We start from the raw sequence: 72,089 nt of genomic DNA on the forward strand, positions 1-72,089 counted from the left end.
AGGAGGAACTATGGGCAAGGTTTTACAACCATAAGAAACCAATGTTACCAATACTAGTGCACACCACCAAGACACTCTGTAAACTATGGATCAAATTCCACCATGAAAAAACTATAAAATTTAAAGAACTGAAGGAGTTGTAAAAGTTGGATATAGAACAAATTACCAAGCAATGGTTGGCCCACCAAACTTGGAATTGCTTTAGGATGAGGAAAGGTATTTGCCAGTCGCCTCCAACCCCTATTTGATCTTTTGTCATCGCCACCGCTAACGTCCCATATGTCACCTCCTTAGTCATTATTTCCATACTCCTAATGTGGATGGTCAGTACCATGTGCACACTATAACACCCTCCTCCCACATCCACCCAAGTAACAGGCCAACCAAGGTAAATATGTGACGAAGAGTTACTATGATATGATTCAACTCCTTATGTATCAGCCCAGGAAGTGGAATCGATGGAACACAAACAACTTGACCTTCTACACTTACAACAGAACCCCCAGGAGCCATCCATACCATCCAAGTGACTAGCCCCTGAGACAAACTAATATTTTGTTGCATTAAATCCTCAGTTGCTCCCTTGATATGGCCATGCATGCAATTGAGACCCTCCAGTCACTCTCATAACAAGGCATGTGTGCGACTGGGGACTTTTCGAGGTAGTTTTGTGCCAACGAATCCAGATTCTATGCCACTTTTTCAGGGTCATGATCCGGATCTTGGGGGGAGGCCCCCAAGATCTATAAAAAATGAAATGTCAGAAGAAAAAAGGAGAACATACAATAAATAAATAAAAAACCACAAAGAAAATTTTTATTAAAAAATAGAATAACTGTAAAAGCTACATTATGGTGGACAATTTGTCCTTTTACATAATACGACTTGTTACTTATAGCCTTTTTTAGTTACTATACACAGGTAAATTCCATGGGTGGGTAAATACCATGGTTGAATGATTACCATGGGTGGATGTCACTTACAATACCATGCGTAAATTCCATGAGTGGATAAATATCATGGTAGGATGAATACCAATGGTGGATGCCATTTATAGTACCATGGGTGGATGAATACCATGGGTGGATGCCATTTTCCATTCGGATCATTCCTACCTCCTTAAGAAGTAATGGTCCCCATTGCGTGAAGTTCCCTCCTGAGAAGCCTTTGTTGAATATGAAGAGCCACTTAAGAGAAGGTTTTGTGTGGTTAACCCATAGCCATGATGAATAAAGATTTGAGGATAGAGATACCCTGTAATGCTTGTGACCAACTGTGATACTAATAGTGTACGACCTAGCAAATGGAATTCAATGACGTGTGGGATTGTGGATGACCCATAACCATGAAAATTGATATTCGAGGATAGAGATACCCTGTAATGCGTGTGACCAAATGTGATACTAATAGTGTGTGACCTAGCAAATGGACTTCGGTGACAAGGGTTTTGACTGGTTGACCCATAACCTTGATCTTGACCGTTGATGAAGCAGTAGGTGCCTACAAAGACTAGAGTGGGAAGGTATGTCTCCAAAGAACCCAAGCTAGATGTTACTATGCTAAAACTAATGAATGTGAAGCGGGTGCCTACTAAACCAGGGTGGGAGGGCACGTCTCCAAAGGGAACCCACTCTAAATGTTGCTTTAGATATAAAAAATCATGGATTCTGGGTGGGGTATAGAACTATGCCACACTAGAGATGTAACTTAACTATAAAGGTGTTGCAGACTTGTAACAAAAGTGTCCATGGGTGTTGTAGATTCTCCTATCTAATGAGATGTTGTAAAAGCTTCTTTCACATTATAGACCTCTTTCTAAAACTTTGCTGATAACTTCTGCTAAAGGTGATGAAATCAAATTTCGTTAAAGACCCATTTGAGGTATTGAAGAGATATTTCTAATGATGTAAGTCACTTGAAATTTCATGACCCGTGGAGTGAGAAAATGATTGCACAAACTCATGGTATGCGTGACCGTGCAACGTTCCAGACATGTGTAACTGCAATTGCTCATATCTCTCAAACTGGGAAACGAAATCAAATTCTGTAAAAATCCCATTTGAGTTAAATAAAAATAATTTCAAATGAGCTATATTTCACCTTCTAAAATTCTATGTGGAGGTTTTAGCACTTGCATGAAGTTTGCCGCAAAATTTTGAAACTGAAATATGCTTCAAACCCTCATTTCCATGGAGTCGTAACTTGAATATGATACCACTAATCCAGATATTGGGGGGAGGCCCCCAAGATCTAAGAAAAATGAAGTGCCAAAAGAAAAGAGGAGAACAAAAAAAAAAAGAAAAAAAAAACACACACACACAAAGGAACTTTATATTAAAATAGAGAATAATTGTAAAGGCTACATTGTGATGGTCAACCTGTCCTTTTACAAAACACGACTTGTTACTTATAGCCTTTTTTTAGTTAAAATACCACATGTAAATTCCATGAGTGGGTAAATACCATGGGTGAATGAATACCATGGGTGGATGTCACTTACAATGCCATGGGTAAATTCCATGAGTGGATAAATACCATGGCAAAATGAATATCAAGGGTGGATGCCACTTACAATACCATGGGAAAATACCATCTGTGAATGAATACTATGAGTGGATGCCACTTACAATACCATGAGTAAATTCCATGGGTGGATAAATACCATGGGTGGATGAATACCATGGGTGGATGTCACTTACAATACCATGGGTAAATTCCATCGGTGGATGAATACCATGGGTGGATGCCATTTTCCATTCGGATCAGACTAGGACTCAGGTAATTGTCCAGAACTCTATGAAACTTTTAGAAATGAAAAATAGCATCGAAACAATGATACATATGAAAATACTTGAACAAGGACTTGACTAGACCCCTATTAGCAATAACAAACATTTTGCCAAACATGTCACAAATATGCATTCTACAGGTTTAAACAACAGATCTGAGCAAAACGGTCTCATACTTATCTAAGAATTACTAAGAAGCATTGATGCCTCATCACAATAATTGCATTACTATCTATTAAGCCATATATTCATGGTACATTCATTGATTAACCAAAACATGACGAGAACCATACATTTTCACTATCATAAAACTCATTCATAACCAACATATAACCAACAAAAATATCAAGGATATAACAACCATATAAGCCACATATAAACAAGTATATTTACCCATAAAATACCAAGGAGAAAGAGAGCTCTTATTGATGATTGCATAGGCCGACCAGGTATGGGACTTCCACGAACCACCCGACCATAGACTAGGCTGAACCAAATCTTTCTTTCAGCCAGTCACCCTTGTGCCATATTCCAAGCATGAATGTGGGATCTCATGGAACACATCCAACAAAACCAACCCAGGGCTTCGAGATGCAAAACCACCTCAACCCTCAGCCAGTGATTCCACCTCATAATTGGACATCACCAACCATCACCAGATTGGTCTCTACGCAAGTTGTACAGGGCTCTAGGGCGTTTGTTCCAACCATGGCTTCCAAGACTAGTAACTCAACCCACAGCTGTCGCTGGGCTTCTAGAGTGTTTGTCCAACCAGGGCTTCCAGGACTAGTAACTCAACCCTTTAAGGGTTTCTAGAGTGTTTTTCCAACCAAGGCTTCCAGGACTAGTAACTCAACCCTTTAAGGGTTTCTAGAGTGTTTTTCCAACCAAGGCTTCCAGGACTAGTAACTCAGCCCAAGCCGTTATAGGGCTTGCAGAGCGTTTGTCCAACCAAGGCTTCCAGGAACTAATAACTCAACCCATAGTTAAAGGCACAAGAAGACCAACCAAAAAACAAAATTAAAACCCACAACCCCATGGCTATCCAGGAAATGGAAAGGCTAGGCAAACCATTGTCAATCTAGGCAATCCTCCATGCCAATGACATATCATAACCAAATAACCACATGCATATGCCATGCATGTCGAAACTAGCAAAAAATTCATACATGCAACTCGGTACCTGCAAGCAAAATCCGTTGTAGCTACTGATACCGCTGTCCTCTTGCACTTTCCTGCTTTTCATTTGCCTTCTTGCTCAAAATCTCAAGTATGCCACACTCCTCCAAGAGTGCTCCAAGAAAACTCTAAGTGTCCAAGAATATGAGAGAGAAAGAGAAAATGAGAGCTCCGAAAGTGAACTCATCAAAAGGCATGAATTGATCCTTAGAAGTATTTTTATTCATGAGACCTCTATTTTTTTCAATTTTCCATTATTTTCTTTCATTTTCCTCCTCACATGCAACGTGTGACCTTTCACCTTCCTTTTCTCCTAATTTCCATTATTTTCATAAATAAATACCAATAAATGCCATTTTGCCTTTCCAAAGCCTTAGCCATTGCCTTTACCAATTTCCATAACCATTGATTAATCACAAGTGATTCCCCATCACTATGTTTCTGCCCAACATTCAACTTGGAATGCGTGTCCCATGACCAAGGTCTTATTTTACCTTTATTAATTTTTACATGGATTTTTTATCAGGGTTGTTACACACACACTAGAGGCCAGTGTCCCCAAAGTCAATACCACTATATACTACAACTCTCACAGAACCAACACCATAGTAGATAACTCCCCCCTGAACTAAAGACAAGCCACAAGAATTGTTGTAGGACACAGAGTCGTGATAGGCGGATTTAAATTCCACAAAGTCTACGCCACGGGGAAAATATCCCTCCTGCGGCAGAGAAACATCACATGAACTACATAAGAACACGAAGTCGAGGTTACCTAGCCAAGAGTGCATAGAAAAAATACTAACTGCCATGTTAATGAGAGGAGAATGAATACCAATTAACATTTGTGGTTGCATGGGGTGGGATAGCCCGCCCCTCCTCCTCCCTCTGTGGACATGAATTCAAGCACCCTGATCTAGGAGTGAGATATGTGTTCATAATAAATCGAAAGATAAGTAATAATATTTTATTATTATTTTTAAATGTTATAATTTAGTTTAAGTTTAAGTGTAGATATTTTTGGATAATATTAATAAAATATTATTTTTAAACATTTAGCTTATTTTAGATGTGTTTATGATGGAGGTAAGTTTATAATAGTTATGATTTATGATGGTGTAAAATATTAGTCTAAATTCATTTTAATTTCGGATTTACTAAATATTGAGAGGAATAAATTTATTAAAGTATAAACTTTTTTAGCATGTAAAATTTGAAGAAAGATTTGTATTTTTCGATCTCTTTTAATATTATAAATTCAAAATTAAAATGGATATAAATTAATTAACTTTACATTAACCAAAAATACATAAAATATTCAATAATAAAAAATAATATCTCAATAATAAGAAAATAATATTTTTAATATAAAATATGTTTTTATTATTTTTCACTTCTTAAAATTTATTTAAATTTTTTTTTTTAAAGTGACCCATTACATTAAAATAAGAGTAAATATAAGAGTAAATATGTATTGAATATCAAATACATAAATACACCACAAAAGTAACCAAATGTAAATTTCATACACTATAGATATGAATACAAAGACCATGCTTACATGAGGAAAACTGTTCTATTTAAACTAAATGCCATTTTCGTATTTAGATTCCCTTCATAAAATAAAATGTCATTTTTTAATCATGTTTCGCTTCATCATCACATACAAATACATGAAATCGTTTGTTGAACTCAAATATTGGTTTGTCGATGACGTACTTATCATATTAAATAAAATTATAAAATTAAAGATGATTTCACCAAAAATCCATTCCCCTGAATTTGATAACCATATTAATATGAAAGTGAATGAAAGTTCATTATCTAAATTTTTATAATATATATATATGTATTTTTTTATAGAAATAATTTGGAAATTGATAAACATCATAATGATGAAAATAAATAATCATTTAAATGGTGAAGATGAAAAAGGAAGATGGTGAGTGTTTATTTTACATTTACAAACATATGTTTACTTTCTAATAATAAAAAATAAATTCAAAAGTAGGTGGGTTGTAGTTTGCAATCTTATTTAAAATTAGCTTATCTTAATGGAGTCATAATCCTTTGTCTCATTCATTGTAGTAGATGTGTCCCTTATGATGTAAGGGGCATAATGATTGGATGTCATTTTCATCTTCATCTAACTTATCACCATGGTTTCAAATTCAATGCTAGCAATTAAACACTAGGGTTTTACTCTAAGACTTAACTCAACATTGATTTAACCCAACGTCTTACAACATGAGTTAATCATAACCACACACTACTTATGTTTACATTTCCAAAGGAACTCCTCTCTCTCTAGAGGATTCATAGCACGTTAAGCCTGGTGAAATTCTTAGCTAGGCCAATTCTCATTAACTTTTTTTAATTTCATTTTTACAAATTGTTTCAACTTTATTTATAAGAATTAAAAGAAAATATAAATATTATAATATTAAAAAACAATATAACCCGATTGATGTATTTTAACCCCCACAACAAACACTTTTAATAAAAAAATTAAATAAATCCATGCTAATTCATAAATTTCACTAATTAATTAGTAAGGCCTATCCATTATACAAACTATTTTAAACGCAAGTTGTTAATCACAAACATTTTTAACAAGAAATTAAATAAATCCATATTAATTCATAAATTTTACTAATTAGTTGACAATGTTTATCTATTATATAGACTATTTTAAGGGTTCCACCAATCGTACTCACAATTTTGCCAATCATACTTCACAATTTCACTAAAATAATTACCAATAACAAAAACATAATAATAGAACCATGTATCATCTATATATAATATTACAACAAATACCATATAAAAATAAATAATCTATATAATATGTAATAAAAAATATTATATAATCTATATATAATCTATGTATATGGTTTTACAACAAATACCATTGTACAATTTAGACTTATGTGATCCATATTAATTGTAACAACATTTTCCGTAAAAATCACATAACCAGTGTAATTCATTTTCAAAACATTAATTGGTCGAAACACATCGACAAAATTTTATTTCATATAATTTATATCAAAAATACAAATACTGTTACAACAAATACCATAACAAATACCATATAAAAATAAACCATATATTATACAATCCACGCATATATGGTATTACAACAAATACCATATAAAGATAAACCATCTATGTAAATATCTCACGAAAGATATTATAAGAGGAATCTGTACAATGGAAAGGCTCATCCCTAATTGGCTACCAAAACTTGGTGTACAAAGTATTTTTTTCCATCCATGGTCAAAAAATGCATCAAATTCCGTATTAAAGAAAAAGAAAGATGGCTGCCTATTTAACCTACGCGGTATGAAAGTGCCAACGACCATAATAACCGAGACACAAATTTTATGGAAGTGACAACGACCATAATAGCCTAGCCAGTAGTCACAAATTTGTTGAAGAAAGGCAGTGATGGAACAAGTACATTTGCAATCAGAGTGCATTGAAATCGAAGCAGCGATTTAAATGTGAAAGAATGGCGGGCGGTGGCATCTTCTAAACTTGCCCACGTAAGTGTCAGGTAAGCTGAAACCAATAACGCCTTTGTGGTGGAGGGCAAAGACCGGCACCTGGAGGACACGAGACTCCCAACACTGTGGACCGGTGGAACCAACCGTCGTTGATTCATTCACCTTTACTCCACACTGTTCATCTACCTTCCTTACATCGTGGGTATCCGTTAGGATCGTATGGTGTTCATGGCACGATACTCAGCATTGAAGAGAAAATGGCAACCTGCAGGCACAGCAGAGGAAACGAGGAGTCTAGAGGCATTTGATTGATTGCTTAAGCTTCATTTCTTGTTTGAGTTGGGAGGATTACAGGTAGTTAGTTACTTTTAAATCGACCCCGCGTTGGTTGGGAGTGGGACTCAGTGGACTCAGTAGCATTCATGGCGTTGCACCTTGATTGGAAATAGGGATAAGGCGGGTGAAAGAAGCCTTCTGGAGGTCATGGCATGCGTGTAGAAGAAGAGGTGGCTTGTGTTTTCAGATTGGTGGGGATGGGCATGGGCATGAGCATATGGGGTTTCTGTTACAGGACTTCCACCAACATCAACAAACTGCAGTTGGGTAGATATGTTGCTGAAAGCGGTGGAGTAATTGATAGATAGATAGATGGAGCAGAAAGAGCAGCAGAAGAAGGACACAAAGTGGAGGACAGAAGAAGAAAAATTAATGATGTCTCCCCAGGCACCCAGATTAGTGGTGGTGGGGAAAGTTGCAGATGCTCAAGGACGGCCGGTTCTACGGCCAGCTGGAAATACAACCCCAACGGCTAAGGTTTCTGAGGCTACAGTTACATTAAAGCAGCAGAAGCCCAAGAGTCCATTAGTGTCTAAACACAACCCCTGTGACTCTCCTGAGCAAGACAAGCAGAACCCATATGGACACAGGCCTATTGTTGTTAGCTCTAGAGTCAAGCCAGGGAAGACTCCTGTTAAAAGCGGACCATGTAAATCTCCACGCAGCCCTGTGGCCAAGTCACCCAAGAGCCCCAGTGTGGGTAACAGCCCGCTCAAAAGCAATGCTGGTTCTTTAAATTTCTCATGCTCCTTCCAAGGTGGTTCTACTGACTCATCATCATGCAAGCCAAAGAAGGTAGTTTCTCCTTCTCAGAGGAAGCTAAGCATGCTGTCGTCTTCCTCTTTCTCTTCTGAAAGCTTTGTGCCCTATGCTCTACGTGAACCCCCAGTGAAGAATGTATGCACCTGGATTACTCCAAAAACTGGTAAGGATGTATGAATGCATGTTGATTGGTTGATAATGTATTTATGTTTTCTTATTTTTCTAATTTATTTTGTGGGTCTATATGCCTCACTGATGAGGGATTTGATCAGCTGCTAGTCCTAATTTATTTTGTGGGCCGAATGCAGATCCACTCTATGCTGCGTTTCACGACGAAGAATGGGGTGTACCAGTACATGATGATAAGTAAGCCCTTTTTCTTCATTTGGGTTTTCCCCTTAATTCCCTTATTGAATTCTTGAGCTATTCTGAATAACCCTTTTTTCAAGAGGATATCATCTGCCCTTTCACAGTTATTGGTGACTCCGACAGGGAGCCAGCGCCAGTTCCAGTATTCCTTGACATTCTCTCTTTTACTCAGAATCTAGATTTTTTAGTCTATAGCATTTGAACTAGAGAACTATCTTTTAGCCAGATACTTTTGTATTTATCTTTTTATGTTTTCTAGCACTGGTCCTAGAAGCACTGATCTAGGATCTAGGAGTTGTTTTGGCATTTCCACTTGGTATTTATACTGGATGTACTCTTTTAGTCTAGTCTGGACCTACTTTTGTGGTCATTCGTTGGGCATTAATAAAATTATCTTGTCTTGTCTTATTATCTCCATCATTCAGGAAGCTGTTTGAACTTCTAGTATTGTGTGGAACATTGGCAGAGCTTAATTGGCCTGCCATCCTGAATGCCAGAGACACTTTCAGGTAAATTGCCCTTACTTCCTTCTATTACAGTCGAGGCAAAGCGCGGAGGAACTTTTTTTAATGTATGAATAAACGCTAACGAAGTTATGGGAAAATCGCTGCAGAGAGGCGTTTGCTGGGTTTGATCCCGTACTGGTTGCTGGCTATGATGACATGAAAATCGCGTCTCTCATGTCCATGAAAAACATCATGTTGCACGAGGGGAAGCTTCGTGGTATTGTGAACAATGCAAAACGCATCCTTCAGGTAATTATCTACGTTTCAACCTTGCGTCTGCAATCAGATTAACTTGAGTCTGAATCTCCGTGCTTAAACTCCCAGGTCAGTGATGCACCGAGAAGCTTCGAAATCCCTACAGGTTGTGGTGCCATTCCTGTTCAAATTAAGGCATACTTGGAGTCCGGTTCCTCGGAGACTTTTCTAGCATCTCGGTGCATCACTAACCTGGAAGTTTAATAAGTCAGAGCTAGTTATAATCTACAAAAAAAAATGATATTGCTTCTGAATTACCTCGTCAGGTCTTTTCTACTATCTTGATTGATGAGCTTTCAGACTCTACTCTGGTTACTACATAGAGGATTGTGTTTTAACAAATTATGCAGATTATGGAGCAGTTTGGATCTCTGGATAGGTATATATGGGGTTTTGTTGGTTACAAGACAACAATAAACAGATATCGATATTCCAGACAAATTCCAGTAAAGACACCCAAGGCAGAAGTTATCAGCAAGGATTTGCAAAAAAGGGGTTTTCGATTTGTTGGTCCCATTGTCATATATTCGTTCATGCAGGTAGCAGGGATGACAAATGATCATCACACTCACTGTTTTAGATGGAAAGAGTGTCTTTTGCTTTCGGTGGGGCAACAAGCAGAGACAGGGGAATGTTATAAAATTGAGGTAGAAGAAGTGAGTGCAAAGGAGACAGAAGAAATTCTTTTAAAATCATTTGAGAAGGCAAACTTACAGAAGTGAACGTCTATGCTACGGAACTAGAAACAGGACTAGAGGGTTGTGGGGATAAGAAACTTGAATCCACCGCCTGCCTCCCAGCAAATGTTATGCATATAAAATCGTTTAGTGATGTACTGATGTAGTGTCAAGAGGGGATTGGAAAGAGAATGGGGGTTGGATCGAAATGAGAATTTTCTGGTAACATAGATAAAAGATCCTTTCACTCACAAGCCGCAACTATAATTTGAGCTGGGATGTATGTATTTTACAGTGATGCTTTTGATAAAGCTCTTCTCAGGAGAGGTTGACAGAGCCATTTAAGACCGGTAGAGGTCTAACATATGTGATCAAGTTAAACCATAATTGTGCATCACTTTTTTCCATATGACAGTTGGTTGTAGAGGTCTAACGTAGATGCTGAAATTGAACCCTGAATTATGCATCATTTTTGCCCATATCTCAGCTGCTTGTAGCGGTCTAACGTAGATGGTGAAGTTAACACATGAATTATGCATTATGTAAGTGAGCTGAACTCATTCTTCACTAGCGTGCTGGTTCTACCTTCAGGAGTGCTCGAACTGTTTGTACTTCAACTGCAGATTGTGGAAGACATTCATTTTTTTCTTGCAAAGGAGTGTTGTTTATGCATGGAAGAAATCAACCAGAGATGTGGCTTCAGCCGGCAAATGGTTTTCTCCCAAGGAGGTGTATATGACAGTAGGAGTACATTCTGTAAATAAATTTGGGGAAGTTGAATGCTATTTTTTCCTTCGTTCTTTGCAACCACATTTGAATTTTCTTCAGTGGTTGGCATATTGTCTTTATTCGGCAGATCCCCTCATTTTGTATGACTGGCTACATATAAATTTGATGATTGAGATACGTCGTTCCGTACTCTTCCTGGAGCCTATGGCATATTTGAATCCTGTCAATATTCTCCTATTAAATTTTGTTGATAAAGTTCCTTGGCTATTGAAAGTTTTAATTATTTTTCATTCTTTTCTACCAAGCTTCTTCACCTTTGCTTCAGATGCTTCAACTTGCTCGCATGTTACAGTCTGTTTGTAGTTGTAATATAAGTTTAATAAACTTTATTTTAAGGTCTTAAATTCTTGTGTATTGCATGATAAGAGGTTCCAATAATTGAATATATCAAACAATCAATTTGCCTAGGGCAATTATTCTGTGCTACTTAGACATGCCGGTTGTTACTGGATAAATGATGGTGGTGCATGTTGTCTCTATTGAATATTCTAGATGAAAGTGAAAGCAGATCTCTTCATTTTGTATGACTAGCTGCTTATTAATTTATTTGAGATATACAACTTTCGGTACTCTTCCTGGAATCTGTGGCATGTTGGAATCCTTTCCATATTCTCTTATGAAATTTTTATGGATGAAGTTTCTTGACCATCTGAAGCTTTAATTATCCGCCATTCCTTGCTACGAAGGTTTAGCTCTTTTGCTTCAAACGCTTCAACTTGCCGGCATGTAGCAGTATGTTTGTTTGCAGTTGTCATGTAACTTCAATAAATGTAACTTAAGGTCTAAAATTCTTGTTTATGCTACATGTTAAGAGGTTTCATAAATGAATATACTGAACAATCAATTTCTTTCGGTCAAGTTTTTTGTGCTATTTAGACATGGCAGTTGTCCCTGGATATACGATGGTGGTGCTAAAATAGATATCTCTTTCCTGCTATATTTACAGAATCTTGAGAAAATAAGCACTATGCAGGCAATAACCAGATGCTGAACTGTGAAACTCTTGAGTTATGCAACTCTTGTTTAGCACTAAAAGCATTTGCTTCTCCATGAAGAGTTTTAGTTTAAACTTCTTTATGATTCAGATATTTAGGTAAGGAGGATTAGGCTTGGTGAGTAATTTCACCTGAAGTTCCTCTGCATATTGTGAGGTTTTATATGGATTATTCTTTTGAAGCACATTCCCCTGTACGAAGATGGCCTACGTCTTTCTTTATTTCAAAGGAGAATAATATACTTGGTCAGAGAGCTTTGAAAATTCAACCTTTTTAGAAGTCCTGGCAGTGAAATCGTCTCCAGAGTTAAACTCAACAATATTGACATGCATTACGGCTCTGTATAACAGTGCTACTGCCTTTGCAACCCTGCAACCATTGGGGCTCATGTACCTGCAATCTTACTATGGAGTAACTGGTGTCTATTTCATGGTCCATTAGTTTTCATGATCCATCTCCACATGCAGTATTGCTCTGACTCTGACCTGTGCAGGTGCTTGTCAGTAATCTGTGTCGACAAACTATTTTCTTTTCTCAAAATATTCTGTTTCCTGTGCATTCAGAACATTGTCCGGTTAACTGTCTAGCGAAAGACCTCACTGTTTCCTTCTCATTAAGATCAGTCTCGAGAGGGTCTTTTGCAGACACATCCAGACCATGTCTCCGGACGTTTTGTGATTAGTGCTGGAAGGGAGCAATCTTGCCTACGACAGATAATAAGCTTAGTTAAAAATGATGAATGTTGGTGTGTATAAATGTTAATCTTCTGCAGTGGTCCTTAACCAAACGGACCTACTATTGAAACCGAAATAGACGAGGAACAATAGTGACAGAAAAGAAGCAAAGAAATAATCGGGGCACCTGCACTCTGAGCGGTGGATTGTACCTGCAAATCTTAGTAATGGACTGTCCAATAAAAAACAGTAACTGATTCAAAATAATCTGAGATACATGAGTGGGAAAAACCTAATGAAATCTTAATTTAATGTTTAAATAACTAATAAGAGACATTAAACCCTTATTACATATATGTGACATTTTTACAAATATAACATTATTACGAAATCTTGAGCATATACAATATAGCTCAGGTATGCAGAGTCTTATAACTACTAAGCGTGTTGTGTTTACACAACAGTTCCATTTTTTTCACTTAAATATTTTAAAATAACAGGATGTGTGTCAAAATCTCTGAGATATAAAATTTTGCAAATCCCTGCGAAGAAATACTTTCAGAGTCCTTCAAAGGGATAACTTCAGAACAATAGCTAGCACACCCAAAGAGACCATGAAGAATTTTTGTATCGTTTTTGTTAAATTTTAATTTAACCTCTACAAAAGTGAGAGGTGAACATGGTATTATTAGTCTTGATAGTTACTTTCAGGGATAGTGCATTTATAAGAGGTGAACATGGTATTATTAGTCTTGATGGTTACTTTCAGGGATAGTGCATTTATATCTAGATATTATTATTATTATCATCAAATTTTAAAGTCACAATTAATCTAGAGACTAAATTAGTGTATGAGATCTCATTATTTGTGAGACAAGGGACTCATTTTTTCCCAGTGATTTGACTGCTAAGCCTATGAAAGCATATATACTCTACCCTTCTACAGATAAGGGACCAACTTCCGACGAGTGATTTGACTACTAAATCTATGAAGGCATACATACTCTACCCCTCTGGGTTTGAACCTATAACCATTAAACCGACTCAAACTGTATATGAACTTATTTTGCTTTAGATGACATGGTGGTAAAAAAACCAAAACAATTGAATGATGTGGTTTTTTTTTTTTTAATAATTTTTGTGACATAGATGGACCAAAGATTTTGCCTTTCATCTGATTTAACGTTTTGTCTTAATCAGTAATTACTACTAATTCCAGGTACTCATACCCGCATTAATGTAAAGGATACAAATTACCCAAACAGATGGTGCTGGTCAGAGTGCCACCCCAATGAAAATTCGTGTGAATTTCACCATACAGCAAGAGTGTTTGACGGTCTCCAAATTGACCATATACCACAAAAAAAAATCTAAATGCAATGGTTTTGCGGGTCCCCGATTCGATTTGAGTCAAAACTAAATGAAATCCAAATCCACCGTATCAATCGAAACTGCTAAATTCTGATTAGCTGGATTGTAGCTTGAATGGGTAGAAAAGGTTGATTTTGGTAAACCTTACCTTGGGCCCTGGCATTTTCCTACCTTCAGATTTGACTCCTGCTAAGGAGTTATTGTCAAGTGCCCTATTGGTGGGCAGGGCTAGTGGGCAGGGCTTCTCTGTATGTTCCGTTAATGCCCGATTCTCTATCAGCAACAGGATAGAGAATATTCGAAGCTCAAAGTTTAAGTTAAAATTTTATATAATTTAATTTATCTGGGTTAATAATAAAGAATAGGTATTAATTCATAATAAATATTAAAATATTTATTTCATTTATTATAATACATATTAACATATCAAAACATTTTATACGTTTCATAATACATATTATTATACTAAAAATTAAAAAATCATAAAAACTAAATAAAGTATAATTTTATTTTAAATTAATATTTATGGTTGTAAATTATAAAAAAACATATTTAAATATGGAACAAACTTTTTAACCATAGAGATTTAGTCTATTTTACCATAAATATTTTTAATTTGTAAATAGGTTTTGGGCCAGTACCCTGAATTATCAATATCACGTGTGGACAACTTATAATTTATTTCATATGAAATTTGTTATGTATTTTTTTTAATTAATTTATTTAATTAAAACGAAAAAATACATAACTACTTTGAAAATGAATCCCAATCTTTGATTTGTACATATTACTATGAATATTCTAGAATATTATGTGAAGGTTAAATCTCCACCATACACCTAATAATTATTCTAAATAAAAAAAATACAAAAAATGAACAGCTCTGTTAAAGTGGAAGCTAAAGTGATTATCAAAATATTTGATTGCACATAGAAGTATTTCACAGCGCAGTGTCATATAGATGTTGTAATATAGATTAAGATTTTTTGATTGTACGTAAATGTATTTTTCTGCATAGTGTGAGATGTTGTAATATAAATATTTGATTGCATATATAAGTATTTTACAGCACAGTCTGTAGATGTTTTAATATAGTGCGATAAAGTGTGATATAAATGTTTTAAGGTATTTAACGATACAGTGTGATATAAATGTTGTGATATAGATTAAGATATTTGATTGTACAGAGATGTATTTTACAATGCAGTGTGATATAGATGTGATCTAATGCATATAGATGTATAGATGTTGTGATAAGAATGTTTATTTAAAAACAATAATAAATATAATATTAGTGAAGAATAAATATAAAATTTAATTAAAAAAAAATTAGATTTATATATGGGGTTTTGGAGTTGGATAGATGGTGATCGGGTGCTTTCTTAAGACACTTCTTGATCTGAAGTCACAGGTTTTCTTAAGACACTCATTGATGTGTGCTTTCTTAAGACACTTCTTGGTGTGAAGTCACAGGTTTTCTTAAAACACTCCTTGATGTGAAGTCACCGGTTCAATTTCTGGCTAGATCAAAATAATATATTGAACATGTGCTGCCAAACTAAAAAAACACAACTTAGATTTTTCATAACTATAAATTTATCAATAATCATAAGAATCAAATCTCTTTAATATATAAATCTTTTTTAATTTTCCCTTTTAAAAAAATTTAAAACTTAAAAAAATTTAATTCCTTTACCTGAAAAATTGGTACATAAAAAAATTTAATTCCTATAATAAAGAAATTCCCCTCCACATTTAATGGATCTAGATTGATACATAATTCTACGCCAAGCACTTGTGAGACAGTTAGATAAATATTAGACAAGAAAAAGAAATTTCAGGGCTGCCTGCTCCTGTGGATTGCATACTGTATTTTGTTTGTTTGGACAGCCAAGTTAATGAATTTCTGATTATGAGTTTACTTTAAGACCATAGATTCCCATGTTGGACATCCTCCAAAATATAAACAGTCTAGGAATTTATCCTTTTAAAGAACACTAGGAGTGGAAACGTTTTTTTAATAAGAAGATGACAGAGGAACAGAGTTTTTTCAGAGTCACTTTTCATTTGATCGACATTGACTGACTTTTTGACTGGTATTTAAACATTTTTTTTTTTCTTCTTCTGGATTTTTCCCTGCGATTGAGTAACTGTGGATTTAGACAGAGACAACCCCAACTAATTGGTCTGTTTTTCCTTCCATGCTCAGTCAGTTTGGAGTTTAAAGTAGGTTGGTTTCCTGTCCTAACTTGTCGGTCATAGGAGAGAGTTGTCTGGCCATTCTTCAGAGGGACGATAGGACAGTGGGTAGCACATCATACTATCAGAGGGGATTCTACTTGTGTGGCCACAATTAAGAGACGATGGGAGGATGGAACGGTGGGTAGCACATCATACTATCAGGTGATTCCAATTAGGATAGTTCTGCCACTCGCCAATAACTTTGCTTCACAACTCCGTGAAGTGCTCCCAGTTAGGTTGATCAACTAGAAACCTTACATAGGTTACTTGCAATGAAAATACATTGTAGAAAAAAACATTAAATACCTCAAAAATGTTGAAAATTTTATAATAGTCTTTATAATCTGGTTCTGAAGCAAATTGAAACATGAGTAATAATTAAGAATTATAGTTTTCACCAATTTGAGTTTTCTGTTGTTAGATTCGCACTACATAATTTAGTTCTCAGAAAAATTCAAAATATATATATATATATATATATAATTTTAAGGTTATGGTTAAGTTACATATCACATTATTTTTTCTAAGTTAAGACTACTGCTATATTAAGAAAGAAAAAATATTTACAGATGTTTACATCCCGCGAGGAGACCGAAGCCAGTCCTCCATCTGAAAAGCTTTAACCAAGCCATGAGACACAGTCCATTATAGTTCCTGGACATAAAGCAGCCTAGACTCAAACTGACAAAAAAATCATAGTTGCTGGCAGTACCAAGCCAGCTTACATCAGTGACCTTTTGACAAAAAGAACAAAAATCTGAAGCCTGAGACTTGCAGCGACGCCTGTACCGAGTCTCAGGACTGAGTTGGACATAAACATAGACTCTAAAACACAACAAGTTTTGCAACAACATGACTAAAAGAAAAAGCAGAGCAGAGCACCCGAGAGCTAGATTGGATGGTCTGAAGAAGCCTCCTGCTTGCCTTTGTCTGGGCTTGGCGAGTCGAGCCAAATCACCAGCCCGTCCTCGTTCTGATGCTGTTCTCCCTGATTTGCCGGGGCACAAGCGTTGAAGACGTCCACTTCCATGTTTGAGTTGGGCGGCGGCAAGACCTCTTGCACAGAGGCCGCGTATCCAGAAATACCCTGTATCGGAGCACAGGAGCTAAAGACATCCATCTCCATATTGGAATTGGGCTGTGGCAAGATCTCTTGCACCGAGACGTCATAACCAGAAGATTCCTGTGGAGCAGGCTGGACCGGGGCTGATTGAATTGGGGCAACCACATGTCGACGAGTGCGATGCACCAATCCTTCCATATCCCCCAGGAGGATATCGCTTTCATGGACCAATTCAGCAGTTGGGGAACTTGAATTTGACAGGTCGGGCTCTTCTTCAGATATGAATACTGTAAAGGTGACAACCACCTCTGGTCTCACAAGGCGGCTTGGAAAACGGAATCTAAACGTCTGGTAGGTGCCCTGTGGGAGCAGGCATTCCTGTTCAGAACTGGGCGACGATGGTGGCTCAGCAGCGATGGGCTCAACCGGGTAAAGGTCTTCCAAGACCACGCGGGTGCCAGACCTCCCTCCCCGCATAGGAACCCCACGACTGCGTGGCATTGCTTGAAGACTTAGCGCTCCCAAACACGCAGTAATCCCTTGGATGCCTGCAAACTGAAAGCCCTCTCTCCGAGCACTGAAGGCGACTATGGAACCGTTCTGTGCCATAACTGGTCTGTCAAAGTCGTTATAATGCATTACCTTCTGTCTCAACACGGGGGAAAGGCCTTGGCCTCCTCTCCCCTTTCGCATCATAGCCTGAGCAGCCATGCTCGGCATCAATGCCGCTTCCCTCTTCCCTTGCTGCAGACCAAGAACATTAACTTGCTGCATTAATTCACTGCGTTTTGTACCGGCCTCCATGTACATTCGTCGGCGGTCCTCCCAGCCTCCATGTGTCATGGCGCATGCCATCCTTAATAGCTAGTAGAGACACCCGCATCCGGGTGAAGTTAGACATCACATTAGTGTATATAAAATTAAATTTAAATATTATATATTATAAGAAAAAAAATTCTCATGTATGATATAATATTGTTTTTATTTGTTTAAGAGTTTGTTTTCATTGGATGTAAAGAAATAGATTAACCACTTAAAAGTAGGTGGCTTAATTTTCCTTGAATAAAGATGATGAGTCAAACTTAGTTGTATTGGGTGTTGTTCTCTTTCACACTCTACTCCTTTCTTCTTTCTTTTAGTACTAACTTTCTCTTCTTTAAAATCATTTTATTTTATAAATAAACTTATCTATTTTCCCTTTATTTCCATCGTCTTCAACATTTAAATTTCGAACAATTTCAATACCATATTTCAAACTATCCAATTTCAATCATTTCTTAATATGACTTCATTACCATGTCGAACACCTATTTTGCTCTACACCCAACATTTCATCTCCTTCGTACAAATTGTTGTCTCACACTTCTACTGCTTAAAAATGTTTTCACCTAATTACTTTTGCATATTTTTTAAATATACATTTTTTAAATAATAAAATTCATTTCCAAAATGATGATATCACTTTTCCTAATAAACCTCATGCCAAAGTTATCTTATATATAAAATCTTAAATTTGTAATTCTGCATATCATGTTCAGCCTCCTTCCCACATGTATCTTTGAATATTTACATCAAAACAATGTATCCTTCTGCATGTAACTTTCATCTACTTAAAACACCTTGCTAGGTATTAATATTGGTTTCATTGTGGTTAGATAAGAATTATTATAGGAGTAGTAATCTTTGAATATTTGCATCAAAAGAATGTATCCTTCCACATGTATCTTTCATCTACTTTAAAATATCTTATTAGGTATTAATATTGGTTTCATTGATGTTAGATAATAGTAATTTTACATAAAAATGATACAATGTTAGTTTAAATTTATTTTATAATTAATTTGTAATTTGTAATTTTATTTTATAATAGTAATTTTACATAAAAATGATACAATGTTAGTTTAAATTTATTTTATAATTAATTTGTAATTTTATTTTTTCCTAAATAAAAATTATAATTTTAAAGAAATATTTGAAAAACAAAATATAATTTTAAATTTTTTTAATAATACATATTCGTTTATAATAATTGATATATGAATTTAGTTGTGTGTGTTTTTCAATGCAAAGTTCTATGAACATTTATGATTCATATTTTAAATAAATGTAAAAAAGAATGTATCTATTTTATAATATATATATTTTTATAAGTTTGGCAGGACTATATCTTCATCATGTCACTTCAATCCAGGTTGGGAATTGAACCGATGACTTCACATCAAAATGTAAAAAAATATTATATCTATTTTATAATATATATATTTTTATAAGTTTGGCAAGACTACATCTTCATCATGTCACTTCAATCCAGGTTGGGAATTGAACCTATGACTTTACATCAAGGAGTGCCTTAACAAAGCGATGACTTCACATCAAAGAATGCCTTATAATAATTTAATTGTATATAATTATTTTTTATTTTTTATTTTATTGAAATTTCATATAAGGAATATATACCAATTGAACTTGGTTGAAGAGAATAACAATTATTACTCCTAACTACCCAAACAAATCTAATTAAAATTTGTTTTATTTATAACCAATTTACTTATATTATTGTTATTTTTATAACTTATAACACTTTGTTTTTTAGTATTCACAATAACACTTAATATAATTTATTAGTGTAGATTATTTATATTTTACATTATAACTTCACAACTTATATTATAAGGAATTAATTTTATCGATTGAGGATAACACTTAATTGGAATTTATTATTGTAGATTATTTATATTTAACATTAAAACTTCATAATTTATATTATAAGGAATTAATTTTATCTAGTTCTTTTGCATTGAGTTTCTTTTTTCTTTATTTTTTCTAAGTTGATTTTTCATTAATATTTCGAAAGTATACATATGTTTAAGATACCTTTTATCTCTAGCCTGCCACTTGGGATATCAAACTAGAGACAGAAGAGTATGGATTCCAAAATAGCAAAATTAGATAGAAAATGTAGTGCCTTGCTCTGGTTGACTGACTCTGATATTACATTAGGCTTGATATAGTCTTAGGGTTTATACATTATTCTTTGAGGACCCAAAGTCGAGGATTTGGTTATTTGACTTTTATTATTAGTGGATGTAATAATAATCGTGATATGATAGTTTGATGTTATGATGATAATGGTTGTGATGGACATATTTGATGACTAAACCTAATCATGTGATGGATTCACTATGTTGTCTTGCTTACATTAACTTCTTTCTTACAATTAACGATTATGTTGATGACTATGCCATGGTGATGATTTAGAATACATAATTTTATTGATAACTAACATTATGAACAAATATTGTTGATGATTGTTGAGGGTGGTAGGAAACCACTAGATATACTTGCATGTGATGAGTCGACAACCTCTGGTTTGATTGAATTGCATACTAATGTCTAAAAAAATTAAAGTACAATTTAAAATTATGTTGTGGTTTCTAATGGACAAGTTAGCTACTTGGCCAAATGACTCACACATGGGTGGTGGGGTTGTACAGATAGATGGAACTTCATGGGAGGGGTGGGACAACGCCCTTGATTTCACCCACTAGCACTCTCTCCATGACTTGTGCTAGAAGGTGTTGGGACACCTTCGTGTTGAAGATCATAATGTCGTGGGGGTGAACCCCAAATTGGGTTGCTCACGAGGATTTACTTGGGGGTGCATCAAGGCAGATTCCTTGATCCCCAACATCATTAATCTCACTATAGAGGGTGACATAGAAGAGGACAATGGTCTATGTTGTCACACTTAGTTTTTCCCTTTGTAATCACAAGATGCCCGAAGGGCAAGCAGCGTGGCACCCTTGGAACTTCAAGGGAAGTTCTTGAAGGGAATGATCAACTTGGCACCCTTGGCATCAAGAAGGAAAAATTGAAAGATAATTAAGAGTTGATAATAATACAATTATGAGCACTAATTCACACCATATAGTAAGAGAGCTTTTATAGTCAAATTAACTAAATCAAGAGTAATTTAACCTTGAGATAAAGGGAGAATAAGAATTGTAAAAATTGGGCCAACTGAGTAGCTCTACCCTTCTCACGTTTGGAAAATATTAGGTAGATAATGTGCATTAAAAATAACTCCAAAGTATATAAGTGTTCTAATAACAAAGAGGAAGGGGACATAGAGTTAACGTTAATCCAAGGATGGTTTAACCTCATTAAAAAAGGAGGATGGTGTATGAAATTAAAAAATAATAATTTAAAATTTAGAAATTTAGTTTCATGCGAGAACCTCCATGCGACAAGAGCATAATACAAAGATCTCCATTCAAGAATTGAACTTGAGATAAAATAAGGTGTAGTTATGGAACCAAATCTGAGACCTAGTAGTTGACTTCAGTAATGAACACAAAATAAGGAGTATAAAAATGGAAACAAGAGACATCTTGGAGAAGAAAAAGGGAGTCATGTTAGGGTGAGAGAAATTATGATTCTTACTAAGAAGTAAATGATTTAGGAGAGCCTTGGTGAGAGACTGACATATGGATGGGTGAATAAGCAAGATTATAGATTACTAAAAATATTTTATTTTGCATGGAGTGACAAATGTCACCTATAAAGCCTCCCATAAAAGAACAAGAAAACTATGGGGGAGGGAGCATTTTTTTTCCCTAGTGTTGGATGAATTACATAATGTTATTGTGATAGTGACTACTAAGTCTATAGTGAGTTTGGTGTAATGGAGGCCATGAGAGAGGGAGCTCTTGAGCTAGGAGCTCTCTCCTCCACTTTCTAGTATTCTTCCTCTACTTTGTAGCCCCATTACAGCTCGGGGGTCCATAAGGAAGAAGAGTACCCAAGGAATACACTGGGAGGTCAATCAGTGAGTTGGAAATGTTTGGTCGAGACGCAACATCCTTCGCATATGTAGGCAAGCGATGACAAGGGAGTGCAAGAACCATTGAAGCTAAGATTGATACTCCACCCCTTTGGTGCACAATATCTTGGGTGTCCATAAAGTTCTCTTACATGCCTATATGATTGTCAAAGTGAAGGATATTACATATAATTGTAAAATTATGGACTTTTGATGTATGTGCCTTAAAATTATTATGTGGTTCTCATATTAGATTTTGTTAATGGATGATTAGTTTTAAAAGGAAACCTTTATTTGCTTATTATTTGAATTATAATAGCTTAGAATGCACCACTTATTTGTTAATAAAATATGACCATGGTTTCTTGCATCTAATAACTTGTTGTTATTATCTTGAGTTGGGTTTGTAATTTTGAAAAAATAAAAATAAATAAATAAATTCAATATATACATGAGTATATGGTGTCATATGGAATGTCCCGACACTTGGTATCAAAGCCTAGGTTCAACCTCTAGGAACTATGGACCCTTTTTGCTTCTTTCCCCTTTTGTTTCTTTAATTTTTCTCCTTCTGCTTACCCCTTTTTGTTTCTTTAATTTTTCTCCTTTTGCTTACTCCATTTTATTTTGAAGCTCACCAACCTTCTCTTTTAGCTTTTTAAACCCTTTAAAATATGCACAAACCCCCTTTAACAATAATATGATCAAGATATTTCAACCCTTCTAGCTCAATATTTGATATTTATGCTACAAACTTAAAGATTTCAACTTCTCAATGCCAACATATTTTATCCTCATATGCAATTTTAAGAATTTCCCCACCTTGTAAAGCAGGGTGCATGTTCACTTCAAGCTAATTGTTATAATTCACCATCCTTATTACCTGAAGCTGGAGATATACTCAAATGATAAGCTTTATTAGGCACAAAATCTACAACAACAAGTATGATGCATATTTTGTGACCATTTATTGCTACAAATGCAAGGTTTTCCTACCAATGAGGTGATATGCTCTCATCACTTGTCATCTGAAGCACCTTTAGTACTTCACTCAAATACTGGGAAAAATTCTTAATGAATAAACTACTCCATGAATTGATTTCAAGAAATACAAAAATATTATTACATTCACTATAAATAGAAGAAGAGTTTGCACCACCTCCCAACATCCATATCAACAAGATTGCATCAAAGTTGTCTGAATTTGGAGGTATATAGAACCTCAACTCTTAATAAACTAAGAAATTGCCACAAAAAAATATTACAGTGCAACATTTAAAGGTTAATCAAAGACCAAACTAATCTTCTAAAACTTTCATCTTTTTCCAAGTTGATAAGAATCAGACTTCTAGCAATACATCAGACCTTGTCTAACAGATTTTGGACTTTCCAAAAATAATAACCCAATTCAATGGTTAAAAATATGTTTCCAAATGTTGGCAAGTATCTTTCATGATTCTGGTTAGACCGAATCATCTAGAACCTGTTCCTATAGTAAGAAAACTTGTTATAGTTGGCAATTTACTATAATGAATAAAGAGTCCTTTATAATGTCAATCATTTAGAACTTCGGTGGAGATGGAGTGTATGCTCAAGCCTTGGACAATCTTGGAGAAAAGAGAACATTTGGTTCTCAACCTCGATGCAACCCCCATATGGTTGAAAAATGAAAGAAGTCTATTTTTGTTGTTACATAAATAAGCAGGTTGAACTGGACATATGTAACGGGTAAAGGTTGTTGAAAATGAAGCAAGAAAATCTAGTTTTGACTTTGCCTTTGTCAAACTAGATTAAAATTCATTTTTTATTTCAACAGAATACTTGGAGGTATTTAACTACGGTGACATGGTTCTTGTCACTTAATTAACTTAGTAAATTCGAGTTGGAGACACTTGAGTTCAGTTCTACATGATTGATTGCTAATTTATAGCAATCTATTTCAGTTAATTTGAGTTATTGTCAGTTTAACAAGTTCTAACTGTCAGAAGAACTAGTGGAGGTCAAGTTCTGGAAGTGGAACTTCAACCACACTCAGTGATCAACCAATTAATTGATCAACTAGCCCAAATAATTGTTACATGAATAGAATTCGAGTTACCCAGTTGAGATGGATATTCCAAGGAAGTGTACTATCAGGTGTAACATATTACAATGTGTGCAGGTGGTGCATGCAGTCAAAGATTGAACTAAGGCTATTGCGCAATTCCTTGGTGTGAAATTCCTAAAAAATAGGGGCAATTTCCCAAGGGAACAATGCAAGGAAATAGGAGCTTGGGAAAGCTTGAAATTGGCTAAGCGTTGGCTAGAGCCAGTGAGTTAGGTAGAGGGATAGACTGTACACTTGTAGGGTGTGATCAAGCTAGAGCAAGCATTGTATTTCTTCTCTATTTGTTGATTAATGCAATACAGATAGTAAGGGGTTTTTGAGCAATTGCTTCTAAGACTCTTTACCTAGACCCAGATCTCCTCCCAATTATGAAGAAGTTGAAGTTGAAGGCATGAAGTTTCTTATTTCAAAAATTCTAAGTCATCTTATATCTTATCTTTGAAAGCTATTTCTGATGAATTTGTAGATACTACAAGAATAACAAATGGAGCCAGATTGGCTAGAGAAAAGCTAGATCTGATTAAAACCAAGTTAGAAAAGTTCAAAACTTATGAAATCAAGATGGCAGGACAAGAAGACACTGGTGAGTCTTCTAAACATAAGATAAATGAATCATTTAACTTCTCACATAAAGCTACAAGAACTACAGGGTTTGATATTTGATCTCAGTCCTGTTGTAGCGGTTGCAACACCCTCCAAAATTTTGGCCTGCATCCAATTTCAGAGCCTCCTTTGAGATTTTTACTTGATGACTGCATGCACTCGGGTTCACTCCATGAGCTTGTGTGAGTCCTCACCCCCACCTTGCTTGATCATTTCACCAACAACTTTTGCATGTTGATGTCCATGTCATGCCGGCGACCATGTTCTGGTCATACACAAGGTCTCTGCTTCATGTGTACATGTTATGTTCGCTATGTAAACGTTTGTCGCACTCACACATGGATTCATATACATTGTCGTGCAAGCGTCGTCACGATCGACCAACGATCAATCACAAGCGTCACACTTTTCTCTCGCCGTCAGTCAATCATGTTGAGCATGTGTGTATGGACAATTTGAGTCGTCCCATCATCAAGTCATGTAAGTGTGTGTTTGCAAGATCACGTATGTACCTTTTCACTTGTTCACACACTTACTCATTTTGTTTAAGTTATGACAACCGAATTCCCCTCATACATCCGGACCTTCACTCTACCATAAACTCGATCGACTGTCACCCAGAACAACGCAAAAGCACTAATCAAGCCATTTCAAGCTGCGCTGCTCGCAAGTAGAACAATAAACCTTCATGTTCGTCAACCAGAGAGTTTGATTCGGTAGTCACCCCGAGACTGATTCCCCTTAAAAATTGCACAGAGGCTGCAAACCTTGCCTCCTCCGCTGACTAAGAAAATTGCAAAGATAAGCCGGACAGACACCCAGTGCTCGTCCTTGTCTCCCTCAGGAAATTTGCGTAGTTTTTCCAGCCAGCCCACCAGTTAGCTGACTGACTGCTCACTTGGAAAACTGCATAGTTTTCATGAGCAAGCCCTTTGCTACCCAACAGTCTGCTAAGATCAGAAACTATGCAGAGGTGATCAGCAGGCTAGCCTCCCAGCATCAGCACAGTTTTCCTCGCCAATAACTCCCAGTAGCTGATTGCCAGTTCCCTCCAGGAATTGCACAGTTTTTACTACTAATGTCCCAACAGCTAACTTCCAATTCCCTCCAGGAATTGCGCAGTTTTTGTTGCCAAGCTCTCGCTGCCCACTCCTTCCGAAAATTGCACAGATTTTGTTTTCCCAACCTTCCTGCAGCCCTAACTACTCCTCTAAAAAACTATGTAGTTTTGTCCTCCAGCTAAGCCAGACCTTGCGAACAGTCACTGTCAATCTGGATTTCCCATCTGCATCACCCAGTGACTTCTACGCAGTTTTCACCAGTAGTTCCCGGAGCCTCCATCCCAGCTCACAACTCGCAACCTTGTCTCCTCTCTCAGTCACCTGCATTCGAAACGATCATGCATCATGGTAGACTAGGAGTTTTATGGATTTGATGTCGTCTCGTCATGAGTGACCGCAGATATAGGTACACAAACAAACATGGCATGACGATAGATGGGATGAATAAAGGGAGTACATGTAGCAGGACATGTTCACCGATAGAAGAACAAATAATGCATGCAAAGAGATGTGCTCGTGAATGGACGAACATGCAAGGATGTGTTTGCACATGGATAGACAGACGAGCGAACATGCAAGATGTGTTCACAGATGGACATATGGTCGAACATGAACTTTTCGCGAATGGGAGAACTTGTCAAGCATGCCAACATGCAAGAAAGGAGCAATGTGCAAATGCAACATCAAGCAAACCCAACAACTATCAAAGACTCCGCGCACTTTTCCATGCGGAGGTGAAGATGTGACACACCATGAGGACATCCATCACCCAACAACATTGCAACTCGACATGCACACCAAAAACAACACGAATGTGCCAGTACTGTCATGTCAAGTCTTGTCATGAGTCATGTCGTCCATGTTATCACCCCAAGAAACTCACCTAGGTTGTATATCAGTGATTCTTGGGAACATTATAAACTCAACAAAAAATTTGGATGAATTGGGGGATGAATGAAACAAATGCTACATATTCAAGCCAGATAAACACTCCTACTATGCTTAACCCCAGACATGGGTGAACACCCTAACTACAGGGCTTTTAACCACCAAATTACTCACAGTTTGAGGATAAGGTGATAATGGAGAAAACTGACCACACCAGCAGATGCACAGGACCCTGTGATGGCCGATTGCAACCAGTTAAAAGGTCTCTAAATTTGTTTTCTAATACACAGAGAGGATGACAGCTCTCAGGTATCAAAACAAAAGAAACCTGCAAACAATTTCAATGATACATGCTAAATCCTAACACAGAGGTGGGATGACAGCCCCTCTAATGCTAAACATTAATAGCACATGAATAAATGCAAAGCAGGCACAGCCTGGAACAAGAAGAAGAAGTGGAAAGTGAGAAATCAACAGTAAAGGAAGCTTGTATTAGCTGGAAATGAAGACCAGAAGCTGCAGGTCTCATCATAGTTACAGTCTCTAGAAGTTGAAGTTTACACCAGAATTACATTCATCTAACACTCATCAAACTGATTACATCATTTTTCTGGGTATATATAGAAGTTGTTTACAAAATTTATCTGCTAGGCTATGCGTGGAGGTGTCTTAATTGACCACCAACTGCATTTACAGTTAGATATGGGTCTTCTGCTACAATCTGAATGTTTTAATGAACAAAATGGCTCTTTCTGTACTTTGATGTCCTTTCTGAGCATATGGAATGAATTATGGATCAAACTCCATGCCTGATAAATACTCTTCACTGCTCGAGGTCGTCCTGTTTGTCCTCAGCCATGCTCTTCTTTAAATGCGTTTAGTTGCAGATTGAATGTCAGGTACAGGTAATTGATCGTTGCTGTCCATCGGGAGCTCCAAACAGTAAAAAAAAAAACATGGCGGAAGCATGAGCAGAAGGCAAATAAACACTAGCCGTTAGATTAAACCATCGGTCGATAGAGATCGGAGTATGGAGGCTATTGGAATACAGGGGAGCGAGGAGGGCATCGTGAGCTATTGGATCATATAGATCAATGGCTACGATCACATTGGGAGGAGCTATCGGGAGCAATTACAGGTGAATGAATTTGGGCCATCGGATCATGGGCAGGGATGATCGGATGGCGATCGCATATAGAAGATGCACGAGCATTATCGCGCGGGAAAACGGTATTGGGAGGTGGGCGGTATTCCCCGCACCGCCTTTCGGGGCTCGGCGGTTTCCGTATAGTGGGCCGTGATCCAACAAAAAGGTGCCGCGTGGCAGCTCGAAATCGTTGCCCCCGTGACCTAACGCGTGCGCGGCTTGTGGGAGGAGGGCTTGTGACTATCGTCGGATCTCCGATGTGTTATCACTCAGGTTGTTCCTTTTGACTCCTAAGGGAATACGGCCGAGGTAACCACAGACCAATCTTTTAGATGCAGGTCCTAGCCTACCTGCATCCAAAGAGGGCTCTCTCTTTATGATTTAGCTTTGTTTGGGGAGATTTTAGGCTAGTTATGAAGTACAGAGTTTGTTTTAAGTTTGGTTGGACGGATGGTGTCATTCAATGGAACAGGGTGCAAATCTAAGAAGTTCAGTCCATTGGGAAATGGAGTCCATGAGGATGAGCTGGATATGGTTTCTTTGACAAAAAGAGGTGCTACAGAGCAGGTAATCAGTCATGGAACAATCTGCAAGCTGAAGTCAGATGGAATGGGGTCAGAGGTGAAGGGTAACTAAGAATCCTTCATCTGACAGAGGGAAAGTGAATGATTAAGACCAAGAAGCAATTAAGGATTTCTTAGCCTGCAATCAAGATGTGATAACTAGGGAAATAGGAGCAATTAAGTATTCACTATTTGTGCTAATTATGAAGAAAACATAGAAAATAACAGAGATTGAACACATATTACAGTTACGTAAATTCTGGGCTATTCCTTTTCCCTGATATTTAGATTATGAAACATGTATGATATAGAAAGACAGAAATTGAAGACACAAGTAAGAGAAAGACTTATTGATCCACATAATGATTCAAGAATTCTGTAACATAGCTCCCTGTCATCAATCCCACATCCAGAGTTCAGCAACAATGCATTCCAGTGGCCTTTTATTCAGAATATTCACAGAGTTACAACACGGTTCAGAAATGAATTACAAACCAACAACAACCAAACCTCAATACCTCGCTTGGGGAGGTATTTATAAGTAAAATATCTACAAACACATCTCATCAAAGATATGAGAAAATATCTAAGTTTTTACCTAACTTAATCTACAAGCAAAGTAAAATATCTAGCATATGTTGCGTTGGAGGCAGCTCCTTCAAAAATGAGTTAATAGGCGTCCTTGGTGGCTGCGCACCGACTGTATGCAATAAGTGTTCCTTGGTCTCTGATCCGCGGCTCTTAGGTGGCTTTGGTTCTCATTAACTCTGATCTGATTTGGCTTTTAATAGCTTTAACTCTCCACTGATACTCTTTGACTTGTTGGGATCCTCTTTAATGTTCATCTGCTTTGGATTTTACTGCTCCACTGATACACTTTTTGCTGAATCGCCCCTGTTTTCCACTTTATTTGCAAAATAAAACTGCTATAATGCCTTCTTGTGACTTTCTGCGGGCTTTAGAAGTGTTTCGATGCTGGCCGATCAAAACTTTATCAAAACAGGAGGAGGATTGTAGAATGGTGACTGTGCTGAGAGCGAGCTCGTTGTCCGGAGCCAATCTGCTTGGAGGCGATGAAAAATGGCTGAAGAATGACCAGGTCCCCTTTGCTTTGGAGCGCGCAAAGGCGGTGAACTGAAATATGAAGAAGAAAGCCTTTTTACCTTTTAAAAAGCAAAAACCACTTTACACAGGAAATTCACGCTTTGCAGGGCGGGAGCGATTACTGTAGGGGAGAATATATCCGGGCCATTTGATCTAGCAAGGGCAGATCCAAAGGCTGCGATGAAGTCGCAATATCGCATCCCCTGGGGGCGGAGTGTTTTATATACATATGACTTGCGATATAGCGAAAGCGATATCGCATCGGCGATCGGATATCGGGGGTGGCATGGGCGAAGGCCTTTAAACAACAACGATGAGCGATAGCGAAATGGGACGATGCGATAACAAAGCGATGCGATGATGCGATAGCGATATCGCATCGGAGGAGGTCGTCGGGGAAACGAATATAGAGGTGGGCCAACACTTGCGATCCGCGACTTGCGATATCGCATCGGAGGGTTTTCAAGAGGGAAACAAAACAGAGGGGAAGGCGAATGCTGCGATTTCCGAAAGCGATATCGGATCGGAGGGGGTCGGATCGCATCGGAGGAGGGTGAATGAAGCGATAAGGGTTCTTACTAAGTTTCAAGTAAACTTAGTAATTCCCAAAGAACAATACTTATGGTTATATTTCAACCAAAGGCGGGGATACTTATATATATGGGGATTTAAATATATAATATGGGAAAGGGCATAAAGAGGGAATTATATAATAAAGTTAAAAAAGGGTTAATATGAATTTTTTGAGAAGAAAGCGCTAAGTATAGGAAACTTATGCTTTTAAAGGGAAAAAGGAGTTTAATGGAGTAATCTAGGAGTATTGAGCAGATCTCAATATCCTTTGGGGAAATTAGTGAATGCTTTGGGGAAAAAGGATGAAGGGGAAGTTAGTCATGCCTCACTTGAGCTTCTCCAAGGGAATATGGCTTGCACTTGTGATCTGAAGTAAATTAACACTTTGAAACACAAAATTGATCACAATTCTTCATTCTGCAACCTCAAAACTGCCTACCCAGCCTACTTACCTAACATTTTTTCTTCTCTTTGTTTGGGTGCACTTAGACTAGCAAACCCAGCTTTTCCTCTTTTCTTTTGGCTATCCTCCTATCTAAATCTACCCTTATTTCTTCCAGGGGCTCAGATTAAGCTGTTGAGCACCCTTGATTCTCTACCTATCTAATAATCTGCCAAGATTAAACAGTTTGGATAGATCTTTATTCTCTATCTCTAAAACAAGCAATTTAAACCTAGGGAGGCCAAGATTAAGATATTTGGCCTTCCCTTAACTGTGACAAAATTACTGATTGCATAATTTGAAGCTCTTCAAATATGGAACTTTTGCAGCATGGAAAATATGAACATATTTGGCACTTCCACTGTCAATCATGAAATATGAAACCTATTGCAATAGGAGGCTAACACGATGGACGGTCGAATGAAAAGAAAGGAGCGCGAGGTTTAACACGCGGGTTGGGGCGAAAGGGACCGTTGGGTCGGGATGATCAACGGTCGCGATTTCAAAAGTGACAGAGGGCTAAAATGGCGCGGGTCATATGATTGGGTTAAATGGGTTCAACACTATAAGTGCCCAGGGCTAAACTGAAACGGGGCTCCAATGGATTTCAGGGTTTGTGGAGAAGATTCAGAGCAAAACGAAGGAAAACAAGGCAATGGAATACAAGAGAATAGGCGGGAGTGACAGGGGATATAAGTTTAGGAAGGATTTTAGAAGAAAATAGAAGCAACGATAGGTTAAGAGAGTGTAAGGAAACCGAATGAGAGGAAGGTGAAAAGACTGCTGCGCGCTACTTTCTCGGCACAAACCAACCACCAAGCCTGCATTTAACCTTTAAGAACTGAAAATTGTAGCAGAGCTAACATTGGCTCCTTCTGGGGATGAGATCCTCCCTGCGAGGTCTCAAGAACCTGCAGACCAATGCCTTCATGCAAAACTCAACTTTAAAAACATTTGCCTAGTATCCATTGGGCATGGAGTCAAACTAAGCATATACTAAAAACTGAACAAGAAACTGTTTACAATCATTAAAGCCTGAAAACTTAAAACTTCAAAGACTGCCCATCTGCTAGGCCATCAAAATTGTTGCCTGTCATCTGGTTCATCATAAATCAACAGGACAGGATTTATTTGATCCTCTACCTCAAAATGTTTAGGACATTTGAGCTTGACAGTCAGATATGGATCAAATTTCATTTCCCTTCCGTATATTTTCCTCCTTGGATGTTCTTTATGTGAGCTTCTGTACACCTGTTGAATAGCCACTGTTGCTGTGTACATGTATGTGTCTTTTGTAGCCTGCACCACTAATATGAAAGAGGCACCATTCAATTTTTGTGCAGGGGACACAGAAACAACGTCTACTCCTAAACCTTTGTTTGAACAATCCTCATCCAAGGAGGAGTCCCATGACTGCGCATTTTCTTCCTCTGTCATCTGGAAAGCCGCCCGTTCGTTCTGTGTTGAAGCCACCTGAGCAGGTTTCAAAATATCAAGACTGAGATGATTAGCTTCAACATTGAGCATTGAAGTTTGTTCTGCCTCAGTATTCAAGGGGCAACATGGAGGGATTATTACTTTAGCAGACAGAGAAACAAAAGATGATGGAGAGCCTTCCTTTCCTTTTTTAATTACTAGACTGGGGATGAAAGCAGGCAGATGAATTTGCAGATCTGCACAGTCATTGGAAGATGGGTAGGCTTCAAGCTCAGATTCTTGGAGGCTAAAGGGATCTACTGCTGGATGCCCCTGCTGGTCAAGTTGTTGTTCTGCAGCTACAACAAATTGCTAAGCAATGCCTTTTGATATTGATTTCTCATAAGCAACCCTGGTTAGGAAAGGAGCACCTTCCAAAACATGGACCTCCTCCTCATGCTGCACTTTTCCCATGACTATATTCTGTAAAAGGGTCTTCACCCTTTTATCTTCATTTGTAACTTTATTTCTCTGCAAAATCTGCACTTGCTCATGTGCTCCTCTGTATGAATTTGGGGTTGGAAAAGAAATGGAACAATGAGCTCATGCCTCTTCAAAATGCTACTCAGCTTCTAATTTGGAAACTTCAGAGGTTAAAAACTCAATCATCCTAGCTAGTTCATCTATTTCAAAATCATAGGATGATGAGGATTCTCCTCCCTGTCTTATGTTTTCATCATCATCTTCGAGACTCTCTGCAACAATGATATTTGCTTCTACTTCAAAGGATGCAGCTTGCATATCAGCCAAAGAAGTGCATCTTCTTTCTCTTAACAACAGGCAGAATTGAGAATCGAAGGCATTAGAATAAGTAATCATGGCAGAAGTAGGGGTGGGTTTTACTTCATTTGTCATTCTGCTGTACATATGATTGAATCTGATATTGAAATTAGACAACAACTCACCAAATTCTCTCTGCAAGTTCCCAAATTCATCATGATAAAAGAGTATATCTTTATTATTTCCCCAGTGCTTTAAAAATACATCATCTAAAGCATCAATGTCTGCAATAGACCTAGGGGTAAATTTCTAAACCATTTTCTAGCTTCCCCATCTAAGCTTTGAACAAAAACCCTCATCCAGACATCCTCTTCATTGATATCCAGGTTATCAGCATAGCAATAAAAAGATTCTAAATGCTCTTCAGCTGATACTCCTTCTAAACAAGTAAACTTTGGCATAAACTCTTGATAATCTCCTGCAGGCATGGCGTTCAAAGGAGAAGGCAAGACTAAGGGTCCATACCTAGCAGCAACTATTCGTTCTATCTTTGTGAGAGCTTGCTGGCCTGTCATGACTGAGCTATTCGAAAGGGATACTGGTGGACTGAGTAGAATGAATCAATGAAAAGAATAGCATAACAGAGGACTATGATGGATAGCAAGGAATGTTTCTTTCAATTGAGGTCTGAAAGGGAAATGAATGACTAAGGAACTGAATGAATCTCTGAAGGTATTTCTACACTAACAGAGATACAAGGAACCTTTAAGGCTTACCTGATCCTGGTGCTCCTTATTGCAATATTTTCTTCTGCTGAATGATCTTCTCAGGATCAAGCACTGGTTCAGCTGATGGTTTCTGAAGATATCTCTAAACATGCTTCACCAGCTGCACCAGAATTGCAATGTGGAGTCGCCAAGGGATGGTATTCCACCAGTGGAGTCGCCAGACAGATGATTACAACCATAAACTATGTTCAAACCTTGTCTGTCATCCAAGCTTGAAGCTGTGTTGTTCTCCCAGGGAAGCTGAGCTTCAATTCTCCTCTCCCTCGCAACAACACCAATTAATCTTATCACCCCAAGAAACTCACCTAGGTTTTATATCAGTGATGCTCGGGAACATTATAAACTCAACAAAAAAGTTGGATGAATTGGTGGATGAATGAAACAAATGCTACATATTCAAGCCAGATAACCACTCCTACTATGCTTAACCCCAGACATGGGTGAACACCCCCAGACTACAAGGCTTTTAACCACCAAATTACTCACAGTTTGAGGATAAGGTGATAATGGAGAAAACTAACCACACTAGCAGATGCACAGGACCCTGTGATGGCCAGCTGCAACCAGTTAAAAGGTCTGTAAATCCGTTTTCTAATACACAGAGAGGATGACAGCTCTCAGGTTTCAAAACAACAGAAACCTGCAAACAATTTCAATGATACATACTAAATCCTAACACAGAGGTGGGATGAAAGCCCCTCTAATGCTAAACATTAACAGCACATGAATAAATGCAAAGTAGGCACAACCTGGAACAAGAAGAAGAAGTGGAAAGTGAGCAATCAACAAGAAAAGAAGCTTTTATTAGCTGGAAATGAAGACCAGAAGCTACAGGTCTCATAATAGTTACAGTCTTCAGAAGTTGAAGTTTACACTAGAATTACACTCATCAAACTGATTACATCGTTTTTTTGGGTATATATAGAAGTTGTTTACAAAATTTCTCTGCTAGGCTATGCGTGGAGGTGTCTTAATTGACCACCAACCGATTTACAGTTAGATATGGGTCTTCTGCTACAATCAAATGTTTTAATGAACAAAATGGCTCTTTTTGTACTTTGATGTCCTTTCTGAGCATATGGAATGAATTATGGATCAAACTCCATGCCTGATAAATGCTCTTCACTGCTCGAGGTCGTCTTGTTTGTCCTCGGCCATGCTCTTCTTTAAATGTGTTTAGTTGCAGATTAAATGCCGGGTACAGGTAAGTGATCATTGCTGTCCATCAGGAGCTCCAGACAGTAAAAAAAACATGGTGGAAGCATGAGCAGAAGGTAAATAAACACTAGCCGTTAGATTAAACCATCGGACGGTGGAGATCGGAGTATGGAGGCTATCAGAAGACAGGGGAGCGAGGAGGGCATCGTGAGTCGTTAGATCATATAGATCAACGGCTACGATCACATCGGGAGAAATTGCAGGTGAATGAATTTGGGCCATCGGATCATGGGCAGGGATGATCAGATGGCGATCGCATACAGAAGATGCACGAACATTATCGCGTTGGAAAATGGTATTGGGAGGCGGGCAGTATTCCCCGCACTGCCTTCCGGGGCTCGGCGGTTTAGGTATAACGGGCCGCAATCCAACAAAAAGGTGCTGCGTGGTAGCCCGAAACCGCCGCCCCTGCAAGCTAACGCGTTCGCGGCTTGCGGGAGGAGGGCTTGCGACTATCATCGGATCTCTGATGGACGGTCAGATGAAAAGAAAGGAGCGAGAGGTTTAACGTGTGGGTTGGGGAAACAGGGACAGTTGGATCCGGACAATTAATGGTCGCGATTTCAAAAGTGACAGAGGGCTAAAATGGCGTGGGTCATATGATTGGGTTAAATGGGTTCAACATTATAAGCGCCTGGGGCTAAACTGAAACGGGGCTCCGATGGATTTTGGGGTTTATGGAGAAGATTTAGAGCAAAACGAAGGAAAATAGGGGCAATGGAATACAAGAGAATAGGCGGGAGTGACAGGTGATATAGGTTTAGGAAGGATTTTAGAGGAAAATAGAAGCAACGATAGGTTAAGAGAGTGTAAGGAAACCGAATGAGAGGAAGGTGAAAAGACTGTTGCGCGCTGCTTTCTCAGCACAAACCAGCCACCAAGCCTGCATTTAACCTTTAAGAACTGAAAATTGTAGCAGAGCTAATAGTCCACATCTCTACTGTGGGCCATATTGTCATTCAATGTAACGTAACGTGGAAGTCCAAGAGACCCACTTGTCATATGAAGAGTCATGTAAAGTCAAAAGTTCATGGAAGTCAAATAGTCATGAGAGAAGTTGAACAACCACAAGGGCGAGTTTCACCCTTGGCTATCAATACCCCCTCATTTGTACATGCAAAGGACTTTTCACCTCGGCTCCTCACACATAGCCTTGAGAGTCTGTAATATTTTCTTCGAGGAGTAAGTAGTGGCTCCAATGCCCTACCCACGGGGTTAGTGATGTATGGTGTAATGATGTGTCTTGGAACTTTCACTTAATTCGGAATCCTGCTAACAGGCCAACACATTTTCACACATGTATTGTAACTATTGTAAGATTGATCTTGAACACTTGTAATGCATGTTTCTTTAACCTGTGTTTAACACTTTAACTCATTCAATTTTTGTAATGATTATTTATTAATGAAAATGTGTTGTATGAGTTGTTAACGTTGTCCTACCATTGTTGGTTACCTCCCAGGACATCAGACAAACCTTTCACGTAAACTTGCTATAACAACCGTCACACTTGCGCGGGCTCCTCTGTTGTGTGTTGTGGCTGCTGCATCTTTGTGCACTGCTCTTCCGAAAGTTGTGCATGTCCTGTTGTGTTGTGTGTTCCTAACATAGTCAAGGCTTCCTCCCATCCGACTCGGGACTCAATCCCACCCTCTCCCTCTACAGTGAAAGAACCATTGACACAATTAACACTAGCAATCACTAGGCATGCGAACCTCACTACTCGAAGACAAAGGAGACCACTCTCCTCTGCTGACAAGTAAGAGCTAAGGAAAATCTTTAAGATAATGGCAACCGAGCCATCATACTGGATGGGACTCCCACACCAAACGGTGTGAGGTCTAGTTGGGACTTCATACCAGGGTGATCCCCTGAATGTTGGTTGGTCTAACACCATCAACATTTCAGGCTCTAGAAGGAAGGTAGGTAGTTTTTTATGGTTGAATGTCCTCTCACACTCACTTATCAACCATCTGGTCAAGGCAATAAATCGCACTCCCTCTCAACCATGCGCGACTCTGCAGTTGGTTACTTCTCACCTCCTAGGACTAAACATGAAATTCCATATCATCACCTTCGCTCCATCTGTCCCATCACTCGCAAGTTCATGAAAGCAGTTAGATTAATCCCAGGCATACAACATCTTCCATACACATCAAGGAAGCCAAAATCCACTCCACAAGAGTTGTTGTATCGTTAGTGGAAGAAGCAGTTCTTGCCACACTTGAAGGTCTGGCAGAAGCTATTGAAGACAGAGAGGAACCTTTGGCCTTCCGACAAGGGGAACGAGACACCCTTCTGATCTTGGTATCTGAATCCAGTATAGGAGGCTAAGGGGAAGGCAACAGAGGAGGCGGAGGCAAAGACGAACCAATAGACTCAGATCCAGAACCATCGTATTCTGAAGGAGAGGAGGAGGATGAAGAAGAAGAAGAGATGGCTAGCCAAAATTTGGAATGGATGACTCAGGGACCATTGGCTCTCCTGGGTGCTTTGCACAAGATGCCAAAGTGAGCGAAGAGAATGAACATCAAGTTCAACCCTGAAAACACAGTGAAGGCAGAATATCATTTGGACAACTTCTACCTGCAGCTACAGACCCTTGAGGTACAGTATGACGACGAATCATGTAGATTGTTTCCATGTACCTTGGACGATTGTGCGGCTGCATGGTATCACATCCTTCTAGCCAACTCCATACAGAACTGGGGTGCGTTCAAATGCATGTTTCTTGAAAATTTTACTAATGACAAGACCCCAACCATGTTACTCAAAGAATTGGAAAGCTTGATGATGGAGGGGAAAGAAAAGGTAAAAGAATTCAGTTAGAGGTTTACGCGCATATTGAACAAGTTTGCAGCGAACAACAAACCTCATGACTCCATCACTATTGATTACTACATATCTGCACTGCTGACTAGCATTGGGCAGTTCGTCAAGCGAGGTGAGAAACCAACTCAATTGGAAAACTGTGAAGAGGCTATTGTTGTTGAGAAAAACCTATGCATGATTGGAATCATCAAGGATGATGAACCAACAAAGGACTCCAAAGACGTGAGCAAAAATTCCCAGGCAATGGCGAGCAAAGGTAGAGATAAGGAAGCGAATGATATTGAAAACCTCACTCACCTCATTAAGAACTTGACAACAGAAGTGCTCGAGCTTAAACAATAGAAAACAGACACATCTGCAAGCAACCATCCACCCAGATAGAGAGAAGGAAGCATGTCATCAGGCAACGTACCCTATAAGAAATGCGTAAAGCTCTATGTTCCACCTCAATCAATGCGTAAATTCTAAATTATGTTCATTCCATGAGGAACATCACCCAGAGAACTCTTGTTCAGACTGGAAGCGAGTCACAAGATCTATATGGAATCATACATTTGACATGGAAAACAATATGCAAGAGCAACTGGAAGACACAGATAATGAAGAAGGTGTTGCACCTGATGAAGCATCAAATTCTGGGCATGTGGTGAACATGTATCAGTGCTCGCAAGCAGCATTGAAGGTGAACACCGAGAGACAACCCCCAAAGCAAAATGACGCTACAATATGAGGAGTAAAGGGGATCCCCTTACACTTGGGGAAGCACAAGAAAATATGCGACTGTTGATGAGGAAGGTTGATCCACCAGCCGTCCCAAAGCAGAAAACAAGAACAAGTCTAGGAAGATAACGACAGATAAGAGTACGTCCATGAGCAGCAAACTGAAGAACACTCTGTCGGACAACACGAACATCAGTCTTACCCTGGACACCTCAGTGAGTCTACCACCTCTAGACTACAACATTATAGATGACATGAAGAAAACTCGCGCAAACATCAGTTTGTTTGAGTTCGCTAAGATCTAGAGTCAACGAGACATCCTGTTGCGTGCATTTGGACAAACAACAATAGACAACACAAACTTTACCAGCAAGGGAGTTAGCACACCTCTCGGATCACTTTCCATTGTGCTAAACACACTCTGGATGGAAGAAGAAAACTCGGGATGCCCTCCATTCCTGCTCTCGTTTGAAGTTTTCAACTATAATGTTCACAACTTCTTGGTTGATTATGGCGTAGTAGCCAACGTCATGTCGCTATCCATTGCGAAAAGGATCAATGCACAATGGAGCAAGACATCTGCGCAAATCATCCAAATTGATTAAACATCTGTACCAGCCATTGGTGAACTTTGGGATGTGATCATCCGAATATCTCATGACAGTCGAGTCCAAAAATGCATCAACATAGTTATTTTGGACATACTGGAAGCATATGGTTTACTAGTTAGCAGAGACTGGTCCAACAAGTTGAACAGATATTTTGCTATGGATTGGCTGCAAATGTGGCTTCCATACAAGGGAAAAAACAACCAAAAATGGGGGTTATCCGAGAGGTGTATGAGGCACAATGTCACTCCCATCAATGGCGAGAACGAACCATTGGCCTTCCTAGAACTTATGTTTGGAAACGACTTCCTGGAAACAACGTTGGGGTGTTATCTTGTACAGCCAGCTCCAACCCCACTAGACACATAGTTGGGTCTCCTTCCTTGCCCAGTTGATGGTAATGAAACATGTACAGTACATTGTACCAATACTAACAATAGTAGTAGCAACAATAGTAGTAGTAGTACAAGCATGTCGAACGGTCCGTGTACAGACAAGTTGTGGACCATGTACTTTGACAAATCAAAGACACAAGATGGCTCAGGAGCTGGAAGTGTCTTGATCGACCCATACAACAAGAAGCATCTCGTTTCAAGTCGCTTGGAGTTTGAGTGCACAAACAACGTTGCCGAGTATGAAGCACTCGTGTTGGGTTTGCAGAAAGCCATTAGCCTCAACGTGGTCATGCTCAAAGTGGTAGGTGATTCAGAGATAGTGGTATGACAGGTACGTAACACCATTCATTGCTTGTCATCGCATCTCAAAAGTTACCAGCAAGAGGTATGGCGGCTGATCTCTAAGTTCCAAGCATTCAACATCATTGTTGTACCACATACGCGTAATGCAACTACCAATGCTTTGACAAATGCAACTTCAAGAATTCCGATGATTAGGGATATATTTACTATTGAAATTTTGTACAAACCATCTATCCCAGGTAACATAACTAACTTACGGGTGTTTAATGATGATCAATAGATACTGCATTTCATGGCCAATGATGACGTCTTCAAAGATGCAACAATAGATGATGACGAGCACAAGCGATCTCTGCAAGCAGAAGCTGGTAACAGGAAATTCCACCTTGTCATGAAGGGTGTGGCATCTTTGGAAAATATTTATGACTTGCAAGAATGTTTTCAGGGGCCAAGGAACAAAAAATCCCATAGCTCCACCATAATGCACCAACTGATCAACTTGGGAACAAAACAAGATCTGAATTTCATCAATCTCGGCACATGTTGCATGCAGCAAGAGCGGAAATCCTTTGTCTATTTATTCAAACAATACTGAGATGTGTTCGCATGGACATACGATGATCTGAAAACTTATGACACACATATAATCCAACACATCATTCCAATCAAAGAAGGGGTCAAGCCATATCAGCAGAAGCTGAGAAAAGTACATCCGTCACTTGAACCCCTCATACAGAAAGAGCTCACCAAGCTGTTGGATGCATGGATCATGTACAAAGTTTGTCATTCCACGTGGGTTTCAAATCTTTTTCCTGTATGCAAGAAGTCCGGGATAATCTGCTTGTGTGTTTATTTACAGAACATGAACCATGCCTCGGAAAAAGAAAACTACCCTGTGTCATCCATGGACCACATTCTGCAAACAGTATCTGGGGCACAGATGTTTTCCCTACTTGACGGTTTTTCAAGATACAATCAGGTTCTAGTAGCAGAACCTGACAGACTTAAGACTACCTTCCGTACCAAGTGGGGTATGTTCGCTTACAAACGAAAGCCATTTGGGCTTATGAATGCAGGCGCAACCTTTCATCGCGCCATGGAAATAACTTTTCGCAGACTCATCAAATAGAGCGTAGTGGTATACCTCGATGATGTGACTGTGTTCTCAAGAAGACGTGAGGACCACATACGCCATCTGAAGAAAATTTTTGAGCGATGCCAGAAATACAAGATTTCCTTGAATCCAAAAAAGAGCGTATTTGTAGTGTCTAAGAGGAACCTTCTCAGACACATTGTTTCCAAAAGAGGGATCAAGGTGGATCTGGACCGGGTCCAGACTATTACATAGATCCCTCACCTAGCCAACAAGAAAGCCATGCAGTCCTTCTTGGGAAAGATAAACTTCCTTCAGAAGTTCATCTCGAATTATGCGCAGATAGTCAAGCCCATGCAAGACATGATCAAGAAAGACGTAGTCTACAGCTAGGGCACTTATATGGAAAAGTATGTATTCACTAGTATCACGAAGGCTATTGTAGAAGCGCCTGCACTCTACAGCCCAAACTTCAAGAAGGATTTCCTGTTATACACCTTCACCTCCAATAATTCGCTCGCTGCAGTACTCACTCAGAAGGACGAGATGAACGATGAACATCACATCTCCTTCATGAGCGCAAGCATGCAAGGACTAGAACTCAACTACCCCACTCTTGACAAGCAAGCATATGCAGTTTACAAGGCGGTGAAAAACTTCAGGCCCTACTTGCTGAAGAACCACTGTATAGTCTACGTCCCTCACCCAGCAATCCACACACTGCTTGTACAACAAGAACTGGGTGGATGGCGTGCGAAATGGATGACAGGATTGCGAGACTATGATATTGAAATCAAGCTAGTTCACATGATCAAAGGACATGGGCTCTGCAGACTTGCAGTTGAAGCAGTACACGCACTGGAGAGTGAAGAAGAACTCGCCGGCTAGGAGAAGGAAGTTGAGATGTATGACATAATGCGAGCAACACCCACTGAAGATGGAACCTCTTGGTATGTAGATGTGTGCCAGTACCTTGAGCATGGCACCGTACCCTCTCACTTTTCCATCATATAAAAGAGGGCATTGTGTATCAAAGATTTAACATATCAGTCGGTGCACGAAGTGCTTTACAGGAAGCACAACAACGAAGTTTTGTTCAGGTGCCTAAAGGCACATGAATCAGATAAGGTGTTATAAGATATGCATGACAGACCCGTCAGGGGTCACTTTGCAGGGAACACCACTGCACACAAAGTTATGCGATTCAGTTTCTACATTCCACATTATTCAAGGATGCACACACTTATGCCTGAAAGTGCCCAGTATGTCAACGATGCACCGACAAAACAAATAGGTCAATAGCCCCATTGCACCCTATTATAGTGATTGAACCATTCCAACAATGGGGCCTAGATATCATTGAGGAGATTTTCCCACATTCATAAAAGAAACACTGCTACATTCTAACAACAAATGATTACTTCACGCAGTGGATTGAAGCAGTTCCACTCAAACAAGTGAACAACCAGGAGGTCATCAGCTTCCTCCAATAGAACATCATCTCATGCTTCGATGTTTCGGTATCACTTATTTTTGATAATGAAATGTACTTTTCATCTTTAAGGCTTTACGATTTTGCATTACAAAATAGTATTGTACTAAAAAACTCATCCAAATACTACCTGCAAGGAAACAATTTAGAAGAATCCACGAATAAAACCTCATCCACATAATAAAAAAGACCATTTTTCCTTAGCATCGCAATTGGCATACCGCTCTGACGAATGCACTATGGGTTGACCGCGTAACACCCAAACCCTCTATGAATACCTCACCGTACTTCCTGGTCTATGGTAAATAAGCCATCCTTCCACCTAATATCTACTTGCCTGCACTTCAGCTATCCAAAGAATCCCAAAGCAAGCCTTGCCAGCTAGTTCAATGTAGGATGGACACACTCCACAAGCTTCAGGAAGAAAGGATGAAAGCAAAAGAAAAATTTACACTCCGCCAGAACCGTATCAAGAGATGGTTCGATAAGAAGTCTGCTGGGAAATCTAACTTTGATGTTGGTGACTTGGTTCTGAAATGGGATCAGTCCCATGAAGACAAAGGCAATCATATGAAGTTTGAGTCCCTGTGGATTGGTCCACGCACAGTCCATGAGAAGCTTGGTCCACACACATACCGTCTGTAATCACTTGAAGGGAGGATTGACAACCTTCCAGTTAACGACCAAGATCTCAAGCATTACTTCTAGTAGGCCAGGTCACACGCTATGCCATGTACATAGTCTTCTTGCTGCTTGTTGTTTTAATTTTGTTTGCCTTGCTTACTATCTTTGTTTTCATTTCGTTCGCTTCGCTTACTATTTTTGTTTTCATTTGTTTGAGTTGCTTAATACCTTGCTATTTTTGTTTTCCAGAAATATGTGCTTCCATCTACTAAGTTTTGGCTTTTGAATGAGTATGTGGCTGAGATATGAAGAGACTTGTGACATTGCAACACTTGGCCAGTCTTGTGTCTATCTTCTCTGTGCTTGGTTATACCCTGTGGCCAATGAAGTCTTGTTGGAAAATACGAGTCGTCTGCAAGGGAAGTTTTGGTCCAATCATGAACCTGTATCTACACTGGGAAGCCCCATGCATGTACTTAGCCTTATGTTCAGTGTGTTCAAGCTCATCCAACTAGTAGAAACAGAGAAGGGGAAAATCTAAACGAGCAAACCTATGTCAGAGGTCTTACATGCTTCTCTGAAGTAACAACTTCTTCTGCTCTCAATAAGTCGGGATCCCTCTTTCGCCCCAAAAATAAATAAGTGTCTATGCACAATCCTTTTAAAAAATACAAAGGCGAAAGAAGAGAAAGGCTTCCTGTACAGAGAGGCGAAGCATGAAACTCCACCGGGGTATTGACCACACTCGCTGGTAGTGGAGCAATGTGTGTGTTCCTCCATGACTCCGCTGGAGTACTGTCCAAGTTTGTTGGCAACAGAGCAACACCAAAGATGAAAATTGTACTCTGAAAATCTCAACTCGCGAGCTAAACTACCCTTCCTGATTTTGAAACACTGTGATCAAGCTGAACTTTTGTTGTGTTTGACTGAGTTGGCAAATGGTGAACCATGATATACAATATGGAGTTTCCATTGCCACTCTAGGTGGTTGAAATCCCTTCATAGAAGTCAAAAATAAGCTAGATACATTGCATTCTTACTTACTTAACAGAAAAATAGGAGCAGTTTCACTATTGACCAATAAATTTTCAAAACACTCACTAAAAGGAATATTTGCTTAACAACTTGAATTATGTGATTTAATGCTCTAGACACCTATTCAACTACTCAAAATTTCTTCTAGAAGTTCAAAAATTTTAATTTGCAAAGAAAATAGCTGATTGTCTATGTGTGCAACAAATGCGTAGTGGAGTGTAGCAGACCTTCATGGTTGATATCGTTGCAAAACTTTCTTGGAAAAATAGAGAAAATGGATATGTTTGGAATGGAAGTGTGATGGTGTAGAACCCCTAAAGTAGTTTTTCCAATGCTTGCATACCTTCAATTTATTTGACTCCAACTTGTGCGGTAGACTCTCTCTGAGCCTGCAACTCACTTCTTCGACCTTTAAAGTTGCTTTAGAGCTAGTATCAGCTTCGAATGGGGTAAGAATGAGAGAATTCACAACAAATTTCAAAATTTCATACCAACCAATGCCTCCTTTTGGAATGATAATAGGCCACTTGATGATGTGAAGGATATGATGAGAGGGGCATTTTTTTCAATAATGAAAAAGACATGACACATTCAACCAATAACTGACTCTTCAAACTAACTCTTATGATGGACATGAATTCAACAAATTGACCTATGATGACCATATCTCATGACATGACCCCTAATGGACCCTTCATGGCCTTAAAAATTCGAATTAAGGCTAATATACTCCTTTTTGACACAAATATTTACAAGGACCCTTTGACCAAACTAAATCTTTTGTACAAGGACCCCTTTGCCTATGAGACTCATGAAACCATAGGCTAATTTTTACAAAAATAACCCCAAATGGATATTAATAAAAATTTGACTGGGATTCCTATATTATAGGACCCTAACATTGGCTCTAATGGGGATGGCATCCTCCCTGTGAGGTGCCAAGAACCCAACAAACTAGTACCTTGAACCATTGGGCAATGGATTCCAACTCAAAATGACTCTAACGGGATATGACTAATTTGTTTTTTTACGTTACATATAGAAGTAGATCATCAGATGATCCATATTTAAACAGGAATGAAAAAAATTACGGAGATAACCATAAATATAGAGATGCAGCAGAAATAATACTTCATTTCATTACTGTAAAATATTGAAATATGCTTACAAACATAAATGGAAATAAACTAGCTAGGGCGATGGTAGGTCTTCTCTGAGAAGAGATGTGGTAGCTACATGCCTCTGAACTATCTTACAATGAGGCTTGAAGGCCTATTTATTGTTGAGAAATGAAAACCATAAACATCCAAAAACCTAACCCTAGGAGATGAAGCGCCAAACTATGGGCCCCGTTTTGGGTAAATTGGTACATCAACTTCCCGGGGTTGTAACTTTGGCATATGATCTCCGTTTGACGCGCAAAATACCTCATTGGAAATATCTATCCGAGGACCCAATTTTCCCAAAAAAACATTGTTTAGGGCCTCAAAACAGCTCCAGAAGTTCAAGACCCGAAAAACTACTAAAAATAGTAAACTATGCTACAATTAAGGAAACTGAAAAACTGAAAGAAACAATAGTGGGGGTCCAAGTGGAATTGGCAGGTGGCCACCAATATCCACCTGGATCATTCCTCCCCCCTTAGGAAGAAATGATCCCTGTTGCGTTGAGTTCTTCCATGAGATGAGGAAACTTCTGCGGAACTTGGTCCTTGGTGAGCCACTTGCGCTGGTGAAGGAGTTGGCCTGCTTTGACAACTCAATACAGTTGGATCTTCTGCTGGTGAGTGTTCTTGATCTATGTGTCCATGATCCGATAAGTTGTAGCTTGTTCCATGCAATATGGATTTAACTTTGTGGGTGTGAGTTGTTCTGCAATGTCGGATGTGTCTAGTAATGGTGGAAAGTATGGCCGAAGGCGGTCCACATTGAACACTGGGTGCAGACCAAGGAATGGGGTAATGCTGAGGTCAAATGAATTGTCTCCCATAGCCTTGGTAATGGTGTAAGGACCATATCAGAGTGGTCTGAGTTTTCGATAGGCTCCGGTAAGGCGTTCCTTTTACAAATGCAACTAGACTTTTTCACCCACCTGAAACTTGTGTGGCACCCGATGTTGATCATGTCGCTGCTTATACTTGCCATTTGATTTCTCTAGAATGTTGTGGACCTACTGGAAAATAAATTGGATGTGCTCAATGAATTTGTTTGCCTTATCTGTTTTGGACTTGACATGAGCTGAATCTGTCCGAGTAGCTGCAAATGGCATGGCCACATCAATGGGACATAGTGGCTGGAATCCCAAGCCCACCTGAAAAGGGTTGTGGCCAGTCGAGCTGTGGAGAGATCGGTTATAGTTGTGTTGAACATAGGGGAGGCTCTCATCCCATGTGCGTGGATGCTTTGAGTTGTACATGCGCAGAATGTGTATGATCATCCTGTTGACAACCTCTGTCTAGCCATCAGTTTGGGGATGGAAGGTTGTGGACTTAGTGAGTTTGGTGTCCAACATCGACCAGAGACTGGACCAAAATGTACTGAGGAACATACTGTCTCGATCTGAGATGATAGACTGGAGGATCCCAAAGTGTACCCACACTCATTCAAAGAAGAGTTTAGTAGTGGCTTCTGCTGTGATATTCTTCTTGCAAGCTGCCATAATGGCCATCTTCGAGAACTTGTCGACGACCATAAAAACACAATCGTTTCCATGCTTAGTAGAAGGAAGGCCCGACATGAAGTCCATGGAGATGGATTCCCAAGGTCGACTAGGGGTAGGTAGCAAAGTATAGAGGCCTTGCTTCTTGATGGTTGGTTTGGTAATGGTGCAGGTAGTGCATGATTTGATGTACTTCCCGACATCCTGTCAAAGATTCGGCCAATAGAAATACTTTTGTAGTATTGCCACCATTTTCTTGACCCCGAAATGCCCAGCAACGCGACTGTAGTGTGCTTCCGAAGTCATCTTGGCACGCTCACTTGAAGGAACACAAAGGTGACCTAGGTGGCATAACAGAGCATCTTGGAGGTGAAAATCTGGAACATGCTGACCCTCCAAGAGTGTCTGGTATGTGTGGCCAAATTCTGGGTCGCTTTTGTAGAGAAGTGGCCAATCAAAAGTATCATGCCCATAAGAGTTGAGCATGGTGGTTAACGCCATGATCGGTGGTCGACTAAGGCAATCTGCAACATTATTGGTGCTACCTTTCTTATAGTTGATATTCAGATGAAAATGTTGCAGGTATGTGGACCACTTCTGATGGCAATAATTCTGCAATTTCCCTTGGGTCTATGTGAACTGTAGGGGTCGGTGGTCTGTGTGGACGACCGTTTCCTTCCCCAAAATGTAATGCTTCCATTGTCGGCAGGCCTGCACAATGGAATACATCTCTTTGTAATAAGTGGGATACTTCTGGACTGTGTCTAACAGTGTCTCACTGTGATATGCCACTAGATGCCTGTGTTGAGTAAGGACTGCTCCAATAGCATAGTCAGAGGCATTTGTCTCGACCTCAAATGGTTGTTGCAAGTCTGGTAATGCGAGCACTAGTGCCGAGTAGAGGCGATGTTTCAACTCTGTAAATGCCTTCTGTTGAGATTCATACCAAAATAATTTTGCTTTCGCTCGTCCCTTGGTGACTTGACTCAAGGGCCAAGTGATATGAGAAAATCCCAACACGAACCTACGGTAGAAGTTGGCAAGACCCAGAAAGCTACGGAGATCTATCAGAGTGGTTGGATATGGCCAATCCCGAATGACTTGGATCTTGGTTGGATCCACATGCACTCCATGTTCATCAATAATGTATCCCAAATACTGAACCTTGGTCATTCCAAAAGTGCATTGCTCCAAATTGGCACATAACTTGTGTTTCCACAGTGCTTGGAGAACCTGTCAGATGTGGCGGAGGTGCTCTTCCCAACTCTGGCTGAAGATCAAGATGTCATCCAAGTATACCACTACAAATGAGTTGGTGAATGGCCGCAAGATGTCATGCATTAGCCTCATGAAGGTTGCAGGAGCATTCATCAACCCCAAAGGCTTAACCAACCATTTGAAAAGGCCCTCCTTAGCTTTGAAGGCAGTCTTCCACACATCAGAGGGTTCAATTGGTACTTGGTGATATCTTGACTTCAAATCGATCTTGCTGAAATATTTTTCCCCCTTCAGTTGGTCCAGGAAGTCATCAATCCATGGGATCGGGTACCTATTATGGACATTGATCTTGTTATGCACCCGATAGTCAATATAGAGTCTCAAAGTCCCATCCTTCTTTTGTACCAACACGATTGGGCTCCCACAGGGCGATGAACTCGGACGGATGTGACCTTTCTGCAGTAGCTCCTAAATTTGCCTCTTGATTCATCGTTCTCCATAATGGAGCGCTGATAGATTGGTCCATTGGGCAGCGACGCACCTGGGGTTAGATCGATGGAGTGCTTGACCTGACAGTGCAGAGGAACCCCTATAGGGGAGGTGAAGATGTCCTCATACTCCTCCACGACCTTGTCCATCTAAAGTTGTCGTGCAGAGGGGCCCTGTCTAGAGGTCGTGGCCACCATATTCTTCTTTCCTTGAGGGCATATCATTAGGAAAACAAATTTCCCGGTTTTTGAAATGAGCTTACTGTATTGTTTTGCAGTAACCAAAGAGATGGTGGTAGGTGGTGCTACCTCCGGTATCCTGTACAACTTATTTCCCAAAGTAACAATAACAACACGAGGTCTTGATTCATACATAACATGTCGCTTCCACAAGTATGGATAGCCTAATAATACATCACAAACACCAACGGGAGCAACATCACACAATACCTCATCCGTGAAGGGCTTGATGTTGTATGGAAGGCGACACTGTTGGCTCACACGAAGATCCCGTCCTTGGTGAACCCACCTGATGGTGTATGGTTGTGGATGTGTTGTGGTCGGTAAGCCCAACTGCTTCACGACCTTTGCCGAAATGAGGTTCTTTTGGCTTCTGCTCTCGACAATGAACTGTAGCAGGGAGCCCTTTACCCACATCTGGGAGTGGAAGAGGCGCTCCTCCTCCTCTGGATCTTCGGGTTCCTCCTTCTGGATCTTCATGGTGGAAACGGTGGCGTTGGGCTCCACATGATAATCTTCTTCCCTTTGTCATCCCCCTTGTTGGGTTCTAACTTAGAGTTGGAACATGCATCTAATTCTAAAACATTTAGTTCAGCCACCAGTGATTGCTTGGCTTGACACTCACTTATGTTGTGAGTGGAGCTCTTATGGAACTCACACCATTTTCCTGTGTCCTTTTTCGGCTTTGCGGCGCTTTTCTTTGCTTGTAAATTTGGAAGGTTGTCTTGGGCCACCCCGCCTTGGCTTTGTCCTTTGTTCTGCGGTTTGGGGACACCTTTCCCTTGCTTCGGATTCGCAGATCCAAAGTCTCGCTTCGTCTGTTTAAACTTTTACTCGATCTTGATGGCATATCGATAAGCCGTGCTAAGCGAGGAGATGTTCAGGAATTATATTTCGTCATGGATGTACCTGTGCAGACAGTCGCGGTATTTGAGTACCAAATGCTGCTCTGAATCCTTGATACCAAACTTTGTGCGAAGGGTATCGAAAATATTGGTAAACTTCGGCATGTCTTGGACCCTTCCCTGCCGTAGTGTGGTCCACTTTATGTATTGATCCTCATAGCTTTCGACAGGGTAGTATTTCTCCTTGATGGTAGCCTGGAATGAATTCCAAGTGGGTGTGGCTGAAAACAGTGAGGCCATACTTTCATCCTTTTGCTCGCAGTAGGTTTCCAACTAGTCCTTGACGTGGGGGGCTGCTTTGAAAGAGCAAAAGTAGTATTTTCCTAGCTAGAAAAATCATGAATGGAAAATAATCTTCTAGCAAATTTAACCATTTATCTACAACGTCTGCATCTATCTGACCCTCAAATATGGGAATGTCAAAGTTAACTTGTTGGAAGTAGATGTGTCGCCCCTGGGTAGCCACTGAAGGATCTGGGCAAAGTTGTCCATCACCGCGCTCCTTTGTTGCTCAAGAGCCTCTTCAAGCAAGATTTTGATAGGATCCCCTTCCCCCTCGTCTTTCTTTTCATCCGCCATGGGAGGTCATTGGGATTTTCGAGGCTGGTCTTGCAAAGGTTCGACCAGTTCAAGCCCTTCTTCTTTATATCCCGACCTCGTTGGGAACATGCAAAAAAAGACAGAGAAAGAGCAGACCGCTCTGATACCACTAATCTGGATTTAAACAGGAACACAACAAATTATAGAGATAACCATAAATACAGAGATGTAGCAGAAATAATACTTCATTTCATTACTGTAAAATACCGAAATATGCTTACAAACATAAATGGAAATAAACTAGCTAGGGCGATGGTAGCTTATCTCTGAGAAGAGATGTGGTGGCTACATGCCTTTGAACTGTCTTACAATGAGGCTCAAAGGCCTATTTATTGTTTAGAAACAATGGAAAACCCTAAACATCCAAAAACCTAACCCTAGGAGATGAAGCGCCAAACTATGGGCCCCGTTTTGGGTAAATTGGTACATCAACTTCTCGGGGTTGTAACTTAGGCATATGATCTCCGTTTGACATGCACAATATCTCGTTAGAAAGATCTATCCGAGGACTACAACTATGGGAAGAGCAACATGGGTTTATGAACCCATGTTGCTCCCAAGTTTCCCAAAAAACGTCGTTTAGGGCCTCAAAACGGGTCCGGAAGTTCAGGACTCGAAAAACTGCTAAAAATAGTAAATTGTGCTACAATTAAAGAAACTAAAAAACTGAAAGAAACAATAGTGGGGGTACAAGTGGAATTGGTGGGTGTCCACCAATATCCACCTGGATTACCAGAATCTTAGGGCCTTCACTTCAAACTTCAAATTTTGATGATATCCACCCACACTTGCAGTACTGAAAAATGATGTTGAAATTGCAACAAGATGATGGAGCTTAGTGAAAAGAGTTGCCTTCACTAAGTGGGCCCGCAGGCTATTTTTGGCGCAATTCTATTTTTAGACATATGGATCATGTCTATGGATTGCAGGTTGCTGTTTATGGATGATTGATCAAGTTGGGAAAAAATAGATGGACTTCTATTTTTGATGAAAGTGTGAGTGATCACAGTGTGAGTGATCAAATTCTATTTTTAGACTGGCTGTCAAAAATAGAAAAGTCAAATATTATTATCTCACAATAATATTTGGACTATAAACTTAATCTTATTCTCTTGGAGCACTTCAGTTTGAGCTACAGAGGTGGCACATGCAGCTGTCAGAAGGACATACGCTTTTATTATGAGTCAGTTGAGTTGTTGCATGCATGACTTCAGTTAGAACTCAATCAGTTGAGTTTGGTGGAGTTGATTGTGGAGTTGATGGAGTTGTGTTCAGTTTAGCTTTGTTAAACTGGGTGTATTTAGTCTAACTGGCAAATAGACTAGAGATGAGTTGGCTGAAATAGTTATTAATTAATTCACAAGTTATTAACTCATAATACAACTAATGAATACATCAGTTAACTCAGTTGCATGTCAGTGCATGTTCAGTTCAACAGGGACAGGTGGTAGAGAATCAGATTGCTATCAGTTGTGACTATAGTTGTGCACCAGATCTTGCACAATCAAGGGATTGAGTATGCCAATGAGTTTGCTCACGTATTTTCCCACATTATAGCTTGTGCTCACATCCAACAAAGTGTAAGTGACTATTTTGCAGGTGAAAAACGAGTTTGGTGTGCCATTCTCATCAGTTCTTGAGCAGGTATTGAGCAGTGGAGGCAGGCAAGCAGTGGAAGAGATTTGGAGATCAGATCTGAGCTGTATTGTGTGTAAAAGAGGTGGAGATACTTGTGAGAAGTATTATGCTGTGTAATGTTACATGACTCAATCATTAATATACAGATAGTTGGGGTTTTTAGCGAGATGCTTTCCCCGGGATACATACTGTGTTAATGTGTGAATGCTCTTGATGTTTTATTGTTATTGATACTGCTATATTGATGATCAACGTAGAGGAGCTTATGTATTGTGTATGTATTCCACAATAGTACATGATCAGGATAATCTCTGTTGAATATGTGTTAAATTATTCAAAATTTCTACATGGTATCGGAGCTGCTTGATTTGTAGAAGAGATTTTTACAGGATATCAAGCGAGGATTGATCATCAGATCTACTATTCAAGAAGTGTTTACATTCTATTTCTTCAGGCAGAGTCTGTAATCGGGCCAGGTAGCCTCTGGATTCATCCTTCCTTTGGAAGGTGAGATATCCGGTGAATGCCCATACAATCAATCTCTGTACAAGAAATATTGTGTTCTCACGAATTCTAGATCGGAGGCGGTTGAGTTTGGAGCTGGTGGAAATCAAATTTGCAGCAGTGTTGTTGAAATGTCTTTCAACGGATTGCAAATGTTATTCCAAAGCAAGAGCGACCTGGCGCTCGAGGATAAACTCAGAAACAATAAAGGTGAGAATGGATCTTCATCAAAGGTATCTGATGAAGAGAATTGCACTTTGGTTTCCAAAGCAAAGAAAGGGAAGAACAAGAAAGCTTCTCATTCCGGTGCGAAAGGCAAGAAGCAGGATATGTCCAAGGTGAAGTGTTTTCACTGTCACCAGCACAGACACTATGCCACAAATTGTCCGCAGAAGAAGAAGAACAAGCAGGCTGTTGGATCTTCAGCAGGAGAGGCTCTAGCCTCACAGTTTGAGCTTGATTTTTCATTGATCGCATGCTTGGTTTCAAGTGTGATGGGATCAGTGTGGTTCTTGGACAGTGGTGCGTCTTTTCACATGACGGGAGATAGAGATTTGTTCTCTGATATGGAGGACAAAGATATTGGAGTGCACATCGAGATGGGCGATGATGGTAGATATAGTGCGACCGGTATCGGTACCATTTCCTTTGAGAGGGAGTCTGGTAAACCCTTTGTATTGAAGGAAGTCATGCATGTTCCAAGATTGAAGAAGAATCTCATCTCAGTGGTGATGTTAGAAGACAAAGGGTATGATGTTGTTTTCAGCGAGGGAAAGGCCTTCCTGCACAGCAAGACAACTGGTGAGACCTGGAAGATAGGGGTTCGAGTGAGGAACCTTTATTAGTTGCATGTAGATGGATGCGCAACAATGGCAGGCAAGGCAGAAGGATTGGTGAGTCGGGATGATGGCGAGTTGTGGCACAGGAGATTGGGTCACCTTCACCATGGAGCCTTGAAGATACTACAACAGATCACTACAGGGCTTCCTAAAGGCACACTTGCACAGTCAGATCAGTGCAAGGGATGTACTTTGGGGAAGTTTGTGAAAGCCACCTTTCACGAGAAGGATAGTCGCGCCACGACGATCCTTGAGAGAATTCACACAGACGTGTGTGGACCTTTCTCAGTTGCTTCGACAGCAAAACACAGGTATTATGTGATTTTTGTTGATGATTTCTCTCGTAAGTGCTGGATCTTCTTCATGCAGAAGAAGAGCGAGACATATTCAAAGTTCTGTGAATTCAAAGCACTGGTCGAGAAGGAGTCGGGGAAGAAGGTGAAGGCTCTTAGGAGCGATAATGGTGGTGAATACATCTCGGACGAGTTCAAGGATTTCTGCAAGACAAAAGGGATTCGTAGAGAGCTCATAGCTCCCCATAACCCACATCAGAACGGGGTAGCTGAGCGGAAGAACAGAAAGATTGTGAGTGCTGCACGGGCAATGTTGCATGATCAGGGCCTACCCTTCACTTGTGGGCGGAAGCATGCAATACAACAGTTTATGTGCAGAACCATTGTCCTCATAGGATACTTGGCATGAGTACACCTGAGGAGACTTATTCTGGTAAGAAGCCTGATCTTTCTCATTTGAGGATTTTTGGTGCTAACGTTTACATGCATGTGACGAAGGATGCCAGGAAGAAGTTGGAGCTGACCACAGAGGTTGGGATATTTGTGGGGTACACTGATACGCCCCACAACTATCGTGTGTATTTTCCAGACAGTGGTAAAATTGTTGTGCGACGGGATATAAAATTTCAGGAGGAGAAAGCCATGAAGTGTTCGCTTGAGAGGGAGCTACACTTGCATGCAGATGAGGAGCTATTAGTTCCTAAGGATGAGCTTCAGGATGTGGATCAGCCACAGGATGAGGTTCATGGAGTGGACGATTCCACTCATGCAGCGCCAACCATCAGAGGGCGAAAGCGCTTGACAGAAGCTGAGCGACTGGCTCAAGATGCAGAGAAAGTTGTAGGACCACCTACAACCCAACGCAGGCAGAGACAGTCACCTGATCGGTACACTGGATAGATGGCTCTTATGAGCAAGTGTGTTGTGACTGAGCCATCCTCTTTCGAGGAAGCTGTGGAGGATCCTGCATGGGTAGACGCCATGGTGGAAGAGTATGATTCTATTGTCAGAAACAGTGCATGGGAGATTGTTCCTAGACCGGAAGGGAAATCAGTGGTGGGTTCGAGATGGATCTACAAAGTTAAGCAGGCAGCTAATGGCAAGATTTTTTGCCCAAGGCTTTTCACAGATTGAGGGGATCGATTATGAGGAGACCTTTGCACCTGTCACAAGGTATTCTTCCATACGGACGATTTTTGCTCTCTCAGCGCAGATGGGATGGCACATTCATCAGATGGATGTGAAGACTGCGTTCCTCAACGGAGTCATTGAGGAGGAGGTGTACATTGAGCAACCCGAAGGCTTTGAAGTCTTCAGCAGTGAGTCGCATGTGTGCAGGCTCAAGAGAGCACTGTATGGGTTGAAGCAAGCACCACGTGCTTGGTACACACAGATAGACAACTATTTCATAGGACTTGGATTCTCCAAGAGCAAGGCGGATCCGAACCTATACCAGATTGTGGTGGAGGGTAAGTTGCTTATCATTGTACTGTATGTTGATGATTTGATTCTAACGGGTGATGAGCTGTTGATACTGTCATGCAAGAAGGATCTTGCTACAGAGTTTGAGATGAAGGATTTGGGCCTCCTTCACTATTTCCTGGGATTGGAAATATGGCAGCGCAGTGGTGGACTGTTTGTTTCTCAGGGCAAGTATGCTCGGGAGATACTGGAGAAGTTCAACATGCATGGCTGCAAGCCTGTTGATACTCCTCTGCCTGGAGGTTGGAGGAAGTAGGATGCCACTTCGGGAGAAGAAGTGGATGCCACTGTTTATCGACAGTTGGTGGGGTCGCTGATGTATTTGGTCAATACACGACCTGATATATGCTATGCAGTTAACCAACTTTCACAAGCTATGGTTAAGCCTACCAAGCTCTTCTGGAAGGCGGGAAAGCATGTATTGCGCTACTTGAGAGGCACACCGGGATATGGTTTGTGGTACAGACAGGAGGATGAGGTGAAGCTATGTGGCTTCACGGATGCAGATTGGGCAGGGAGCCCAACAGATAGAAAGAGCACATCAGGAGGGGTCTTCAGTATTGGATCGACAACAGTTTCTTGGTACAGTAGGAAACAGAGATCCGTGGCACTCAGTTCAGCGGAGGCCGAGTATATGGGAGCAAGTTTGGCTGCATGCGAGGCTATACAGATGAGGAAGATCCTAGTTGGTTTGTTCGGTTCTCATTTGGATCCTACTGTGATTTACTGTGATAACCAGAGTTGCATTAAACTCTCGGCTAATCCTGTATTTCATGATAGATCTAAACATATTGACATCAGGTACCATCATATCAGAGATTGTGTTCAGCGGAGGATCATGTTACTTTCGTACATTCCAACGGAGGATCAGGATGCTGATATTCTGACGAAGGCTCTCACCAGGAGCAAATTCGAGTACCACCGAGGCAGGATAGGGGTTGCTGATAATCCATATCTTGTCGAGAGGGAGTGTTGAGATTGCAACAAGATGATGGAGCTTAGTGAAAAAAGTCGCCTTCACTAAGTGGGCCCGCAGGCTATTTTTGGCGTAAGTCTATTTTTAGACTATGTCTATTTTTAGACATATGGATCATGTCTATGGATTGCAGGTTGCTGTTTATGTATGATTGATCAAGTTGGGAAAAAATAGATGGACTTCTATTTTTGATGAAAGTGTGAGTGATCAAAGTCTATTTTTAGACTGGCTGTCAAAAATAGAAAAGTCAAATATTATTATCTCACAATAATATTTGGACTATAAACTTAATCTTATTCTCTTGGAGCACTTCAGTTTGAGCTACAGAGGTGGCACATGCAGCTGTCAGAAGGAAATACACTTTTCTTATGAGTCAATTGAGTTGTTGCATGCATGACTTCAGTTAGAACTCAATCAGTTGAGTTTGGTGGAGTTGATTGTGGAGTTGATGGAGTTGTGTTTAGTTTAGCTTTGTTAAACTGGTTGTATTTAGTCTAACTGGAAAATAGACTAGAGATGGGTTGGGTGAATTAGTTATTAATTAATTCACAAGTTATTAACTCATAATACAACTAATGAATACATCAGTTAACTCAGTTGCATGTCAGTGCATGTTCAGTTCAACAGGGACAGGTGGTAGAGAATCAGATTGCTATCAGTTGTGACTATAGTTGTGCACCAGATCTTGCACAATCAAGGGATTGAGTATGCCAATGAGTTTTCTCACTTATTTTCCCACATTATAGCTTGTTCTCACGTCCAACAAAGTGTGAGTGACTATTTTGCAGGTGAAAAACGAGTTTGGTGCGCCATTCTCATCAGTTCTTGAGCAGGTATTGAGCAGTGGAGGCAGGCAAGCAATGGAAGAGATTTGGATATCAGATCTGAGCTGTATTGTGTGTAAAAGAGGTGGAGATACTTGTGAGAAGTATTATTCTGTGTAATGTTACATGACTCAATCGTTAATATACAGATAGTTGGGGTTTTTAGCGAGATGCTTTCCCCGGGATACATACTGTGTTAATGTGTGAATGCTCTTGATGTTTTATTGTTATTGATACTGCTATATTGATTATCAACGTAGAGGAGATTATGTATTGTGTATGTTTTCCGCAATAGTACATGATCAGGATAAGCTCTGTTGAATATGTGTTAAATTATTCAAAATTTCTACAAATAATACCGAACTGCCAAGACAAAATGTTGGAAATTCACACTACTCAAAAATATGCTTGGAGGGATGAGCTTATTCACACACCTACTCACTCTAACTTGTTGCATATAGCTAGACAATCAAGTGAAATTATCCTTCCAATGTAGCCAATCAAGTAAATATCTACTTGACTGAAGATTGCACTCAACTTCTCTAGGCATAAAGAAAGACTCAGAAAATGGAAACTCAAACTTTCTAATGAAAACCTCTTCATGATCCATAGATACAACAACGTTCTTCTTCTCGAATGACTATAATAGACTAGCCACAGGATCTTGAAAAACATGGAAGTTTACTTCTTGTTGACTTGGAAAAAATAAAAGATATCCTTCGCTTAATTATTCCAATAGAACAACAAAAAAATCTTCAAAAGCATGATTAGTTACCTTTACTTGATAATCGGCAAGAGGAAGGAATCATTCTTTCAAAAACTTAGGACTATCTTCGAAAGAAATGATAGCAATTTGTTCATCAGTCTTGCCATGTACGTCAGGGAAAGGAATAGTGTGTTCTTGAACATCTTCAATTGAGGCAACCATATCTTGAATAACATAAATGTTTACAAATGACCCTTCATGTATATAAACAAGAGTGTCATATTGGCTTTTAAAAAATTATGAATATGTCATTTCAAAGTATGTATAATCATTAATAGATTTTGCACTATCTAAGGAGTTTAAAACAATCTACTCTTCATTATCCTCTTGTAATTGTGGAGTATAGCTGTCATTTTTTAGCTTACTTCTTTCATGGATAACACCTTCATCTTCATCTAAAGTGAGCTCAGTGTTTTGAATTTCAGAACTCAGAATTTGAAAATATTCTTCTTGTAATAAAGACGAAGGAAATAAAAGGGCTAATGAAAAATTTGATTGTCTATCTTATTCTTTCTCTTGGTGACTTAGCATCTGACAATAATGCTGCAAATTTTCTTCAAACACAGAAGATGGATCATAACTATCTACATCAAGATGTTGATCTACTTCATTTTCAGCCCTTGGAGAAACTACTTCTTTTTGGAAATCCACCTTAATATCATGGCAACCAACATCTTTTATTTCCTCTTGATGTTGTAAAGGATTCTCATGAAAAGCTTCTATAATCTCATCATCTATAAATTGATCATCTTCATAAAAAAATTCCAAACACTCAATCAAGTTTTCAAAATGTATGTAATAGTCTTGGAGCAACAACAAGGAAGGATGATTTTCTTTATATCTCTCATAAAATACAACATGAAAATCTCTAAAAGAATACAAGAAAATATTTGGCATGCTTTCATACCATGATGGTGCATTTCCCTCCAAGGATACCATAAACATCTTCATCAGGTAGTCCTCATGAAATTAAACCTTAAGTCTTCGCACATGCATGTGAAGCTTAACTAAATGAAGAGTGACATCATCTCCTTTCTGATCTCAGAATTTTGGTAAATAAGTTTCCCAATCTACACAAGGCATGTAGTTTGGAAAGACAAGAATATGAATACGATGCATAGGGTCATACCTTGTAGATCTATGATCCATCTTGAGCCAATATAATTGCTAGTAAAACCCTGATTTTTGAATCCTGCTGCCAGTGGAGTCTTTGGATCAGGTTGAAACCTTATTGGAGTCACCAGGTGAACGGTTCAACGTTCATATGTCTGATTACTATCCACCATTAGCAACAAGATCTGAAACTTTGATGATCTTTCCCAGAGAAGATGGAACCTTTCGTTCCGTGATGACGACACCACTATGTTAGCACCCTATAATAATCCTCTAGGCTGAAAAAGGATCACAGGGGTAACCTCCAACCTCTTTTAGGCTATAATCCATCCCTACTAGCCTTGGAGAGGGCTCTCTCATTGTGTTCTTCTCTTAATCAACTAAATGACTAAAAGTTTCTAGATATTAGGTTGGCTATGATGATCAAAGGGTAGTTTTAGGCTTGATGTCTGAAGGTAAGTGTAGGGAATTAAAGCTACTCCATATCAGATCATTGTTTTAGATCCAAGTGAAAAAGGGATGTGATGAAATTTGAACAGAGGCAAGATAGGCAGACTTATTGATATCAAATCAAATTTCATTGCAGTGAATGGGTGAGTGGAGCATGAGGAAGGATGACAAATTGAGCATCAAAACACTAATGAATTCATATTGCCATAGAAGAAAAGAAAACACATATGATTAGCTAATCTAAAACAGAGCACTAAGTGAATTCTGAGATATTCTTTTCAAGTTGGGCATGAAGAATGTTTACACCATGGAAATATATATTATAAATAGATCAAAAGGAAACACATAAACAGATCATAAAGAAACACACATACAAATAAGTACTGACACAAGAATCTTTGTCAAAACTACACTTGCTTCTACTTTTCACTTGGGAAATGATACAAAATTTTCAAAAAATGTAGACTAACTTCCTTTCCACACTAACTAGAACCTTTCACAATGTTTTTACATCATTATATACAATATGGAGTTTCTATTGCCACTCTAGGTGGTCTAAATCCCTTCATAGAAGTCAAAACCAAGCTAGACACATTTCATTCTTACTTACTTAACTGAAAAATAGGAGAAGTTTCACTATTGATCAATACATTTTAAAAAAACTAACTAAAAGGAATATTTTCTTAACAACTTGAATTATTTTATTTAATGCTACTAGACACCTTTTCAACTACTCAAAATTTCTTCTAGAAGTTCAAAAATTTGAATTTGCAAAGAAAATAACTGATTGTCTACTTTTGTAGAAGATGTGTAGCGGAGTGTAATAGACCTTCATGGTTGATATGGTTGCAGAATTTTCCTGGGAAAATAGAGAAAATGGGTATGTTTGGAATGGTAGTGTGATGGTGTAGAACCCCTAAAGTAATTTTTCCAATGCTCGCAGACCTTCAATATAGTTGACTCCAACTTGCGCAAAAAACGATGTCTAAGCCTGCAACTGACTTCTTCGGCCTTTAAATTTTCTTCATATGTAGTATCAACTTCGAATGGGTAAGAATGAGAGACTTCACAACAAATTTGAAACTTTCATACCACCCAAATCCTCCTTTTGGAATGATAATAGGCCACTTGATGATGTGAAGGATGTGATGAGAGGGTCACTTTTTGCAAAAATGAAAAGGACATGACACATTTAACCAATAACTGACTCTTCAAACCAACTCTTATGATGGACATGACTTTAGAAAACTGACCTATGATGACTAGCTCTCATGACATGATCCCTCATGGACCCTTCATGGCCTTACAAATTCGAATTAAGGCTAATAGACTCCTTTTTGACATAAATATTTACAAGGACCCTTTGACCAAATTGACTCTTTTGTACAAGGACCCCTTACACTATGAGACTCATGAAACCATAGGCTATTTTTTACAAAATGACCCCGAAATGGATAGTAAGACAAAGTTGACTGGGATTCCTATATTATAGGACCCTAACACATTTAATGGAACTATCAATTAGACTTGCAATCATGCCACACAATAAGCTCGATCCTTAGCTAATACTTCATTGTAAATTCAAATACAACATCATCATAATAAATCACATAATGGATCCCAAATAAAATCCATCAAATATATTGATATATCATGCCATACGCAACACCAACTATAGACTGTGAACATTCTTTAATCTATAGAGGTCCATGATATTCATAGCACATCAAATAATGTAATTTTCTTATAATGAACTAAACACTTTAAGAAATCATGCATAACCATGTAAATAGCTTAGTAACTCGGGAAACTATCAAAAAACATGAATGCCTCCTAGGCCCTCATAGCCATGAAAATATACACATACCATCTCATTACAGAAAAATAGAAATATCAAATTCCCTCCTTTAACAATGTTGATACAATCATTGTCATAACTCATAACAATGGCATTCTTCTTTCATAGTGTAACATAAACATAAGTAAAAACACTTATCTATATAACTTTATTGACTAGAAACTGAGGGAGGGACTTCAACTCTTCACCCAACCATAGGCCATCTACGTTGCAATCTTTCTTGCAACTGCCCACCCCTGAGCCAAATTCACAGCCTAAGGAGTTAATTGATCAAGGGAATTCACATGATACAAGTCAATAGATAATTAAGGAGAGGATTCCATTGTCTAGGTGGTTTATCAACTACCTCCAACAGTGAGCACCACAGTGACCCTCTATCTCAATAAAAAATAATCACTAGATTCACCCATGTCTCAGTAAAGTATAGGTCATTTCCAGGAGAATGAATACACTATGTAGGTGGTTTATTAGATGGGTTTTCCACAGAAGCATTGTAGAAGTCAAGTGCACTACCGAGGTGGTTTATCAGCTTACTGAGAAAGCACATAAGAGATTTATTAGCCCCAAGGAAAGCACATAGTGGTTTATCAACCTTCAAGAAGCACCCTAGTGGTTTATCAGCTCCAAGGAAAGCACCAAGTGATTCAACTCTCCATTGAACTTTCACTAGCCAACCAATCACAAGCAAACACCAATAACATCAATAAATCATTAGGAACATTGTCCCAACCATAGAGCATTGGCTAGGAAATTCCATTTCTTCCTTGTAAATCCTCGTTCACTACCATTCTCACACTCTACGTTCCTTTTCACTTAGCATTTGTTGCATTTTTATTATGTGAGCTATCTTGTCGCCATATCACATTGTATGTCCTTGCATACTCTCCTGCACATTGTCACCTGGTAGTATTTTTTTCTTTACATCTGTTCTCTTGTGTGTTGACCACACCAACACGCTCCATAAGAATAGGGATTGTATGGGATTTTCCTTTACTCAGGAGACCCATACATAAATTCAATGCTTGCACTAGCAAGGCCATAAATTCATCATGGAGATAGGTGGTAAAATAAATGCAATGGCTTGGGTTTACACTCAACACAAGCAACTCCTCCTTAGACCTTTGAATATGTTTCCACTCCTCTAGCCTTTTCATTATTTGCATTTCCACATTATTTACATAAATTATAATTTATAGTGACATTTACAAGAGGGGTAGAAAAAAGTGTTGTCACATTTTCCTTAATACTAGTGGCTATTGATCTATGGCTTAACACCTAATTTCTGCATGATATTTATTTAAGGGCACGGAGGGTCATTTTGATAATGATCAATTGTGAGGAACTATTTTATATATATAAATTTTCTTTTGCTTTAATAAATTGCATCAAATGACCATGTTGGCTAGGCCAGTGGACTATTTCCCTCTCAGAGGGTTTTAACCATATGAAAACATTTGTGTTATGAACTCTGATTTGGTTGTATGAGTGGTTATTTAAGGTGTTTCTCTTATGTTGGATACCTCATTTTGTTGAACAAAGAATTGGGATAGTGCCCATTTTACTATGTGTAGAGAGTCGTGTATCCCTTCTTGATTTAACTCCATCAAATCGCATAAGGAAGACAATAGGCCTCATCATAGCGTCAATAGATAAGTGTGTGTACATTGCAATCACAAGAATACCTAACCTCCCCTATCGTATCCATTGAATGAAAAAGAAATTTTGATACTAGCCTTAGTCATTTTAGAGAGGTCCAAACCCTCAAATTCACGTGGTGATAATGGGAACCAATATAACGGAGTGATACAAATCATATAGTTTATAGATGGGGCCTCCCCAAAATAACCATGACAAAACTCTATGACAAAACTGCTACCATGGTTAGTTGTGTCACTTATTAATGTTTTTTTATTAAGCTTGTGCTCCATGTTATTATAATAATATATCATTGACTCATGTATATTACTTTTGAAATATGAGTTTTTTTTTACCAAATTAATTTATGATTTTTAATAGAGATTTATGAAGATTTCATTTACAACTTATTTTTATATTGAAAAATTATAAATCTATTAATGTTCATAATAATACTCAACAAAATCCTAAATTAAATATATGTTTAATAATAATTTAATGAATATTTATAAAATATAATAATAAAGTTATTATGTAATACTCATCCTTGATATTACGATGCAGGTACATTTTGCATACTTAATAATTGTGGCGCAAGGGATGATGAATGAGATGTACGTTGAAGATGTGAAGTAAGATTGGAGTGACAAAGATATTGGTATGCAAATGAAGCAACAAGTGCATGATTGATATTGTAAAGGAAAGGACAACATCTACTTCAAAAACACGTTGTTTCTTTTCTTTCCTAATATTCATTACTTTACGGCATGGACACCTCACGTTGTGAGTGTGAGAGTAGAAATAAGAAATTAAAATGATATAATGTTGCCTCAAGATTGAGATAGTGAGAGTAGTAATGTTGTTTAAAGCAAATTGTAAACCCTTTGTTTTTACCTGGAAAAGGTGTAAGATTTTAATAATTAATAAATATATGTATTTTCATTTATTAAAAGAATGTAGAATAACATATTTAATTTACGGAATATAATACAATAGTATATATATATATATATATATATATATATATATATATATATATATATATATATATATATATATATAGATATATAGATATATATTTGTGGAGACTTTTTAATTTGGTAGAGAAGACAAGTTGTAATGTCATGTATTGTCTTGTTGTGTAAACGTTTTGATTTATCAAATTACATAAAATAAAATAATAATAATAAAATTGAGGTAAAATAGTGAATTTACTATTGGCAGTTTTTAGACTCTAGTTTTTGACACTCCATAGTTTTGTTAAAGATATTTATTTATTTATTTTTACCACCCTAGATCCATCTTAACTTTGGATCTACCAAGCGCCTAGAGGGATCAAATATCTTGAGATAGAAACCTCTTTTAGAGTGAAAATAGATTTGATCCCTCTCAGCACTTGGTATATCCATAGTTAAGATGGACCTAGGCTAGTTTTAATGTAATCAAGGATAACAATCATTTTTCCTAACCACCCAAAATAAATCTAATTGACTAAAAATTATTTTACTTATAAACTTTTAAACATAAATAGATAAAACTTATTCATAATATACTTAAACTTAGCCCCAAGGGTTAGCTCAATTGGTCGAAGTCTCATTGATAAAGCACCTTGCCAGTGGGAGGTCACAGGGTCAATTCTCCTCGACACCCTCATGGTTAGGATCTAATTAATTTGGTCAGCAAGATGTGATCCCTTCAGGTGAATCTTGATCCCAATTTGGTCAGCAAGATGTGATCCCTTCAGGTGAATCTTGATCCCAATTTGGCCAGCAAGATGTGATCCCTTCAGGTGAATCTTGATCCCAATTTGGCTAGCAAGATGTGATCCCTTCAGGTGAATCTTGATCCCAATTTGGTTAGCAAGATATGATCTCTTGTGAATCTTAATTTGGTCAGCAAGATGTGATCCCTTCATATGAATCTGCCCAAACATATATATATAATTATAATTATAATTATCATTTAACAATTAAAAATATGTTGAGTTTAGGCTTCTGTGAACCATATCAAGTATTATGAGACAAGTGTTTCGGCGTAAATCACATGAAAGAGCATTTGTCGACGCGTTTCAACTTGTCCTGACAATGAACCACACTAGTTGGTTTGAAACGCATCGGCAAATGCTCTTTCATGTGATTTACGCCGAAACACTTGTCTCATAATTAAAAATATATTAAACATCATCTCTTATATAAAACATCTACACAAAATATATATATATATATATAAACACTTAAGTTTATCTAATATATAACCATTAAAAATACATTTAACACCATCTCTGAAAGATGCACACAACCTATAAAATTCAATAATATAAAATTCAACAATATATATCTTTTTAATAATAAATAGAACCCACCATCCCTCATATAAATCATGAATATGACATATAAATTCAATGATATATATTTTCAATGTGATGTTAGATAGAACCCAATATTATATGTTATTTGACAACGCGTTATAACTTGACAATTTCATACTACAATGAATTATAATTACCTCCCTCTTTCTTTTGATTAAGTTTCGTTTTTTTTTTTTTCAATTTGGTTTCAGGTGGAATGCAAATTATGGAATTTTTTTAACCAATTCTATTCATTCTAGTTTTGATAACTGAACCCAGTGAAGAGAAGTAAAGCCCAATAATATCCTCATAAATAGCTAACTCATACTTTTAATTAACCCACCAAATTGTATCTTTCTTTTAACAAAATTTGTATTTTTATTGTTAAATTTAAAATGTATTATTTATCGCTCTTTTTTAATCAAAATGTATTATTTATCATTGAGCATGAATTCCATACCTGAGAACAAATATCACGCTAATTGTGATTTAGCCTATTATATAAAAGCCTCTTATATTAAAAAACAATTAAAGTAATTGCATTTTCTATAATTATTATTTTTAATTTTTTTAAATGAGTTTTTTTTTAATTATTTATATTTATTTATAATTATATCGATAGGTTGTTTATAATAATAGGTTTGCCTATTTTGGAATAAGGCTTTTAGAATTTTAATTATGTCAATAGACTTGCTTATTTTAGAATAGGACTTTCAAGATTTTAATTTAATCAACAATAATTATTAGAAGGATGGTAGGGATTTAAACTTCATGGAATATTTTAGAATATTTTTAGTAGCATTCACAAATAAAATATTGAAATTTATCTCCAAATTAGTCATGCTCTTTTCGTAGTTGGATTAAATTGATTAATTTAGAAAATTGTCATATGAATAAGTGTTACATGAAATAAGTTATGTTTTTTGCGAATGTGGTTTTGATATTGTAACAAAGCATATTTACTGCTAAAAAATATCTATGGTAAAGTGGGGATGAATCTCCAAGCTTAAGAATCTTGTTACATGTTTTTAAAAATGTATATATGTTTAACTTATGTATTAATTTTTTTGTTATAATAATATTAATAATAATTTAAAATAAAGCTATAATTTAGTTAATTTTTATGATTTTTACGCCGTAAGGAGTTCCCTCTAAGAAGAACTTCCCTGCCATGCCACCTGTGACATCTTGTGTCATTAATTTTGGTGTTATATGATTGAAATATTGTTTTCCATAGGATTGAAAATCGGTATTAGTTGGTTTCAATTCATAACGATATTCTCTACCACCATTTCTACCAGGTTTTCCCTTATCTCAAGTTCTCTCCTTTTACTGCAAATCAGGCAGCGTCATGTGATGAGTACTAAGATTCATCCACATGAACCAGTATTCGCTAGGCATCCTCGGATAGATGATAAGATTTCTAATGTATCTTCCACAGCACTCATAATGTGGAAAGAATCTCTTGTTTCCAACTGCAATGGTTGTATTATTTTCGACTCGAGTGGAAACTTTGTGTTTAGAGTGGAAAACTATCCTTCAAATCCAAAGTACAAAGTCATTCTCATGGACGTTGCAGGAGTGGTGATCCTCATGATGCAGCGAAAGGTATACAAACATTATACTTGACTACCAAGATTCATCCACACGAACCAGTGTTCACTGGGTATCATTGAATAATTTGATAAACATGACCAAAGTCAATTAAAGTAACTATTAATGAAATTGTAGAATTGGAAAATCAGGGAGTCAACACCACCTGCTCCTCCAAATATATGTACTCACTCTACGTTGTGGAGAAGCCAAGACTTGTCACAATACTCTCCAAGCTTTCTCTAAGCAATGCCTAGCCAAAATCTTGGCTCTCAAAAGCATGTTCTATGAGTTATGAGGTTCTATATATAGCAAAGGGTGGCAAGACCCTTGACATTTCCCTTTGCCTCTTGGACTACCCTCATGACTCTTCACATTACAATAGTGATTGCTCACATTCCACTAATGACAGTTGGAATTTCACTTACAATACATTTACAATAATACAATTTCCACATATACCCATGTGGGAAAAAATAAGCTTGAGTCAGCCTAACAAGATAAACAACAGCACTCGAGGTCTTGGGGAAAGACCAACTTGGTAACCTCCTTGTGGTGATCTTCGGTGACGAATTGATACCAAGCTTGGTACTGCTCTATTGTGTCCCCATACTATTTGATGGCATCTTTGTCGAAGTAGATCCTTGCCTCCATAGCTTCCAGGTATATGGTTCTGAAATCTCTATCCAGCTCATTCTGAAGAATGCACAACACTGTCCTGAGTGTGACTGGACCACTAATGTACCTTTGCACGTTTTTCTGCACTGAGCTACAAGTCATAGGTGGTGGCTTCATTCATCAACTACCCAATGTACCTCTCGACATCCAACATGACTTGGTTCTTCCTCATGGCCTAGGTGAGGATTCTGATGGAAGCGATTTTGTGCGTTCGCACTATGACATCCAGACTCTTGAACAATCGTGCATGGGAAGCCTCAATGCTAGTGATGAGCAGAGGGAGCTACTCATAATTCTACATCTGCATCTAAATCCATGCTTTTTCTAGCTTAGTTTGTGGCTTTATCTTATTGTGCAAGTAAAATGGGGCTCCCTTGTACCTCATTGTCCATTCTTGCATGTGCGCAATAGCAATGTGAATGTCTTTGAGAGTTTGTGTTGTCTATGCACAGTGCTGCTAAAAACTGTATAGATGGACAACTGCTTTATGTATGGTGAAAAATATGATATGCATTGTCTGCATGGTAGCTTCCAAAGTTGATATCTCCACCAGTATTTCTTTCTTCATTTCTGCCACAACAGATCCTACAGACTACCATGTTCTCAGCCTGGCCTCTTGCAAGTCTTTCGCCATCCATTCATTTTCTGCTATCAAGAACTTGACTGTCAAACTTGTGGCTTCTGCATAAGCCTTAGAAGCCTCAGACATGGAAATTAGATTTCTTCTAACATCTTGTATAATCACCCTTTCCTCTATGTGTGCAGGTGATGTATGATCATTCAGGAGTTTCTTTATTTGTGCCCATGCAATCCTCTGTTGTGTCTCGTCAAATGCCAGATTGTACACATCTGTCTCTGGATCATCTTCAAGGAGAACAATTTCTCTTTTCTCACTCGAGACTGGTTGTGGTTTTGGAGGTGGTGGAGACTATGGTATGACCTTGGATGCCCTTGGCATGATATCAGTGTCTTGGTCCTCTATCTCATGTTTCGTCTCCATGTTTGTTGCCTCAACCAACTACTCAACCTACTGAGAAAGTTCTCGAACCTACACTTGCTCACCCTGTTCATCATCTGTCAGCTTCTCTACTGTCTCAATCTATATCTGCGTAGTTTTCTCTGTCAGTGCACCTTGTCCTTCTTCCTGTTCTTGTTTCTTCCTTTATTCACTCTCTCTCCTCCTGAGCTCTTGTTCTGCTTTCAACTTCTTCTTTATCTCCTATAATCTCCTTTCCATCTCTTCTAATCTTTTCTTCTCCCTCTTTCTCAATGCTACTCTCCTTTTGCGTTGTCGCCTATTTGCATCTGTCTCCAAATCTACTCTCTCAATAAGTGGATCTTCTTTGAACTTATATCTTTTCTCATCCTCTGTGCTTTCATCAATCTTCCTCTTTCCTTTGTCTTGCATCAGTTTACTGCTTATTGTTTTCATTGTTGTTGCTTCCTGTGGTTTTTTTCTTGCAGCGTTGCTTTCCATTCTACAACCATGCTAACCGGTTCATTGAGCCTAGAGGAGTTATAGAAATACCTCCAAGGATCTTACTCTAGCCAATGACATGCCCTGTGGACCCAAGGGAAGCACACCTTCACACAATGGTTCTTGCATATGCAGTACGAACCATACAGATTGAAACTCTTGGTGCCGAATCTGAACTTCTTCAAGTCCTCGGTGTCAACATCTGTATCTTTCAAGGTATGTGACTCCTACAACCCAATCCACAAAGGAAGAGTAGGCCACGGTGCCTTCTTCCTCATGTGTAATGTTGTTGATAACCCTGTGGAGATGTGGTACACAACCTCTTGCATGACCAACTTGTCCCATGGCAAATCTTGGTAACTCATGTGGAGACTTCTCTGCACCAAACATCCTTTTGAAGGTGCCACCAGGTGAGGCATACCAATCTGCAATGTTGAGTAATGATTGCATTGATTCTTGGGACATGCAAGGGGAGTCTTGTTCAAATATCATCCTGTACAACAGGGTGATGAAGTGGTCAGACAACCTCGTCATGACTCCTTGGTAGTTGCACTCAAAGAGAAACTTGCAATAAACATTCACAACTTCCTCTGATGGTGTCCATGTCCAACCCATGCCAGGGAACTGTTGTTGGGCACATATTGCATCAAGCAAGTACGCAGACATATAGAATCTTGCTTGTCCATCCTTAGGCGGATTCTAGGCATTTGATACATGCACTTTCAGCTGAAGAGCCAACATGCCTGACTAGTTGAAAGGCCTTCCTTCACTTTCCAAATGATCTAACATAACAACCCAACTCTGTGGGAAGGTCTTTGTGCTCTCTTGGCCATACAAGCAACATGAAAATATGACTAGGAGTTGGTAAGCCTTCTTGAGTGACTTCGTCTTACAGACCTAGTTGGGTGTAGTCCTGAACTTCGATGGCTCTTTTACCCAACGCTTCAAGGTATCCCTTGAGTTCAGATTGTTGTTGGGAGTGAAGAAAAATGCATCCATGTAGTTCACCGGTTACGGCAAGTGATACATCATATCATAGTTTTCTATCCTGAAGGTGACAAGTTGTCTTCCACTGTGCTGCTTAGTATCATCGTCTTGGGATCAGCATGTGAGACAACCCAATGAATGATATCAACGCGTGGGAAGGAGGGGTACCTGCATGCAACCTTGTACAAGCATGACTTGTGAATCTTGACATAGACCTATTGATCTTCCAGATCTTCCTTGAAACTGCCTACAAATATGTCCTTTATTTCTTACCATGTAATCTTCATGTTCTTCTCTATGAACAATTGTGTGTCTGAATAGATGGGCAAGTTTATTGGCACATGTTCAACCACATCTCCAGCGCTACTCTCTATAGTTTCCTTTGATCCAACTCGCTTGGAAACCATGATGCTTGCACTACTAAGATATTTCTCAACAAAAGATGTACCTGGAGATAGATCGGACACTCACAACAAGAAAATGTCAATTTAAAAACATAATCCGCTTCAAGGATCGATCATGCAATAAACCGAGTGACCGCTAGGAAAGATTGCACAATAGTGACTCTCAGGGATGGGAGACTGTCAGCTGGAACTGCACATTACACAGTCTCAGCTGCCAATGATACTTGCTACCAACTGGAACTATACAAAGTGCAGTCTAGTGGGGTTGACTATGGACTGGAACTGCACAATGTGCAATTCAGGCTGACTTGACTGTTGGCTGGGACTGCTCATTGTGCAATATTAGTGGGCAATACTGGGCACTGTCTCCCAGAACTGTGTAGAGCACAGTCGGAGGCCATTGACAGGAAGTCTCTACACAATTCCTGGGGCCAAGGTAGATCCTCGAGTTCAGTAATGCGCAGAGCATGCCGGTGAAAGAAATATATAAGCTAAGGCAGCCCGTATTTTCCCAAGGGTGACTTGAAAATGAGTAGATTCAGAAGCGAAAGCAAAGGATGGTTCATATAGTAGTTAATGATCATGCATGCAATCAAAACCAATGTAGGAATCAATCAAACAGGCGAACAACAAAGCTGGTGGAGAGGGTAGTCGCAATGACAACCGTTAGTGCAATAACAATGTTATGCATGTGACACTTAAGAAAGACAATGCAAAACTTGAAACAAAAATTCTACAAATTAAAACAAACTAAAACACCACTATTCATTTAATAAAACATGAAAAATAGCACTCACACAAGCCAAGGAAATAAAAGCGATAGAAAAAGCAGCAAAAGACTTGAAAAGCAAAACTTACCCAGAAAAGTTGTGTCGAAAGTTCCTAGATGCCTTGGGAATGCCAGAGCTCGAAGATGGAATGTGTATAATGAGCTCTGGGGTGTCATTTACATAGATTTGATAGATTTAGGGTTTATGATGTGCATGCCAAAAATATAGGAAAAAGTGACACGTTGTGGGAAGTTTCTAAAATCAACTTGCATGTAACTCCCAGTGATAAAATTAGATCCCTATTTTTTACGGATACATTTTTTTTTCTTTTTTTCTTTTTCTAGAAAAGGTTGCCATGCATGCATGGGATAATTGCACAGTTCTGGAGGGAACTAGGAAACTTGTCGACATATGCATTGGAAAGTAGCTAATGGAATGCTTCTGCAAAATTCCTAGGTTGAGTGGCTCTGGATGCCTCTGATGCTCTGCGCAATTTCCTAGCTAAAGACAAGCTACCAGCTGGGTCTGTGCAATTCCTCTTAGCAATTTATCTTAGCAAGGTTTTCTGTTGGACTGCTCTGTGCATTTTTAGAGAGCAGGGCTGACTGCCAGACTGCTCTGTGCAATTCCTGAGAGAAAGATTGGTTTCCCTCTAGGATTGTGCAGTTTTGCAAGACAATGCAAGAACCAAATGTGAACCAAGTCATGGGGTTAGCTTGTGGTTGGTCGTAAAAAAACATGTTAGCGAACACAAGTTACAAAGTAAAAGATAACTTCAAAAAAAACACAAGTACCTAAGGAGTGAAAGACATGTTGCTAAAATTTTGAGGAGGGAGGCTCCAAAACGAAGCGAAGGAAAATTTTTGGAGGGTTGTTGTAGTCATTACAACATTGGTGACACACTGGTAGAACTCCAACTCTCTGTATGGACCTTGTTTCATGAAAAACGAGTCTAAATCCTTTGGAAGTATTGTTCGATTCTTTGATCGTCAGAGCTTCTACTCTAACTTATGTTAAAGATATAGGCCCTGCCATTCTCTTGATCGTTCAGCACACATACCAAGCCAATTCAACTGATTTGTTTCACTTGGGGATGCGGGGTATATTGATGCACAAGTAATATAACTATTAGAGTTTTAGTTTCATATTTGATGTTGCTCCACTACCAGCGGGCCTAGACAATACCCAGGCGGAGTCACGTAGGAACACAACCATCG

The 72,089-nt window shown here is 38.8% G+C and overlaps 1 protein-coding gene across 2 annotated transcripts; it reads left to right on the forward strand.

The window, feature by feature from the left end:
- The first annotated feature begins 7,398 nt into the window (after positions 1-7,398).
- On the forward strand, positions 7,399-11,311 carry LOC149185647 (uncharacterized). 2 transcript variants are annotated; one of them, XM_089410756.1, is made up of 5 exons: positions 7,399-8,738; positions 8,884-8,941; positions 9,370-9,453; positions 9,558-9,699; positions 9,775-10,198. In XM_089410756.1, exons 1-5 carry the CDS (start codon positions 8,126-8,128, stop codon positions 9,907-9,909), a joined length of 1,032 nt encoding a protein of 343 aa, XP_089266882.1. In that variant the 5' UTR covers positions 7,399-8,125; the 3' UTR covers positions 9,910-10,198. The 2 variants fall into 2 exon arrangements, with proteins under 2 accessions (XP_089266882.1, XP_089266881.1); XM_089410755.1 differs by having other exon boundaries at positions 7,412-8,738; positions 10,056-11,311.
- Positions 11,312-72,089: the final 60,778 nt, after the last annotated feature.

The sequence above is a fragment of the Pinus tabuliformis genome, chromosome 3_1 (genome assembly GCF_031772625.1).
Source record: "Pinus tabuliformis cultivar Carrire ecotype Pingquan chromosome 3_1, CPIR1, whole genome shotgun sequence".
Classification (NCBI taxonomy): domain Eukaryota; kingdom Viridiplantae; phylum Streptophyta; class Pinopsida; order Pinales; family Pinaceae; genus Pinus; species Pinus tabuliformis.

Bases quoted from the DNA above. Each gene is read 5' to 3' on its own strand.
- LOC149185647 (XM_089410755.1), top strand. From the start codon at position 8,126: ATGGAGCAGAAAGAGCAGCAGAAGAAGGACACAAAGTGGAGGACAGAA. The intron at 8,739-8,883 runs GTAAGGATGTAT...GGCCGAATGCAG, and splicing joins CTGGATTACTCCAAAAACTG to ATCCACTCTATGCTGCGTTT. The intron at 9,700-10,055 runs GTAATTATCTAC...CAAATTATGCAG, and splicing joins ATGCAAAACGCATCCTTCAG to ATTATGGAGCAGTTTGGATC.